Source organism: Amblyomma mixtum, chromosome 1 (assembly GCF_055824585.1).
Source record: "Amblyomma mixtum isolate Tamu chromosome 1, ASM5582458v1, whole genome shotgun sequence".
Classification (NCBI taxonomy): Eukaryota; Metazoa; Arthropoda; class Arachnida; order Ixodida; family Ixodidae; genus Amblyomma; species Amblyomma mixtum.
This window is the reverse complement of record NC_143012.1, coordinates 209,402,141-209,474,229: the sequence shown is the minus strand read 5'-3', so window position 1 is coordinate 209,474,229 and position 72,089 is coordinate 209,402,141. Positions and strand designations below refer to the sequence as shown.

Genomic DNA, 72,089 nt, shown 5'->3' with positions numbered 1-72,089 from the left:
AAGTACTTTTGATGCACTATACATATTGTGCCTTTGAAGTCGCTGCTGGCGAGGCTACGCCCTCAGCCCTGAAAGTGCGTTCTGTGAACGCACTCCGACATAAGTGCGCACTTTGGCGAGTGCACTTAAGTTACGCCGTTTAGCTGTGCTAGAGTGCACTTTTAGCGAGTGACACTCTTCGTAAGTGCACTTTATATTGCGCGTTTTTCAAGGGGGGGGGGGGGGGGGGGGAGAGGTCCACTTATGCCGGACCTCCCCCTCACATCCTCTATTCTTGACTCATCCTCTATGCCTGCCATTGATTGGCATACGACGAGCACCAAAGCTCTCATCGTTAGACCTTGCATGCACATAAGGCGCCCTTTGGCACATGATACTTACCCTTCGTGGTAGCGCAGTGGCTACGGCGTTCCGCGACTGTGCTGGGCAGGATGCACGGGTTAGAGACCCGGCCTCAGAGGCTGATACCCAGGTTGAAGAATGGATACGAAAACTGCCGTGTACTAAACGGGTACACGTAAAGGGACACTTTCCGTAGAACTCCACTGCGGAAGTAGAGCATTCAACAATAGTGCTATAAAATACAAGCAACACTACTAGTAATGCTCTGACTACAAAATAAAATAACAACGCAAAATAAAAACAATTAATACTGTAGCTATAAAATAAAAGCAATTTAAGATAAAAAGTAATAACAACGTAAGTGCAAAATGATATTAAAGTAAACCTATAATGTTGGTTCTATAGTTAAGTGTGGCGTGTAATTTCGTGAGCTAGAAAGTTTGGGGAGTTGATATGTGATTATGTTCTCATATTAAGTTTCTCTCATGTGTATACCTGGGGAGGTGGTGCATTTCGTGGAAAGTGGTGGTGGGCAGGATTTGATTTATTGGTGCGTATTACTTGCTATTGCAGAGAGCGTTTTTATTTGTGCGTGGCAGTTGGAAGAGGAAAATGAACACTTATGCGGCAATTTTTTTTTTCTGCCATTCCCAGTGAGTCTTCAGATCGGCCCGCAGCAGCTTACACTTTTTCCTTTGTCGTACCTCAACCCATTCTTGCTGTTTCATTTCATACTACTCTGAATGAAATTGTTTACCGTTCCTTTTCTGACTGCAGTTGGGGCTCTGTTCTGCTTTCGGGATTGCCTCTGCAATTTCCATGGAAACGATCTGGGAATTGAGAGGGAATCACATGATCCCCACCATGGACCAAAAATCACTACATCACCAGAAAGTCATGTCGTAAAAAGACCTGCCATTACCGGGACAATTATGGGTGAAACTGCTCGCGCTCGAAATATGGCCGTTAGGCTCCCAAGCCGCCCACCAAATATTCATATGCGGACACATGAGCCGCAGCATCGAACTCTGTTGGCATTCAATACCTTTTTCCTTTTTGTTAGTCCAAAATTCGAATTCGCGCGATAAGAAAAAAGCCGTCTACCACAGAGGTAGCGAGGAGGCATGGAGAACAACAGGTTCTAAAGCTATCGCACAAAAGGTCGAATACGGCAGCTGCATTCCCTTGGGCGCACCAGGAAATTAAAGAATGTAAGGCGGGCAGATTGAAAAGAAAAAAAAAATGTCAGTCGATATGGGTAATTAGGCCAAATGATGATATGTGCGCTGGCATGATGTCTTCCGAAGCTGCACTGGTCTGCTAGGTTAAGGTGGCTGTTGGAGTTTGTGCACTTTCATGCAAAAGTGAAAGGAGGACATGGCAACACCTGCCATAACACCTGCCTTGTGACACTGCTACCTTGTTCACCTCCCTCCGACTACACCTTGGCAAGTAAGCCACCGCGCAGCAGACTTGAATGTAAAGCGGGGAGATAAGCGAAATCTTCTTTGGAGAAGGAGCCGGCGCATCCTTGCCGTGGGAAAATTGGTTCGCCTCCCGGGGAACCCAGTCAGCTTCCTCGCCTTGGCGCACTGACAAATCAAGAGGCGGCAGGTGCAAGAACACTTGAATGTGGGTTGCGGCGGGCAGTGTAGATGGATGCGCGTGTTGAAAAGTCGCTGCAGGATTTGGAGGCCTCCGTGTTCAATATGATAGTGACAGCACTGGTAGCGTTAGCCGGACAACGAGATCTGCCAAGGACAGGATCGGCGTCCATGCCCGGGTGCAGAAAGACTGGCGGATGCTGCCGAAGCCGAGAAAGGGCGAACGTCTGCCGGACGTGAGGCGTCACTCGAGGCCGGAGAGGGCATGAGAGGTGTGTCGGAACCCGTGAAAGAGGGGAACGCCGAGCAACCTGGGCTTAGTGTCCGGTGGAAACCATTGCGGAAACCCGTGTAAGAAGCGAGGGCAGAGGCTGTGGACGGTACCAAAGGCGGGCAGAAGAGTGAACCGTCCACGCGTGACTCCTCACGAGCCTTAAGTGAAGGTATACGGCGGTGATGTGGAGTTCCACGGGAGCGGCTTGTTGAGTGGCAACCGGGAGAACTGGCGGAGGAGGTGGCACAAGTGGTGGCGAGTGGATGGGTGGCCAATCAGCCGGAACGGGCGCGCAGGGAAGTGGCTGCAGCTCCTAGCAGAAGTGGGCTGCGAAGCCGCTTTTCGATGTCTTCGTGGGTCGAGGGGCAGGGAGGTGGCAACCAAAGTTTTGCAAGGAGACCGGGTGGAAGTTTGTTGCTGGTGCGAAACACAAGCCCAGTGGGGTTGCCAGTACAGCAATTGTGAGGCAGGTTTCCACTGCCCCAGGCAAGCTGTCGACTAAGACGACAAACACGCCCACCAGCCGCTACAGAAGATGAAAGATGAAACATTGGAATAAGTTTCTGTAGACCACAGAAGAGGTGGTGTATCTTATTCCATTGCCTTTCTGTGGGTAAAGATAGGGCGGGCTCTAAGATGCCTGAATGAAAGTATGGAGGAACTCAAGGTCATTGTGCCGCACCAAGAAACGCCCTGTTGTCGGAACCCTGATATGAGGGTCCCGACTGAACATGCAAGCCATTATTCAGAAAGTCCACAGCTGAAGCCAAGAGCAAGGACCATTACATGTGTCAAGTTGTCGAAGCACTTATGGTTCGTCAGAAGGTAGTACAGGGCGACAGTATATCATCAGGCAAGCTCTCGGGTATGAAAAGGTCGTCCCTGGTAGGAAACGGCTTGCCAATGTGTTCGTTTCTTCCCCTCCTCGTCCTGTTCATCTGGCTTCACTATAAATGTTTCCGTGCTGTCAGTAAGATACAGTTGCATCTTAGCCCTGTGTCCTGTCTATGTCACGTGGGCGCCTTTTTGTGAGCTTAAGTTTCTGTCAATACGCTAGTACGTATCCGCTATGCTAAATGCCTCTACTACGCCACCTCAACATGGATTGCGTTCCTCGAAAGCTGACTGCCGTCTAATAATGAGCTTCATTATCTGTGCCGTCCTCTCGTCGCTGAGTGGCCACAGGTGACAGGCAAGCCTCGACGATCGTATATTAGTATGGGAAGAGAAAAAGAAATGAAAAGAATGTTGCCCAGCCCGCACCGCCTAAAGCCTCGACGATCAGACAGAACAAAGTGCTGAGTATTGAGTCGTCATAGAAAGATACAACATTGACACAAAATTACGTGGTTTAGATTAAAACTTTCGGCCGCGAGACGCCTAACGTTTTGGGACAGAGACGAGCAGGGATTTAGTGCTACTCTTCCCACCATTTCTGATGCGTGACGTGCATTACTGCGGCGCTTCGTTCTCTACCCTCCAAACAAAGAGGACTAAAAAGGGAGTAAGTTGCCCTATAGCGCACTGCCTTTTTCGCATGTAACACCACATTCCTGGGGCATTTGAAGTACTGATAATAAAAACGAAGTGCGCTAGGGGAGAGTTTACTCTCTTGTTAGTTCCATATAGACATATTCACGTTTGGAGTGATAGCTAATTACGGTTGTGGATTAGTTTGGCTGGCGCGTCACGCTATCGCCTTTTCGGCCCCTACAGCTCTCCTTTCGTCACTTTGATACGCGCGTGGAATAGCCGCTTTGTTGCTGTGTTTGCCGGGCCCACCATTTCAACACTTGTTTCGCTGGCATGGCAGCTGCATCTCGACTGCGCTTTCCTACTGTGTCCTGACTGCACGCATCCACGCATCAGACGAGACAGACAGCGGCGACCCGCCTCCTAACCGCGGAGTCGAAGGCTGGTAAAGGTCAACTCATCCGAGCGGACAACGGGCGTCCCTCTCCAGTCTTGCGAGTGCTTTCGCCCCGACAACATTTGCTGTTTTAAAGCGAAAGCTTTACTACTTGCACTTTCAGCCTTTGCCGTGGCGCGGCGGTGCCACCACCGGCGCCTAACGCCTGCGCTCTCCGCTAGGAGCGCAACAGGTGCTTTGTGACGTCACGCCGAAGAGAAGGACGATAAACAACCCAAACTTAGAAGCAGCTGAAGAAGCCGCCATTGCTCTGGCAATATCGCACGGCAACGCAACAGGACACAACCTCACTATAGTGACGGACTCCAAACAAGCCTGTAGAAACTACACAGGAGGCAGGATCGACAGCATCGTCAATCATATTCTACACACGACGAGAAGACACAAAAACTCTAAACATAGTATAGTGTGGGTTCCGGGACATGAGGGGACGAGGGGCAACGTGGCAGCAGACGAGTTAGCTCGAGGATACGTCAACCGAGCAGACTCAGCACTTTGCACCTCAGGCACCTTTGACCCAGTTACCCCCCCGTACTAAGATATACTCGATCATTACAGGGGTCAGCGGAAACGCTACCCAGCCCCACACAAAAGGCTCACCAAAGAGGAGGTGGTAGACTGGCGCAGACTACAAACCGGTACCTACCCACACCTGCACAAACTACACAAGATTTTCCCTACACTATATGCAGACGAATGTCCGTGGTGTCAGGGTAAACCTACACTAGAACATATCACATGGACCTGCCCTAAGGAAGACTTAGAGCCAAGAATAAACCATAGTGTGATGCAGTGGGAGCACTTGCTGACCAGCGAGGACGAGGAAGCGCAACGATTCCTTGTGCGCCGAGCCACGATGGCAGCAGTCAAGTGCGGCATCCTGGACCAAGGATCGACCACGGCGCCCAGTGACCCGTAAGGGTGAAGAACGCCAATTTATTGACAATAAAGTTTTTTCCATCCATCCATCCATCCATCCATCCATCCATCCATCCATCCATCCATCCATCCATCCATCCATCCATCCATCCATCCATCCATCCATCCATCCATCCATCCATCCATCCATCCATCCATCCATCCATCCATCCATCCATCCATCCATCCATCCATCCATCCATCCATCCATCCATCCATCCATCCATCCATCCATCCATCCATCCATCCATCCATCCATCCATCCATCCATCCATCCATCCATCCATCCATCCATCCATCCATCCATCCATCCATCCATCCATCCATCCATCCATCCATCCATCCATCCATCCATCCATCCATCCATCCATCCATCCATCCATCCATCCATCCATCCATCCATCCATCCATCCATCCATCCATCCATCCATCCATCCATCCATCCATCCATCCATCCATCCATCCATCCATCCATCCATCCATCCATCCATCCATCCATCCATCCATCCATCCATCCATCCATCCATCCATCCATCCATCCATCCATCCATCCATCCATCCATCCATCCATCCATCCATCCATCCATCCATCCATCCATCCATCCATCCATCCATCCATCCATCCATCCATCCATCCATCCATCCATCCATCCATCCATCCATCCATCCATCCATCCATCCATCCATCCATCCATCCATCCATCCATCCATCCATCCATCCATCCATCCATCCATCCATCCATCCATCCATCCATCCATCCATCCATCCATCCATCCATCCATCCATCCATCCATCCATCCATCCATCCATCCATCCATCCATCCATCCATCCATCCATCCATCCATCCATCCATCCATCCATCCATCCATCCATCCATCCATCCATCCATCCATCCATCCATCCATCCATCCATCCATCCATCCATCCATCCATCCATCCATCCATCCATCCATCCATCCATCCATCCATCCATCCATCCATCCATCCATCCATCCATCCATCCATCCATCCATCCATCCATCCATCCATCCATCCATCCATCCATCCATCCATCCATCCATCCATCCATCCATCCATCCATCCATCCATCCATCCATCCATCCATCCATCCATCCATCCATCCATCCATCCATCCATCCATCCATCCATCCATCCATCCATCCATCCATCCATCCATCCATCCATCCATCCATCCATCCATCCATCCATCCATCCATCCATCCATCCATCCATCCATCCATCCATCCATCCATCCATCCATCCATCCATCCATCCATCCATCCATCCATCCATCCATCCATCCATCCATCCATCCATCCATCCATCCATCCATCCATCCATCCATCCATCCATCCATCCATCCATCCATCCATCCATCCATCCATCCATCCATCCATCCATCCATCCATCCATCCATCCATCCATCCATCCATCCATCCATCCATCCATCCATCCATCCATCCATCCATCCATCCATCCATCCATCCATCCATCCATCCATCCATCCATCCATCCATCCATCCATCCATCCATCCATCCATCCATCCATCCATCCATCCATCCATCCATCCATCCATCCATCCATCCATCCATCCATCCATCCATCCATCCATCCATCCATCCATCCATCCATCCATCCATCCATCCATCCATCCATCCATCCATCCATCCATCCATCCATCCATCCATCCATCCATCCATCCATCCATCCATCCATCCATCCATCCATCCATCCATCCATCCATCCATCCATCCATCCATCCATCCATCCATCCATCCATCCATCCATCCATCCATCCATCCATCCATCCATCCATCCATCCATCCGTCCATCCATCCATCCGTCCGTCCGTCCGTCCGTCCGTCCGTCCGTCCGTCCGTCCGTCCGTCCGTCCGTCCGTCCGTCCGTCCGTCCGTCCGTCCGTCCGTCCGTCCGTCCGTCCGTCCGTCCGTCCGTCCGTCCGTCCGTCCGTCCGTCCGTCCGTCCGTCCGTCCGTCCGTCCGTCCGTCCGTCCGTCCGTCCGTCCGTCCGTCCGTCCGTCCGTCCGTCCGTCCGTCCGTCCGTCCGTCCGTCCGTCCGTCCGTCCGTCCGTCCGTCCATGCATCCATGCATCCATCTATCCATCCATCTATCCATCCATCCATCCATCCATCCATCCATCCATCCATCCATCCATCCATCCATCCATGCATCCATGCATCCATCCAGGGCGACCGACTCACGCCGTCGCAAGCCGCGGCGGTGCCACCACGGCGTGGCCTCCGCGATCGAAGCGCGCTTTTGAGCAACGGCGCGCGCCGCCGCGGAGCGGATCGCGGCGGCCACGACCACGGGCGCCTAACTCCTGCGCTCTCCGCTAGGACCGCGATTGTGGCGTTACGCTGAATCGACTCACGTCGCTAGAAAGCAGTAGCTGTGCCAACCCCCAGCGCCTTAACATTGCTTCGTGGCGATGCCGCCTACCACTAGGGAGGCTCGTCGTAATGCGCGTAAAAGAGAGCGGCGAGCTACAGAGACAGAGGAAGAGCGTGAAACAAGACTCGCTAAGCGACGTGCCCAGTATGCGGCTCGGCGAGAACGTGCGAGCTACATAGATTAGCCAAGTGACCACCACAGCAGCACCAAGGTATACAACAAGTTTCCCACAAGCACCACAACAGCACGACTATCATGTGAGCGAGGGCGTATCCATGGGTATTGCTTTCGCGATTTCCCGGCTTAACCAAGTTGAGCCACAGCCATTTTTTTCTTGCGCCTCTTCTCCCTACAGGTTCCCGGAGCCCACAATAGAAAGTAGCTCGCATGCCCAACCTTTTGTGCGATAGTCTAGGAACCTCATAATCTCCAGGCTTCCTCGCTACCTCTGTGGTAGATGGCTTTTTTTATCGCACAAATTTTCCGTTTGGCATAAAGAAAACATAAAGGTACAGGCTGGTTGCAGTACTAATTGATAGCAGTGCTCGATGTTCAGGCCCATGCACGTGTCCTTGTGCGAATTTCGGGTGTGCATCTTGGGTGCCTAACGGGCACATTTCAAGAGCGAAGTTCAGTGCTTAAATGTCTTTTAAATGGCAGGTCTTATTACGATATACATTTCTGATGATGTGTTTATTTGTGGTCCGTGGCGGGGATGATATGATTGCGCCTTAAATCCTTTTGCAGGCAAATTTCAATGGCATTACTGAAATGACATCAAAGCCCGAACTGCAGGCAGGAAAGCAACGGTAGGCACGAAACGGGAGAAAAGTAACCTTCCTTGTGCGGACCAATCTGAACACTCAGCGGCATTTGCCAAAAAAAAAGTGCCACATTAAATGCTTATTTCCCTCTTCCAACTGCATCGCAGCAATAAAAAATGCTATGTACAATAATAAGCAATGCGCACCAATATATCAAATCCCACCCACCGCCACTTTCCATCATGAAATGCACCACCTCCCCAGGTATATACATGTTGGAAACTTAACACGAGAACATATTCACATATCAACCCACCAAACTTTGTAGCTCACGAAATTACACGCCGCACTTAACTATAGAATTAACATTATATTTTTACTTTAGTATTATTTTGCAGTTACATTGTTATTACTTTTTGTCTCAAATTGCTTTTATTTTAAAGTTACAATATTATTCGTTTTTATTTTGCGTTGTTATTTTATTTTGCAGTTAGAGCATTACTAGTGTTGTTACTTGTATTTTATACCACTGTTGTTGAATGCTCTACTTCCGCAGTGGAGTTCTACGGAAAGTGTCCAATCACGTGTACCCGTTTAGTACACGGGCGTTTTCGTACCCATTCTCCAACCTGGGTATCAGCCTCCGAGGCCGGGTTTCGAACCCGTGCATCCTGCCCAACACAGTCGCGGAACGCCATAGCCACTGTGCTACCCCGAAGGGTAAGTACGATGTGCTAAAGGGCGCCTTATATGTGTGCAAGGTCCGGCGATAAGCGCTCTGATGCTCGTTGTATGCCGATGGGAGGCATGGAGACAAGAAAAATTAGAGGGGACATTTTAAGCTCCGCCTTAAATGTATGACGCGATGGAGTTATTGAGTTAATACCCATACATGCGGAAATAGCCATTCCCAACTTTACATTCATATGTCCCTGGGAGTCCTCATACAACTCTATGCGCAATGTTGCATCGCTTAAAGGGTGCGCCATTGCCCTGCATTGGCAGGTGCTGCCACCTGTAGGGCTTGTGCGACCCATGTTGGTCTTCCCGAGCAACATCTCGCAATCAGCCATTATTTAACTGCCACCTGCCAGAGTGGTTAGTTTTCTCGCATTCCTTCGGGCAGGTTGTGATGACAACATGGGGTCGCATTACCGAGGGGGACTATCTAGGTTGCTTCTACGGGGTGGCTGCCTGGGCCACCATGTTTATCGCTTACAATGCCTTCCACGATGTCGACAACACCGACAACGCCGGCGACACCGGATTTTCTGCGCAATGGGACCCTTGACGTTTAGACGTTAATAGAGAAGGGGAGGGGATGGGAGACATGAGTAGTGCCAGTCTCGCCATCCCCCTTCCCCCACCCAATCCAAGAAGAAAATAAACTACTTGGGGACGGGCAAGTTACCTTAAGAGTGGAATGCGATAGCATCCGACTCCACATTTGTCGCAGCTTCTCCGCGTCTTAAAACTCGTTGAGTTGGCTCTCCCGCGTTACACATGGTGTCGCTTGCATATATAATGCAGCAAATATCGATGTAATTTGTGCTTTTTTTTTATCTAGAAGCAGTTATTGCGATTTTAGCGACAATACTCAGTGCACCGACGTCACTTTATAAATATGCAACATGGGAAGGGGCTGCTCATTGACCTTTCAAACGCGTATATTTGACGTCGGATAATTCGAACTACACTGCCGATAAAGAAAATTTAAAAACTGGGCGGACGTTCAATTTTGAAGGCCTTTAATCCAGCAATAAATTTTGCCCTCTGAAAGTAAAAAAAGATATTAACGCGATAGTGTTAAGACTCTCTTTATGCAGAAAACCTGGCGTCGGAGTTGAGAGTTAAAAAGCAAGTGGCCCACGTGACCTTGTGACGCCACCGCAACCTGCCCACCGTGGAAGGCAGCAGCCCACCCATCGGACTGCGAACAAACTGCCCACAGTGGCAGGTGTCAGTTAATGATTGGTCGGGAGAGGCTGCTCTAGGAGAACAACCTGGGTCTCATAAGGCAGAATGGTAATTTAATCCGTGTGTGAAACCTCGGCTTAGAGGTAAAGCCTTTATTATAGTGAGAGCATCAATGTCACCATCAAGGATAAACCCAGATGCGTTCTCGGAATTGCCGCATCAGAGGTCTCATCGTCCCGGGCTTTTGAAAATACGGAAGGCAGAAAATGTCTTTCTTTAAAGCAGCATCAAGGCTCAGAGCCACCAAACCAGGCAAATAAGTGTACAAGAAAACTAAGCAATCTTTTTACCTCCTTTTTGGCGGGGATAAACTGAATCGCTTTGTTGGGACGGACAGATTGCGCAAATTAGGATTCTGCAGCGAATGTACTAGACGGAAGACGTTGGAAGGAAGTGGGAATAGAAAAAGAAAGCTGGCATACTTGGCGACCGGCGGATGAAGTGCGTCCATCTACTCTGTCTACCAGCCAACAAGGAGTGTACCATCTCAGTCACATCACGTGCGTCGCACAGTCGCCAAACACCTTCTACAAAGCGACACATAAAACAAGGTCAGTGCGAAACCTTCTCCTTCCCCGATAAACGGTGTATTTTATTTAACTGAATGACACGCGCCAACTGTCTTAATGGATGGTTCTTAACGATAAAGAATGAAAAGCTTTCAATATTTGGAGCCTTGATTCAGAAGTGATTTGGATCACCTAAGAAGATAAAATATAACCCTAAGTGAGGAATCCTTCAGCCATATCTGGAATGTGTCCTCGAAGCCGGACATCCGCTTGTAATTTGCTTCATCTAATCCCTTTTACAGATCCCACCTTAAGAGCCATGAAAATAACCTGAATAAAATGTTTCACGAACGTTTGTTATCGAGTTAGTTGGCGCATGTGCAAGAAGAGAATAAACTACTAGACCTAACCGTAAATGCAGTTTGTAGGCACTGTGACAAAAAATTTCGTTCCTGTGCCTGCCAGGGATCGAACCTGGGACCTTCCGCGTGTTAGGCGGATGTGATAACCACTACACCACAAGCACAGCTGTTCTGCGCTTATAACAATGCCAGCGTCAAGAGGGAGGTCGGAGGAAAAGCGCAGTGAAACCGGTTGCTGTCTTGGAAGGGAAATGCTTTGCAGCATATTCTGTATGCTGCAGTGGTTCGCTCGAAGCCCTACTCGACTACTAATGAGCTAGCAGGCCTCGAAGCACGGGCGTGCTTAAGCGATCGCCAGACTTACTACATAATCTCCAAAGTAATGTTTGTTGACAGAATGTAATTATAACGTTATTACTTAAGAGTGACGAAAAAAAAACACCTTGCGATTGTGACATACGGAAGTAAATGACAGTACAACGCCAGCTGATATCTTTTCGAAACTTTCTGTCAGAAGAAAACTTTCTGACTGTTTAGCATTTTTAAGCATGATGTACTGTGGGAAAGCAGTTTTTCTCGAGTGGACACCACCGCCACGTAACCGAAATGGCGATTGAGGTTTCCACTGACCCGGGGAGCCAGTTATGCGCGTGTTCAGTTTTTTCATCGTCAATGCGAATTTAGCAAATGTAGTACGCCGGCGTCCTATGCTGCATTGCCGTGATTCTGAAGCAATGTTGCCAACGCGTATTGCGTTAGTGCCTTTATCTGTGACAACGCTGTTCATGCCATCGTGTGTCGTGCGTATCTTTGTGTCAGTACCGCCACATAAGTCAAAGCACGAATATTAGTTTGATATTGGTATTAGGCTTATTGGGTGGAGAAGATGTGCAACGCACAGCGCGAGAGTGTGTAGCAGTTTGCCACATTGCGTATTCGGCGGCGGCCGTAGCCTACTGATCTCGCGCAGCGGCCTGTGAAGCTGATCTGTTCGGGTCGCCGCGGATTCGAATTCCATTTGTGGATGTTTATGTCATTTCGTTCTACATAATACCTTCACTTGGCACAAACCCACAAACACCGTAAGCATACAAACTTTTGGAGATCATGCTACGAGTTGACTTATCTAAAGAGGGCTTTCGGACTAAGATCAGCATTTCTGAATGGCTTGCGGCACTGCAAGAGAATTGACCAATTCGAGTTACACTTTTCCCGCGAGATTTAAATAGCCTACCTAGCCATGCCTAGCCAGCAACGCCTATTATATGCCCACTTTTGCACAGTTACGCGCACTTCCAGCTCAACTGCCTGTGCACATTCCACTGCTAGTATGGGATAACGTAAGCAAGAAATTTGGCGGTAATATTTTTGCCCTTCCGTACAATATTGCTAGAAAAAAACTAAATATGATTCAAAAAGAGGAAGCCTTATTATGGCAGATGGATAGTTCGCAAGTACACTTGATGAATGTGTCCAGCACGTTGTAGATCCATTTTATTACACAGAGATAGATAACTCCAAAATTACAGACATACACACTATTACGTAAAAGGCTATGGCAGCTCTTAAGTACTGATAGCTTACCCAGATGATTAAGTAGACCATACAATGAGATCCTTCCGAAGGAATGGAGCCCCTATGCCAGACAAGATCAGTAGGTTATTTAGAGACACTATACAAAAGCCACAGGTCCTTCTATTGAACACCGTTCAACTCTTTGTCCGAATCGGTTATTTCGCGATAAACTGGAGACAGTCCAGAAGAAGTATGAGCGAAAAAGTGTGGTTTTAGCCAAATTATATAACTTCTAACCTTTATCCAATTGATCCTCACTTTTGCAATCCTTAAAATCATTCACTTCTATTCTTGTTTATTTTTGTGCTGTTCCTTTAATTACTTCAAGTGAGCAACTAAACGTGTTCAGACGAAATTCTAAATCAAATGGCTTTTAGGATAACACGCTTGCGTGGTTTCAGAAACTAACCACGAATGTTGTGATCTAAGTATGAAAGTAACAAAAATATCACGTGCCTGCCAGGGATCGAATCTGGGACCTTCCGCGTGTTACCACTACACCACAGGCACAGCTACTTCGGTACAGTTATGATGTGGTCTTCGACGGAGTTGACAGTGCAATGAACTTTTTGCAATTGGTTCGGTGGTCTGAAACCGCCTACTATTGAGGCGCGCAATGAAAACCGCCAGGTTCTGCGTTGTAATAGACTAATTATTATATGAAAAAAAATGCAGGCAGCCGTTTTGGGCAAACTACTTGACGGACGCTTTACTCTTCTAGGTGGTGCAGGAATTCTCATTATATTATTCATTATAATCAAAAGTCTTTTACTAAATAATGAAGTTTAGAAACCGCCGGCATAACTAAACCGGTGCGGTGGCTCAGTGGCTCTGGCTTTCCGCTGCTGATCTCGAGGTCACGCGTTCGATACCGACCGCGGCTGCCGTATTTCAATGCCAATGAAATACAAAACTTCAGTGCACTGCGTTATGTCAGCGCGCGGTAAAGAAGTCCAGGCGCTCTAAATCAGTCTGGAGCCTTCTACGGCAGCGTCCCTCGTAGCCCGAGATGTAGCTGCGGGTCATTAAACACCGCAATTACCGTTTCACTAGCAGCATGACGCCGGAGCAAAAAACAGACGTGTGCCTGCCATGGATCGAACCTGGGACCTTCTGCGTGTTAAGCGGATGTGATTACCACTGCACCACAAGCATTTTTTTCTTTATTGCCGACTTCGACATCCGAAACAGACACGATGAGCGACAAAAAACGTGCCAGCTCACCTTTGCCTGACACGGTATGTTAAAATTTTTTCAGTCACACCAATTCATTCCGGCTGTTCACGAAGTGCCTTATACACTTCCCTGAACCGCACAACATGTTGAATGAAATGTTCCCGCACAGGCTTCACTTGTACATCTGCATTGTTAAACTCCATTATGGCTTTCCACAAGCTGTGAAGGCCTAGGAGCGTTATTGCATCAAATCGAAAATCATCTGTTTCGTGAAAGCGTAAAACTCTTATGCCATATGCATCTAGTGGCAGTTCTTTTTTCAAAGTTCTCAGAAGAACATCCCAGAAAAAAAAAATGGTGTCCCAACACTCCAAAAACGCATGTTCAATGGTTTCAGGTTTGTGGCACAGGAAAAAGTTCTTCGACCAAGGGACGTAAAGACCTTTATCGCGCACCCATCTTTTCACCGATAAGGTATTAGTGTGTAGTTTAAAGAAAAAGCATTTGATCGATGGTAATATTGGCATCTTCTTAACTCTTTTAAGTACATCGACTACTGGGCCTGCATAGTGTCGTAAACGGTATATCGGTAGAGGGAGCATTGCGTCCACAAAGTCGGCGTACGATTTTTTTTTTCTTGACATAACACAAATACTCGATGGGAAACCGAACATGCAGCATTTTGTACGCGAGCACAACTTCTTGAAGGTATTCTCTTACCGCACCATTTACATTTAGAGAACATACAAGGAAGCCAGGTAGAAGTCGACCAAGCCGAACATGCATTACGGTTCGGAGGAAGACATCGTTTTGATGTAAGGCTAGACAACTTGCCTCAGAAATAAGTGCGTAAGGCCTAGCTCACCTCTCTTCACAGAAAGAAGTTTCTTCTACTCATCCTTTCCAATTCGAAGTCTAAATAAGAAGGCTAAAACGCGATGCATTTTTTGAACGCTTGCCCCGGGAAGCGCTGAGCACATTCATCACATACTACACTTTAGCAATAATGAACAGGTTACATATAGTCGCATGCGAAAACGTGGATAACTGCCTTTCTTGCCATGCATCATCCTTTCCTTGGCCCTGGATGCTTGGTCATGCCAGTACGGATCTGGGTCCCGGTAAGAGTCAAAGGGTCAAATACGACACTGGAGTGGTGGACCAGCGCATCCGAGAATAGTGCTCAGGCGTTACATCCCAGTTACCGTGCCAGAACCCGTTGCTTTTTTCCCAGTTCATCTGGGCCCCTGTGCAGCTACAAAATATGTGTACTATCGTCGTGGCCTCACAAATACTTTCTCTATTTGCACAAAAGACAGCGATGTCATGAGCACAAGCCACGATTTTTACGTGCGCCGATTGTAGCCTGAAACTCGTTCATCATCACCATCATCATCAGCCTGACTACGCCCACTGCAAGGCAAAGGCTTCTCCCATGTCTCTCCAATTAACACTGTCCTTCGCCAGTTGCGGCAACCGTATTCCTGCAAATTTCTTAATCTCACCCGCCCACCTAACTTTCTGCCGCCCCCTGCTACGCTTGCCTTTTCATGGAATCCACTCCGTTACCCATAAGGACCAGCTGTTATCTTGCCTACGCATTACATGCCCTGCCCAAGCCCACTTCTTACTCTTGGTTTCAACTAGGATGTCAGTAATCCGCGTTTGTTCGCTCACCCACTCCAGCCGCTCCCGTTCTCTTAACGTTACACCTATTATTTTTCTTTCCATAGCTCGCTGCGTTGTCCTTAACTTAAGCTGAACCCTCTTTGTTAGCCTCCACGTTTCTGCCCCATATGTGAGTACCGGCAAGATACAGCTGTTGTGTACTTTTCTCTTGAGGGATATTGGTAAACTGCCATTCATGATCTGAGAGAACCTGCCGTAAGCGCTGCACCCAATTTTTATTCTTCTAGTTATCTCCCTCTCATGATCCGGATCAGCTGTCACTACCTGCCCTAAATAGAACTATTCTCTTACTACTTCCAGCATCGCGCCATCGATTGCGAACTGCTGTTCTCTTGCTAGAACTGTTGAATATTACTTATTCGTTATTCCGGATGGCCAAGCAAAGCGGCTCAAGATAGGCCGCGAAGAGCAATGGCGACGGGGGAAACTGTGCTTTACAGAAGATTGCGCCTTCAGGCTGTCAGTCAGTACACCGTTCACTACAATCCGAGTCGTACAGCTTGCGTATGCCATTCAAACAACCTCTATTATTATTTGACCAACATTTGCATGTTCTAATCCGGCAAACAGGACATGGTGAGATACACGGTCAAAGGCTTTTGCCAGATCTCGTTGTATCATCGCAACTCGGTCATCAAAAGATTCCCAGCATTGTAGTACGGACCACGCTACGTGTATGTTACTCGCAGTACTTCGACCTTTTATGCCACGCTTTTGGTGGGTGTCTACAAGCAAAATTGTCACTCCCTGCAATCTCTTCGCCAAAACCTTCATGAAAATTTTGTAGTCGACGTTGGTGAGTCCTATCGGGCGATAAGACCCCACCAACAGGCGCATTTCAGGATCATGTGTTTTTGGAATAAACACTATGTGCGAAGTTGGGAAGGACAGCGGAACACGTTTTCTCTCATAGCTTTCGACGACAACTTTTTGCAGAATCTACTCCATGGCACTTTTGAAAGTTTTGTGGAAAGCTGCTCCCAGGCCGTCAGGGCCAGGAGATTTGCCGGCTGGCAACGCATCTGTAGCGTCCTCTACTTTCACGGAAAAGGCCTGTTCAAGCAGTGTTTTGACTTCTTCGTTAAGTTTCGGCTTAAGTGGTAAGAATCCACTATGGAAGCCCCTTTCGGCTTTTCGTGAATTACCCAGCATATCTTGAAGTGATTACAGAATGCGCCCTTCATTACACCTCCGTCCGCCGGAACTACACCACAAGAACAGCCGAGGGCGCAGTACAAGGAAGCTGCTGTCGAACGAAACTTCGGTAAATCGAGTTAAAATCGAAAAGCTCTGTACTTTTCGAAACGGGAGCGAAAATGTCCACCGCCTAAGAAGGTGTTTCGAGTAAAGTATACTTGGCAGACGCTCTGCTCTTCACAAAAGCAGAATATTTGTCCTTTTACGTAGTGGAGGAATTTTTGGCAAATTAGCCCGATAATTATGAATCTGTAGCGCCACCGCTTCGGCACGCGGAAGACGACGAAGCGGTGGGCGCGCGCAGGAGAACGCGGGCTCGCGCAGAAGAGAACGCTCTGGACTTCGGCCTGGCCAGACGCTGCCGCCGCTGCTCTGTCGCTACCTCTTCTAAGGCAGCCTGAAATAAACGTGGCCGTGGTCGCCTCCTGGGCGACCTCAACACTGGCCTCCACAAATCCTTTACTCGATATTAATGTATCAACACTACGAGATGCCGCGGTGGTTCAATGCGTTTGGCGTTCGGGCGATGACCTCGAGGTGAAATCTTCGATACCAGCCGCGGCGGCCATATTTCAGTGGCAGTGAAATACAAAAACGCCTGCGCGCTGCATGAAGACAGCGCATGTTAAGAGGTGCAGATGGTATTAATTAATCTGAAGTTGTGCACTACAACGTGCCTCATAGCCCAAATGCATCTTGAAAACGTAGCAGCACGACAAAACGGGGACAAAATAGACGCAGGTACGACGACATATGCTGCACTTCGTAGAAGAAATACCATGCAAAAGCACCGAAGTTTGGGCCAGTTGGTATTGATCCATCTTGAAAACGTAGCAGCACGAAAAAACGGGGACAAAAAAGACACAGGTACGACAGCACATATGCTGTCGTACCTGTGTCTATTTTGTCCTCGTTTTTTCGTGCTGCTGTCGTACCTGTGTCTATTTTGTCGCCGTTTTTTCGTGCGGCTACGTTTTCAAGGTGTATCAATACCAATTGGCCCAAACTTCTGTATAAATGCATCTTCCGGCCGTTAAACATTACAGTAGCTGTGACTGCGGAGGAAGAAAAAAATGAACGTGTGCCTGCCAGGGATCGAACCTGGGACCTTCCGCGTGTTAGGCGGATGTGATAACCACTACACCACAAGCACAGCTGCATGGCGAGTGCGAGGGAGCTGCCGTCCATCGAACTCTCCGGCAGTGCCCTACTTCTGCAACCGGTCGCAGCGTTCGAGGTCCCGGATATTTCAACACACTCGATTCGAGACTGTACCGTTAGTAAAGCTAGCGCCTCCTAGACGACGAAACGAAGACTATCGCGGCATCCGAATTACGGCGGTCTCTTTTGACCACGTCAGACCAGATTTCATGGTCATTTATATCTGATTTCTATCGGCCTTGTCCCGGGTAAACAACGGCTCGCGATGATTTCTTTAACGGTACTTCGAACATGCTGCCACAAAAAGAAAGCCTAAAAGTAAGCGAATGCTTGCACCGAAATCTTAAAGTATTAAAGAATGACGCGAGTTCGTGCCAGCGCTTGACGAACTCATTTTCGTGGACAGACGCACGCGGGCTCAGAGCGAAAGTGCACGCCTGGCAGCTGCGTCCCTTTCGGACTTGACAATCGTGCCAGGAATGGTGATAAATATTCTCCAGGTTTATATTATATTATGGCCGCATTCCCTCAAGGCGAACATACAGTCTACATAGATCCTGTAATTTATGAATGCTTCTTTTGAAAAACGTCACGCGCATGACAGAACAGTCTCGCATCCAATGGAGGTGTAAGATGCCGGCTGTAGGCTGCTTAAACCGCATGTCTATTTAGTGAATGGAATATTATCATTAACTAAGAAGAATGAGGCTTGGTAACTATTCGGCTCAGAGAGATTTACAAGAATTTCAAGCTCAACTAAAGATTACGATAACATGACTGTTTTTTTCGGAAGCGATTTTTCGTGGCCGGACCATTTTGAGCAGTGAAAGGCTACAGCAGGCCTTTTCAAGTTTCCGTTCTGTATTCTCTCTGCCCGAAACAAACGCCAGAAAAGACAACTGAAGGCCGGCCGTACCAACACAATGATATTCCAAATGAGAGAAAATAGACGCGCAGTTAGCCTATACATGCATCAGAGAGGAAGAATGCTCACTCTAAGTAATGTATCATCGGGGGTAGATACGATTGTCGTCTTACAAGGTTGCATCGATAGTACCGAGTGAACTTGCTTCTCTGGCATTCATCTTTCTAATTTACATTAAGTTCGTTCTGCTACCGTCGTTAAGTATTGTTCATGGATTGCGACGTGTTCCTCCTGGTACTCCTTCAGGGTCCTAAACAAAAAGATCCCTTGCGATGCGCGGTTGTGGTAAAAATTCAACTGTACTGGTATTTCAATTTCTTAAGCTGAATTCTTGAAATCTAATTTTATGAGTTTCGTTTGATCCAGGTAATAAGTCGCCTTTTATGCGCTGTACAGGCGAAAATGGCCCAGCGTAGTTTATCCACCGCAGTGTAATAAGCGGTCGGCGCAGGACATTCGCGTGCAATTGCTTGCGCTCATGACGGCATCAAGAGAATCTTCCACGTGGTTCCCTTCTTTTAATGAATTAAGCGTACGCATTTGGGTGATGTGCTGGTTCTTTGTGCTTCCTGTCAGGGGCGCAGCCAGAGGGGGGGGGGGGGGGGGGGATAGGTTTGGTGTCAGAAGACCCCCCGAAATTTTTTCCTCCTCCACCCCGTCCTTTTGACGATTTTTTTTCGCCCATGCTATTTTCACACCACATCGATGTGTGGAAATGTGAAAACAAAAATAAGAAGACTGGCGGTTTATGCCCGAAAAGGTCGATGTACAGCCTTTTTCAAAAGTTTTGAGCCCAGGGGGCTTGCTTCTCAGCCACACCAAGAGGCTTGTAATGCACCCTTAGTGATCAAAGTCTCCTGAAAGTAAGAAGATTCTTGGTCCTGCCCACTCCAATCGGTAGGCCTCCCATGAATGCCACACTAGCCTTACTACACTGCTTAGAAGAAAACCCCCTGGGCTCTAAACTTTTGACAAAGACTGTACTTTGTCGCGGCTGTATAAGAGGAAGCGGCAGTTATTGCAGAAAATTTTCCTTCTTCTTCGCCATCGTACGACGTATGGCTGTCAAACGAAGGCACAGTTCACCCAATTGAACATACCTTTAAAAGCCGTCCGGCTTTTTCATCCTTTGCATTGTCCTCAAATGATCATAAACTATGGCCAAAATCAAAAAGCAGCTTTTTTTTAGAAGGGCCTCTGCGGCCGGGATTATGTTCACATGCATGGGGTAGAAGTCTTGAGAAATGTCATTCGTTCCCATTTCTGACTTGGCTGTAAAACAGAAGTTTTTGTGTTGTTGTATATTATGCGGAAACATCGTTACTAGGCGCGATTTTTCGCACCAGTGAATTTTTCTGCGTGAGAAAATGAATGTTCTTTACGAATCAAGTCTTCGGAGTCCTGCATGCAGTCGTATTTTTATGTAGATATTACACTAAACGAAACAACTAACCCTTCGGCCTTGTTAAAGCAGAAAAGCTACTAAGATATTGTTTGGGCGCAGGCTCTTCCTTTTTATTTTTCTTATCGGCGGCGTATAACATCCCCTGAAAAATATTTCTGGTTACGCCACTGCAAGGTACTTAGCACATTCTAAAGGAAATATCACCAGAAAATTACCTCATCGAACACCTTGCGCTGTTCACTGATCACCGTCGCCGAGGTCATGAAATTGTCGACACCGACCGTATCGCACCTTACAGCGACTTCGCCCTCATAAAATCCCCACAAGCTATTTTATATTTTAGGTGCCAACATTATACCAAGAACTTGAAGGCGGTTGTCAAAAAAGCTGACTCTAGTTTTTAACTTTTCTTCATCGGCAATGCGGTTCAGAATATTTAGCGTCAAAAATAAGCATATTTTAACTCGTAAAGTGTTTTCCCGCAATGCATATCTTTAAAATTGCGTAGCTCGCAATTGTAATGCAGCAAATACGGAAGCCGTTTGTCTGTTTTATGCCGCAGATGCAGTTAACTGATTTTCCGCGAAAATACCACGCCCAGTATTTTCCGCAATGTGCATTTCGGCAAGCCAACTTAACAAGCTCAAAACGTGTATTTTCGACGTTAAACATTGCGAAATACATTCCCGGTAAATAAAATTTAAAAACTGGACGGAGCTTCTATGTTGACAGCCTTCAATTTCTTACTATACAGTCGACCGTTGAAATCAGAAGTAAAAAAAGTTGATTAGCTAATTTAGTTAATCAAACGTTTAATCACTGATCTCGGTCACGTATTAGATAATGCCAGCCTCGCTGCGAAATACAGCTGCACAGACCTCACAGGAGTATCTCTCGCAGGTTTTAAAGTATCAATCTGTAAACAGTTAAAAAAAAACATCCGTTATACCCTGGGGCATACTGAATTTCATGGAAAGTGGTAGTGGGAGGGATTTGATATATAAGGTGAATTTTACTGCGAAAGCAATACTACTCCCAAGAACGGCATTTCGCGTTGCGGCGGCCACCTGGCACGTTTGAGCTTTAGAATGACCCCTGACGTCATATCATGCCTAGTGATGTCCCAGCGTGACGTCATACCAGGAGGGAGAGACGGGCTACCAACTCGGCTCGTTGGGCAACGGCGGCCGGTTGCCACGGCGCGCCGCGCTCTTCCCGCTAGAAGCGCTAGTGACGTTATGGCGTGACGCCATACCAGGAGGGAGAGACGGGCTACCAACTCGGCTCGTTGGGCAACGGCGGCCGGTTGCCACGGCGCGCCGCGCTCTTCCCGCTAGAAGCGCTAGTGACGTTATGGCGTGACGCCATACCAGGAGGGAGAGACGGGCTACCAACTCGGCTCGTTGGGCAACGGCGACCGGTTGCCACGGCGCGCCGCGCTCTTCCCGCTAGAAGCGCTAGTGACGTTATGGCGTGACGCCATACCAGGAGGGAGAGACGGGCTACCAACTCGGCTCGTTGGGCAACGGCGGCCGGTTGCCACGGCGCGCCGCGCTCTTCCCGCTAGAAGCGCTAGTGACGTTATGGCGTGACGCCATACCAGGAGGGAGAGACGGGCTACCAACTCGGCTCGTTGGGCAACGGCGGCCGGTTGCCACGGCGCGCCGCGCTCTTCCCGCTAGAAGCGCTAGTGACGTTATGGCGTGACGCCATACCAGGAGGGAGAGACGGGCTACCAACTCGGCTCGTTGGGCAACGGCGGCCGGTTGCCACGGCGCGCCGTGCTCTTCCCGCTAGAAGCGCTAGTGACGTTATGGCGTGACGCCATACCAGGAGGGAGAGACGGGCTACCAACTCGGCTCGTTGGGCAACGGCGACCGGTTGCCACGGCGCGCCGCGCTCTTCCCGCTAGAAGCGCTACTGACGTTATGGCGTGACGCCATACCAGGAGGGAGAGACGGGCTACCAACTCGGCTCGTTGGGCAACGGCGGCCGGTTGCCACGGCACGCCGCGCTCTTCCCGCTAGAAGCGCTAGTGACGTTATGGCGTGACGCCATACCAGGAGGGAGAGACGGGCTACCAACTCGGCTCGTCGGGCAACGGCGGCCGCTTTGGCACGGCGCGCCGCGCTCCTCCCGCTAGAGGCGCTGCATATGCAGTATAAAACACCTGCTTTCGCAACTTACATGGCTTAACGAAAGCTAAGCCCCCGCCAATTTTTAAAGCGAAAGCTTTACTACTTGCACTTTCAGCCTTTGCCGTGGCGCAGCGGAGCCACCATTGACCTTTAGTTGACCTCTATGTGACGTCATGTGTGACATCACGCCGAAGAGAAGGGCGACCGACTCGCGCCGTCACAAGCCGCGGCGGTGCCACCACCGGCGCCTAACTTCTGCGCTCTCGGCTAGGAGCGCAACAGGTGCTTTGTGACGTCACGCCGAAGAGAAGGGCGACCGACTCGCGCCGTCGCAAGTCGCGGCGGTGCCACCACCGGCGCCTAACTCCTGCGCTCTCCGCTAGGAGCGCGATTGTGGCGTTACGCTGAAGAGATTAGGCTCGACTCACGTCGCTAGAAAGCGGTAGCTGTGCCAACCACCAGCGGCTTAACATTGCTTCGCGATCTCGCGCCGTCCGTGCGCGACGGCGGTGCACATGAACGGCGGCCTGACTGGACTGGATTGTACTGGACTGGATTCGATTAGAATAGATTAGATTACATTACATTAGATTACATTAAATTACATTGGATTGAATTGCATTGGATTGGATTGTATAACAGATGCATCGCCACAAGTCATACCACAAGCACCACCACAAGCTACACTCCCAGCTGAACCATGGCGTATGTACGGATATTGCTTTCGCAATTACCGGGCTTAACCAAGCTAAGCCACAGTGAATTTTTTTCTTAACCTTTACAGGATTTTATTTTCACAACTATGAGACATACGTCGGTGCGAACTTTGCAACTGGGCTGCCCAGAGAGGTGGATGTTAGGTACGCCGCAGAGTTATGTAATTAGACAATTAAAAACTTAAAAATAACTAATCAAGATTTTAATTTTTCCATTTTACGAGACAAGATTATATTTCGAAATGGAAAACTGACAACATAGAAGGTGAGTAGAGTTTTTGAATTTTCTTTAGGGGCCATGTGGTTCCAAATATGGAAACATGCATGGAGGCTGATATCCAGGTTGGAGAGTGGGTACGAAAACGGCCGTGTACTAAACGGGTACACGCAAAGGGACACTTTCCGTAGAACTCCACTGCGGAAGTAGAGCATTCATTGATAGTGCTATGAAATAAAGGTAACACTATTAGCAATGCTCTGACTACAAGTAAAATTACAACACAAAATAAAATTGAATAATACTGTAACTGTACAATAAAAGCAATTTAAAATAAAAAGTACTAACTCTGTAACTGCAAAGCAATACTGAAATAGAGCTATAAAGTTCAGTGTATAGTTAGAACGAAAACATCTTCGACGGAGGTCCGTCTGGTTGGGTTTTAGGATATATTTGAGAGAGAAACTGACGTCAACCAATATTTTAATTTTGCCCAACGTTTCAGGACCAACTCGGTCCCTTCTTCAGGGGTGACTAAAGTGTGCCAGCAGCAGAGGGGTGTTTCCTTCGCTCTCCCTTTGTTACCACGTGGCGCAGTCCACTAACGTACGCAGAGGGGAGCGTTCCTGGAGTTCTATTCTTCGCCGCCTTTGGGAGCCGGATGTTCCATGACTCCACATGTCGCCTCTTGAATAGATTTGGCTTCACGTCCAAGACGCTTACCTCCTCGAAGGCTATCGGGTGGTCGGCGCGCTCGAAGTGTTCGGCGAGGGTGTTGGCTTTCTAATTCATCAGCCGCACGTCATTCTTGTGTTGCCTTATACTCTGGCGGAAGTTTTTTGTTTCGCCAACGTATGAAGCCGGGCACTTGGAGCACGGGATTTCGTAATTGACACGCGGTTGTTTTTCTCTGGGGACGCGGTCTTTCGGTCGTGGTAAGAAGCGGCTTATTGTCGAAACAGGTTTCAGAGCAACGTAGATTCCATATTTTCCCAGAATGCGTGCAAGTGCCTCGCTGGTTCCCCTCAAGTACGGAAGCACCACGCGCGCGCGTTTCGTTGTTTCATTGTTGGCTGTTCCCCCTGTCCTCTTGACGGCGACCAACGCGTTGAATGCAGCCACGTGTGTAGCCATTATTCTGTAGGTCGGCGAGAATGGTGGCCACTTCTGCTCTTTTCTCTGCTTCCGAGGAGCAGATTGCCTTTGATCTTCTCAGAAGAGAGGAGACGACGGATTCCTTGTGGCTAGTAGGGGGGTTGGACGTCCAGGAATGGCAATGTGTTGTTCACTTCTCGTTCCATTGTAAACTGAATTGAAGGTTTGACTGAGTTGAGGTGTGCCAGGAAATTTTCGACCCGCGATGTCTTCAGAATGCAGAAGCAGTCGTCAATGTAACGAATGAAAACCTTTGGTTTTGCTTGAAAATACTTGAGTGCCTCCTCTTCGATGGCCTCCATTGTCAAGTTGGCAGCAGTCACCGAGATCGCGGCGCCCATGGCAGTGCCGCTGGTCTGCTTATAAAATTCTCCTTTGAAGGAAAAAGCTGTGCTGCTTAGGCAAAACTCCAAAAGCCGTCAGAGTTCTTCTGGGATCAGGCTCGTCCGGGTGCCTAGGTCAGCGTCCGCTTCGAGGGCTTGCTTCGCTGCGGAAACGGCAAATGGCACAGGAACGCTGGTAAAGAGCGAGACCACGTCGAATGAAACCATGCACTCGTCCGCTTCCAGTTGAACGTGGGACAGACGCTCGGCGAAGTGGCTGGAGTTTCGCACGTGCGTTGATCTGTTGCCTGTTAGGGGCGATATGAGAGGACTCGGTGGAGGTAGGCTGAGAGTGCCTTAAGTGGTGAGGTGGTGAAGTCGACGATGGGGCGCAGCGGAACGCCAGGTTTATGGATCTTGGCCGTGGAGCCAAACCTGTTAAAGAGGCGACATGTGGAGTCATGGCACATCCGGCTTCCAAAGGCGGCGATGAATAGAACTCCAGGAACGCTCCCCTCAGCGTACGTTAGTTTTTCTCTAAACTATACTGTATGAGCGTGACAGCCATGCTTTGCACCCATTTTGTAGGGTGCAAGTGTGCTAGTTATAGGCAGGGAAATGCATCCTCAAGGGTCCAAATTTCTTCGCAGTGTAGCGCGACTATAGTACATAAACAGATTTCGAAAATCTGTTCGAACATCCAAGAAAAAGAGTAGTTCAACCCTCTTTGTTTCGCACGCGAAATTTCTCGTAATGGTATGTAGTAATGAATCGCAGCTCAGTGGTGGACCTAAAATGTAGACAGGTACATCGTCGTAGTGAATTTTGGAGATAACGCTATAAGATGCTACGTCTGCAACGAGCTCACGTGCCTTATATCATTCCTTTGGAACACTTGACGTGTTAAAACATGTGCATGCGCCATGCGCATGCGCCATTCACATTGGGCGAGTGAATGGTGACACCGCGTTGCGTCGCATAAATTTGATTTCATTTGGTTCAAGAACAGACAACCAAAATGCAGCACCTTAGTTTCACTTCAGTCGGAAAAACTTGAACAGCAGTTGAACAGTTCGTGGAATTGAAGAAGTTGCGACCTTCCAGACCTCCTATCATCGACCAGAACATTTTTTTTGGTCGATTCCATTATACTATAGGAGCCACGGAATAGCAGAATAAAATGTCGTTGATGCTCCGCCAATCTCCGAGCGCGAAGAGCGCCGCTGGAAGAGAGCAGCACGCGGGGATAGAATGGTTCCCTGGGGCATACCGGACAGCCATTCTTTAATTCGGCTATGACGTGTATCGTAACAATGGAATCGACAAAAAATATTTTCTAGGGGATGGAAAGAGTTCTTAACAGTCCCGGCTTGGCTCTTTTTAACCTGCAGGGGATGGCGAAGCTGGTACGCGGCGTCGCGACTGTTCCCAACTGTTACAGCAAATGCCAACGATGTAACTATCTGGAAAGAAGCCGCAGACAACCTCACAACGAATTCCGCTGTCCAAAGTCTCCAACAAACAGCTGACATTTTCGTCGACATATATATATATATATACTTACTCCCGCCGGCATGGAGGTTTCTTCGTCCAAAATGCAATACAATGCCGTGCGAGGAGGCGGAGTGAGACCGAATCTTCTTTACCATGGCGGGCGAACCCTTCCAGCGCTCCCTGGACCGATGGATTCGGTTCTCTGCGTCCCTGCTCACGAGTCGGGAGGAGCTACCGAATGGCTGCCGGCAGCTGAGCAAACAGTGGACTCCACTGCTTAATCTTATACGGAGAATCTCCGGCAGCTGTCGGGGGTGGGCATTTCAGCATATCGCTTGGCCGCTAGTGCAAGGTATCACAGTGGCCAAGGCGACCTACAGGGCGCTTTGCTTCAAGCTGAGGAAGCGTAAGAGATGTTGTACAAAGCAGTCTTGCGCGTCATCACTGGGCTTCCACGCCATAACAAAGTCGAGGAGGTCTACCTACCGCTACGAAGGGCTCCCTACTCTGGAATGGCTTTTTGAAAGGACTATCATGTGACTCCCAATTGGCTCTCTTTATTAATGACCTAAGCTCCAACCTTGACCTAAACGTTCCTACTGACACTCTCTTCCTTGATTTCGAAAAAGCTTTCGATAAACTACCGCATAAAAGACTGCTACTAAAGATATCGTGTCTAAATCTTAATTCGTTAGTATTAGAATGGCTTTGTAACTTTTTGACTAACAAAGAGCAATTTGTCTATGCTAACAATCATTCTTCTCTACGTAGTCCGGTCATTTCAGGTGTTCCCCAATGTACAGTACCAGGACCTTTGCTTTTCCTCATATATATTAACGATCTTCCTTCCAGTATTTTCTCTACCATCCGCTTATTTGCTGACGATTGTGTAATTTACCGCCCTATCACTAACAGTACTGACGCTTGCATTCTTCAACAAGATCTCAACCGGATCCAAACTCTGTGCGAACGTTGCTTAATGTCTCTCAATATTTCCAAAACTTGTTTGATTTCGTTTCATCGTCGGCAGATGCATACTCCTTCTAAATACACTCTTTTCGGTTGAGAAGTGTCGTCCGTCTCTTCTTGTAACTACTTGGGTATAGCTGTAACGCAAAACCTAACATGGTCATCTCATATATCATGAACATCGCTAACGAGGCTAATCGTACCCTTGGTTTCATACGGCGTAATCTACGATTTGCCACCCCATCCATAAATCATTAGCATACATAACTTTTGTCCGTCTTAAACTAGAATATGCTTCAGCAATATGGGATCCTCACCAGTCTAACCTCTCTTTAACCTTAGAAAAAATACAAAATCGAGCTATCCGCTTCATTTTTCTGATTATTCGTACTACACTAGTGTGCCTGCTTTAAAATCTAGAGCTATCTTACCCAGCCTTGAAACGCGACGAAAAATATCTCGATTGTGCCTCTTTCATATGTTTTATCATTCATCTTTAGGAGCATCGGTCATATCACCTGCTTATCGCCTCTCAAGCCGTATTGACCATCATAAGGCCGTCTATGCCCCCACCGCAAGAACTACCGCTCATTCTCGATCTTTTTTTGTCGCGTCATCCCGGGACTGGAATGATCTACCACAGGACGCCGTGCATCACATCAATGCCATCTATTTAAGAACACCATCAAGACCATTATTGTTTAACTGCCATGCCCATCCCTCATGTAATGCCCCATACCAGGGGCCTTTGAGGTATCAAAAAAAAAACGATACGGGCCCACGTGGGAGGCGCGCAGTGACATCGCAAGTTGACAGCACAAGGACGCAACCTCTTCATAGAGGACTGTTACGCAGCAGATTTTGTTTCGATACGCAAGCACATTCCTCTATGGCAGGATGTGCTTATGACTAAGCAGAGGCTGGCACCTGCCAAGACGCAGCGCCAGCGGCACGCCGCGCTACGGACGACCAGAACACGAGGCGAAAACACCACCCGGCAAGCCGACCTGATGTCACTTTAGGTGTGTGTTGACGCGTCGTGGTGACTCGAGGCCAGCACAGCGGCACTGCCTGCGGTGGACCACGCTGAAGAAACGCACACCCGGGCCCTTACTCTCTACATCTGTCCCGATGGCACTTAGTTGGAGCTTCAGGCCATTCGAGAATTCGAGAAGGACTGCATCTCGCAGCACAATAAATCGCCGCTCATCCTGAAAATTTTTATCAAGTTCACATACTGGCATACTGCACCAAAGCACTCAGGTGCCTCATCGGTCCACCGAGAAGACACGACATCGAACAAACGTGCGGCTTCACGGAGATTCCGGAGCCACCGTAACTATACGCTGGATGTCAGGACATGAAGTGCACCTTGGCCCCATCGTCTTGGCGGTCATCCCCCGAAATTTTCTGAGCGCTGCGTCCTCCTCCACCTCCTCCTGTAGACCTTTTTTTTCGCCCATGCTATTTTCACACTACATCGCTATGTTAAAATGAAAAAATAGAAACGACCATAAGAATAGTGTAGGCTTATTCCCAAAACAATGATCTACGTTGACGCGACTCTATAATAGGAAGCGGCAGTTTTTGCAGAAAATTGTCCTTCTTCTTCGCCAACGCACGACGTGTGGCACTCCTGTCAAACGAAGGCACAGTTCACCCAAATAAACCTACCTTTTGAAGTCAGCCGACTTTTTCACCCTTCGCATTGTCCTCAAATGATCATAAACTATTGCGAAAATAAAAAAAAGTGCAGTTTTTAAAGCGCCTCTGCGGCCAGGCGCAGGTTGACATGCATGGGTAGAAGTTTTGACAAATGCTATTCGTTCGCAGTTGCTGACTTTGTTCTAGAACAGAAGCTTTTGTGTTGTTTCATATTATGCGAACATATTGTTACTAGACGCGATTTTTCGTACGATTGCTTTTTTTTTTCGTGTGTGAGAAAATAAATGTTCTTTACGAATCAAGTCCTCGGAGTCCTGCATCCATTCGTATTTTTATGTAGATATTACAGTGAACGAAACAACTAACGCTTCGGCTTTATTAAAGCAGAAAAACGACTAACATATTGTTTGGGCGCAGGCTCCTTCCTTTTATTTTTTTACTGGCGGCGTATAACACCCCCTGAAAAATATTTCTGGCAAAGCCACTGCAGGGCCCCTAGCGCCTTCTAGAGCAAACATCCCCGGAAAATTACTTCATCGATCACCTTGCGCTGTCCACTGGTCACTGTCGCCGAGGTCGTGAAATTGTCGACACCGACCGTACCGCACCTTACAGCGACTTCGCCCTCATCACATCCCCACAGGCCGCCAGGATGGCGCCTTGTCCCCGGGGTTAGTTGCAAGACAGTTCTTCAGGTGGTGGTGTTGTAAAACATGTATTTATACTATATACAAGAGAGGTATTGCTTGGACCGTGCCTTAAGGGCCCGGTCCTCACAATCACTAGGAGGGATCCCTAGTCCGGGACCCCTGTGGCCTCCGCGGCGGCCCGGGCTCTTGTCACCAGGGCTCGTTGGTCCTGGAGAGTTGAGCAGTCGAGCAGGGCAGCCTCCCAGTCCTCTCGGGTGGGGTGGGAAAGCAGGATTGGTACGGCATGCTCCGGAACCTGGGCTGACGCTCAAAGAAGAATTCGACAACTAGCTGAACGCTCAGGCTCTCGGGATTGCTTTTGGGAAGTCTGCTGATACTAGCCGTTCCGACTGAATATTTCGATGTAGCGCCCCGGCATGGGACCTTTACTATATTGCCACCTAGTATTGCCAGGTGGCGCATACGAAGTAGGGCGACGACGACGAAGTAGGGCTCGCGCCGTGTGGAGTCTGTCGCTGTTGTTGCCCCAGCTTGCCTGGCCTTCCCTTTCGTGCCTGCTAATAAAGCCCCCCTTCGTCAGCAAGTACGTTACAGTCTGGTGTAGGCGCTGGGTAAGATCCCTGTATATGTCTAATACTCCTCCGCATACCCTGGGCTCCAGTCCTTCGCTGGTGGACACCCCTGTGCACCGTGCTAGCCGGAGAAACCAAGGCCTACCTCCCGAACACGGGCTTTTGGAGTCTGCAAGTGCACCCACCCATCGACCTGTTATGCCAGCTGCAGCCTACTATACCTTGCAGAATCCGCGACTGCCCAAACCATTCCATGGCAGTCAGCTCGAAGACGTCGAAGACTGGCTGGTCGAGTTTGAACGCGTGGCCTCGTTCAACCAGTGGGACGACGCAGCCAAGCTTCGAAACGTCTTCTTTAGCCTGGAGGATGGGGCACGTACGTGGTACGAGAACCGAGAAGATGCGCTAACATCATGGCATGAGTTCCGCCGACGCCTGCTGGAGACCTACACCAGCACGGATCGCCGAGAACGGGCTGAACGGGCTTTGCAGTCTCGCATTCAAATGCCAAATGAGTCTGTAGCCATGTACGTGGAGGATATGACTCGGCTCTTCCGGCGAGCTGACCCGGCCATGCCCGAAGAGAAAAAGGTGCGCCAACTCATGCGCGGCGTCAAAGAACAGCTTTTCGCAGGCCTCGTGCGCAGCCCACCATCGACCGTCGCTGCATTCCTTGCCGAGGCCGCGACGATGGAAAAGGTTCTTCAACAACGTTCTGCGACTTACAACCGGCCCGTGCATGCTGCTGCAGTCACCGAATCGTTTGCCACCGCCGGGAGCCACCCTGACGATTTGCGCGAACTGATTCGCACCATCGTGCGTGAAGAGGTCCTCAAGTTTTGCAGCCCTTCGCAATCTGCACTTGGTTCGATTTCCGCTCTTGTTCGCGAGGAGGTGCAACAGGCGTTCAGGGGTCCTACCGTCGAAACACCACCTCTGTCGGGAGACTACAGCCGCCCCACCTATGCCGAAGTTGCGAGACGCCCGGCTGCAGCTTCGCCACCGCCGATTCCAGTAACGCCTCCTGCACCGCTGTCCCCAGTTCCACCAGTCCCGTATTTCGACGATCGCCGAGTGCACTTGCGGAAGGCCGATGTCTGGCGCACACCTGACAACCGGCCACTCTGCTTTCACTGCGGAGAACCAGGCCATCTTTACCGCAATTGCTCTTATCGACGCCTCGGTCTGCAGGGATTTCGAGCCGATTCGCCCAGACCCCGGTTTGGCCACCGGCCTCCAGCCATTGAAGACTTCCTCGCGGAACAGCGACTTTCAGCCCGTGCGCTGCATCAGCCGCGCTCATCTTCTCTGCGGCGCTCTTCCCCGAACCCGCACAGCTCCCCGCGAGCAGTACAGGGTCGCTCGCCGAGCCCTCGCCGGGAAAACTGAGACCAGCGACCTTCGGGGGCGAGGTCGCTGGGAGTCGCTGCGCTGAAGACCTCCCGCCGCCGCCGCTACGCTCCGACCGTGAACAGATAGTACCGTCATCTGACCAAGACAGCTGCGTTTCCTTGGACATACCTGTTCTTCTCGACGGTCACAGAGTCAGTGCATTAGTGGACACCGGGGCCGACTATTCAATTATCAGTGATAAATTGGCGACTCTTCTAAAAAAAGTCCTTACGCCTTGTTCTGTAGTGCATCTCCGTACTGCCGGTGGTCATCTCGTTACTCCAAAGGGTATTTGCACGGCTAGCGTTCAGATTCAGGGATCTACGTTCGTCGTCAGTTGTGTAGTTCTGTGCAATTGCTCCCGCGATCTCATTATCGGCATTGACTTTCTGCGGGAGTATGGTGCTGTCATCGACCTCCGCCGACGAATCATCACCTTTTCGACCAGTAAAGCGACCCACCTCGCCGAATCTTGCCACCGCAGTGCCGCCCTTCGTGTTTCTGCAGACAGTGTCACGTTGCCGCCACGGAGCAGTGTTTTGGTTGAAGTCACTTGCAACGACTTGCATGACGCAGAAGCAGTCGCCGAGGCTAACCGTTCACTCCTGCTTACTCAAGGCATCTGCGCCGCTCGCAGTCTACTGACGCTTCGTGGTGGCCGGTCTGCGGTCCTGGTCACTAATTTTTCTAATGAGTACCGGCACCTTTTTGCAGGAACGGCTATCGCTTCTGCCGAACCTGTTACCGATATTCCCGTTTGTTTTGCGTCCGCGGCAGCCGGCACTGACGAACCTTCCCTTGAAAACGTCGACATAAACTGCCACCTGTCTCGGGAGCAACGCCTGGCTTTGGAACAGCTGCTGAAGGAATACAAGTCGTGCTTCGCTTCCTCCTCGAAGGTTCGTCAAACACCCATCACGCAACACCGCATCATCACCTATGACGACGCTCGCCCTATACGACAGCAGCCTTATCGTGTTTCTGCTAAAGAGCGGGCGGTTATCCAAACTCAGGTTCAGGAAATGCTTGACGATGGCGTTGTTCAACCTTCCCAAAGCCCCTGGTCTTCACCTGTAGTCCTTGTTAAGAAGAAGGACGGCACTCTCCGGTTTTGTGTCGACTATCGCAAACTGAACAGTGTGACCAAAAAGGACGTCTACCCGTTGCCGCGCATTGACGACTCGCTGGATAGATTACGGCGCGCTAAGTACTTCTCATCCATTGACTTAAAGAGCGGCTATTGGCAAATTGAAGTAGACGAACGGGACCGCGAAAAAACGGCCTTTGTGACTCCAGATGGCCTCTATGAATTTAAAGTGCTTCCTTTCGGTTTGTGCTCCGCCCCGGCTACGTTCCAACGGATGATGGACACCGTCCTCACAGGCCTCAAGTGGCAAAGCTGTCTTGTTTACTTGGACGACGTCGTAGTTTTTTCGGAAACGTTTGACCAACATCTCCAGCGCCTGCGGGCTGTCCTCGAAGCCCTCCGCTCGGCAGACCTTACCCTGAAGCCCCAGAAGTGTCATTTCGGTTACGAAGAGCTCAAATTTCTGGGTCACGTTGTGAGCGCTGAGGGAGTGCGGCCGGACCCCGAAAAGACTGCCGCGGTCGCACGTTTTCCCGTTCCGACCGACAAGAAAGCTGTCCAGCGCTTCCTGGGTCTCTGTGCGTATTATCGGCGCTTTATTGCGGACTTTTCCACGATTGCTGAGCCGTTGACGCGCCTCACCAGGAATACCACCTCCTTTGTCTGGACCACTGAGCAACAGACTGCTTTCTCTACGCTCCGCCAGCGCCTTCAAACACCTCCCGTTCTTGCGCACTTCGACGAAGATGCCGATACCGAGGTCCACACCGACGCCAGTAACATCGGTCTTGGCGCGGTCCTTGTTCAACACCAAGACGGCCTTGAGAGGGTTATCGCCTATGCTAGCCGTACTCTCTCCCGCGCCGAGAGCAATTACTCCACGTCTGAAAAAGAATGTCTTGCGGTCGTGTGGGCCACCATGAAGTTTCGCCCTTATCTTTACGGCCGCCCATTCAAAGTGGTCACCGATCACCACTGCCTATGCTGGCTGGCAAATTTGCGAGACCCATCTGGACGCCTGGCACGCTGGAGCTTACGGCTCCAGGAATTTGACATTACTATTGTTTACAAGTCCGGCCGCAGACACGAAGACGCCGACACACTGTCGCGTGCACCAGCTGATCCTGCCGACGCAGCGCTCGATGACGACAGCGGCTTCCTTGGTACTCTCACCGCCTCCGACCTACTGACTCGGCAGAGGGCGGACTCGGACCTTCGCCCTCTCATTGACGCCCTTGAAGGTAGTGATACGGTTATACCTCGCCACTTCTCTCGACGTCTTGGCTCCTTCTGTTTGCGGCAAGGTCTCTTGTACAAGAAGAACTCGAGAGGCAACGATAGACCTTACCTTCTCGTCATTCCAGCCGACCTCCGATCTGACGTTCTTTTCGCCTGCCACGATGAGCCCACGTCTGGCCACTTGGGCTTTTCACGTACGCTCGCCAGAGTGCGGAACATGTATTACTGGCCTGTACTTTCTGCTGATGTCAAACGATACGTTAAAAGCTGCCGAGAATGCCAGCGCCGGAAAACGCCACCACTTAAGCCGGCGGGTTTTCTCAAGCCCGTTACTGCCCCTCGCGCTCCGTTCGATCAGATCGGCATGGACCTCCTCGGCCCTTTCCCCTTGTCGCAGGGCGGCAATAAGTGGATCATAGTTGCTACCGACTATTTGACTCGCTACGCCGAGACCAAGGCGATCCCTCGTGGCACAGCTTCAGAAGTCGCAGAGTTTTTCATGCACAACATCGTCCTGCGACATGGCGCTCCTTCGCACGTGATTACAGACAGAGGGACGGCGTTTACAGCGCAACTAATCGACCACATCTTTCGGCTGAGCTGCACAACACACCGCAAGACCACGGCCTACCATCCGCAGAGCAATGGCTTGACCGAACGATTAAACAGGACCCTTGCGGACATGTTGTCCATGTACGTAGATGTTCAACACAAAACTTGGGATGAGGTCCTGCCGTATGTCACCTTTGCCTACAACACCGCCCTGCAGGAAACTACGCGCTTCTCCCCGTTTCGCCTTGTGTACGGACGCGAAGTCCAGAGCATGCTTGATGCCATGCTCCCGTGCCCAGAGGATGACCAACTCGCCCCAGACGCCCTACAGTTTGCCCAACGTGCTGAAGAAGCCCGTCAGCTGGCCCGCGGGCACATCGGGCAACAGCAGAGCTCGGATGCGCGCCGTTACAACCTTCGCCACCGACAGGTTGACTACAAACCCGGTGACCAAGTCTGGGTGTGGACTCCTGTTCGTCGCCAAGGCTTGTGTGAGAAACTGCTCTCCCGCTATTTTGGCCCTTAGAGAGTGGTACGGCGTGTGAGTGAGGTTAACTATGAAGTGGTTCCGGACGGTGCTGCGCCACCGCGACGCCGACAGCCCGACTCTGACACTGTGCACGTTGTGCGGCTTAAGCCGTACTATACACGGTGACGCACCGTGCTGATGTTTTCGCGCGCTTCAGTTGCGGCAGTTTGCTTGTTTTTTTTTGTTTCACCCTTACGTCGACAGCGACAGCGCTCTTTTTTTTTCTTCATAAGGGGGGAATAATGCCACCTAGTATTGCCAGGTGGCGCATACGAAGTAGGGCGACGACGACGAAGTAGGGCTCGCGCCGTGTGGAGTCTGTCGCTGTTGTTGCCCCAGCTTGCCTGGCCTTCCCTTTCGTGCCTGCTAATAAAGCCCCCATTCGTCAGCAAGTACGTTACAATATGAATAAGTTCACGTGTTAAGTTTTCGTTATGTATATGCCGGGCGTTTTTTGACTGTTTACAGATTTTTACTTTAAACCCTTATGTGATGCCTCAACGGAGGCCTTTAAGGGTAAAAGAAATGATGATGATGATGAAGAGATTCGTCAGTGCGATCTGTCCAGATGGATGGTACAAGGCAGGCATTACGTACTACGTGAGAAAGCTCAGAGATTAAACGATTATTCGACTAAAATTAACTAATCAACTTTTTTACTTTTTATTTAATGGGCCAGAATTATACAAAGGTATAGCAGCTGATTCCAGTTTTTAACTTTTCTTTATCTGCAATGCACTTCAAAATATTTAACGTCAAAAATACGCATTTTTTTAGCTCGTAAAGTTGGCTTCCCGGAATGCATGTTTTTAAAGTGGCGTAGCTCGCATTTCTAATACAGCAAGTACGGAAGCCGTTTGTCTGTTTTGTGGTGCAGAAGCAGTTAAACTGTACTTCCGCGAAAATACTACGCTCAGCGATGCCATTTTAAAACTGTGCATTGCGGGAAGCCAACTTAACGAACTGAAAAATGTGTATTTTTGGCGCTAAACATGTCGAAATACATTGCCGATAAAGAAAATTGAAAAACTTGACTGAGCTACTATGTTGACAGCCTTCAATTTCTTAATATAATATCAACCGTTGAAATCAAAAGAAAGTTGATTAGTTAACTTCAGTTAATTAATCTTTTAATAACTGAGTTCTGTCACATACTACATAATGTCCTCCGTGCTGTGCTATACACCAGCACAGACCGCACAGACGTATCTGCCGCAGGTTTTAAAATAACTCTGTGTAAACAGTTAAAAAAAAGAACACCCGGGTCTCTGTAATTCATGGAAAGTAGTGGTGGCAGGGGTTTGATATACAAGGTGATTTTTTTTAACATTTACAGAATTTTATTTTCACAACTATGAGACATGCATCGGTGCGGTCTTTGCAGCTGGGTTGGACAGAAGGTGGATATTAGACACGCGGTAGAGCTATGCAATTAGACGATTAAATAAATAAAATTAACTAATCAACATTTTAATTTTTTTTTATTTTCCGAGACAAGATTATATTTCGAACTTGAAGGTCGTCAGCATAGAAGGGGAGCCGAGTTCTTAAATTTTCCTTAGCGGCCATGTGGTTAAAAATATCGAACGCCAGAAATGCACGTTTGGGTTCTTTGAATTAGCTTTTCCGCATTGCATATTTAGAAAGTGGTGCAGCTGCGCCTAGCATTGTAGCCGAAATCGCGGTAACTGCTTCAGCGTCATGAATGCGAGAGTGGCCATTGTATTGGCTGCATTAGATATTCAAGCGACACCATTCTATGAATAACAAACGCGGGAAAGCAAACTCATAAATCCACACTGTATTTCAGTAGCAAAGCTTCAACGGTACCAACGGTCACGCGTGGACGCTTCACTCTTCTAAGATTGAAGCGCCCACGCGTGACTCCTCACGAGCCTTGAGTGAAGGTGTACGGCGGTGATGTGGAGTTCCGTGGGAGCGGCTTGTTGAGTGGCAACCCAAAAAAACTGGTGGATGAAGTGCCACAAGGTTTGGCGAGCAGATGGGTGGCCAAGGCGGGGATTCGGAACAGAAGTACAGGGAGGCGGCGGCAGCTCTGAGCCGAAGTGGGCTGCAAGCCGCTTTTTGAAGTGTGCGTGGATCGAGGGGAAGGGAGGCGGCAACCAAAGTTTTGCAAGGAGACCGGGTGGGAGTTCGTTGCTGGTGGGAAACACAAGCCCAGTAGGGTTGCCAGTACAGCAAATGTGAGGTAGGTTTCCCCTGTCCCAGGCAATCTGTCGGCTAAGACGACGAGCCCGTCCACCAACCGCTAAAGAGATGAAAAAGGAAACATCGGCATAAGTTTCTGCAGACCACAGAAGAGGCGGTGTATCTTCTTCCATTGCCTTGCTGTCGGGTAAACATAGGGCGGGCTCTAAGATGCATAAATTAAAGTATGGAGGAACTCAAGGTCATTGTGCCGCACCAAGAAACGCCCTCTTGTAGGGTCCCGACAAAATGTGCATGCCATTATTCAGAAAGTGCACAGCTGAAGAAAAGAGCAAGGACCGTTACATGCGTCAGATTGTATAAGCACATACTATTCGCCAGTAGGTGGTACAGGGCGACAGTGTACCATCAAGTAACCTCTCGGTTAAGGAAAGGTCGTCCCTGGTAGGAAACGGCTTGCCCATGTATTCGTTTCTTCCCCTCCTCGTTCTGTTCAACTGGCTTCACTATAAATGTTTCCGTGCTGTCAGTAAGATACAGTTGCATCTTAGCCCTTTGTCCTGTCTATGTCACGTGGACGCCTTTTTGTGCGCTTAAGTTTCCGTGAATACGCTAGTACGTCTCCGCTATGCTAAATGCCTCTACTTCGCCACCCCAATATGGATTGAGTTCACTGAAGGCTGATTGCCGTCTAATAATCAGCTTCATTATCAGTGTCATCCTCTCGTCGCTGAGTGACCACAGGTGACAGGCAAGCCTCGACTATCATATTGTCACGTGCTGCTCAAGCTCCCGTCCGTGATCTTGATTTTCCAAAGTGGGCTCTCTTCTTCGCCGTGCTTCAAGGACACAGGAGAGCAGTGCGGACAAACACAAAATGCTCGCATGCCATGTAGTCCACGTCTTGCACAAATACATGCAGATGCACTTCCAAACTTCACACTGGAGATCTAAAAATTTGCGCCTTTGTTTGTGGGGCAGCACTTGTGGCCACAGAAAAGCGGTTGGGGCCTGGACGAACTATGTCTACAGTGCATGACGTGAACCGTGCGACACAAAGTCTTCGGGCGCTGGGAGAAGCCTTGATGACCATGCCACAAGGCAGGAGCGCAAATGCACACACACAGTCTGTCGAACAGACCATCACTACGCGAAACACCGGCTTCAATCTCAAATGTCTCGCTCAAAGAAAAAAAAAAGAAACGTGCACAAAGTTCGTGGTGCAGGCAGTGTGTGTAGGCTGTAGGCTCAGCCTTTTGCGCTTCTACTGATGCTTGATGCTTCCAGACAGGACAAAAGATAAGCATAATCTCAGAACCAGCAGAGCCCGGCCACATGTGAATGCGTGGCATGTGTGTGTGTGCAGTGCAGTTTCTTTTCTCCTCAGTAGAGGAAGATCTTGCGGGTGATGGCTCTCCGGCACATGTGGCACTGACGCAAGGTGTGGGCGCAGGCAGAGCACGCCCCGTGTCCGCACAGGAAGGCCACGTTGCGCCGCCGCTCCAGGCAGATACTGCAGCCCTGCCACTCCTCCATCTCCTGCAGCCGGGACTCCAGCTGCCTCAGGCGCTCCAGGCTGACGGCTCCTCCGCCGCCCAGCTGATGCTGCCGGCCGCCCGACACCACTACCTTGCCGGCGCCATCGACCTTGCGGGCGATGACCTCTTTGCAGGTGAGGCATTTCTTCATGCGCACGCTGCAGTCTTCACAGGCCATCCGATGACCACAGGGCTCGAAGGTCACTGAAGCCGGTGGCTCGAGGCAGATCTGGCACTCAGCGCCACGAGGAGGCAGCTCGCTGGGCAGAGTCCCGCCACCACTAGCTAGCTCCAGGGCAGGTGCCGTCACAGCAGTCGCACTCTCCCGCAGGGTGCTCCAGTGCTGAAGCAGCTCTTGAATGGCTGGGCTGCCAGCGAAGTCGAGCGGTGTGCGCCCCGCCAGGTTGGCACGTGGAGGTCGGCCCCTTCTTTGACGAGCAGGCAGGCGAGAGCCAGACTGCTGCTGTTCTCTATCTCAGGAGGGGCTGACGAGGCCAGCTGACTGGAAATCAAGGCCGTGGCAGGCGCCTCGCCAGTGTTAGCGGGCATCTGCAGTGCCTGGCGCTTCAGCAGGGCCAGATGCAGCGCAGTGTCACCGTCCTCATCCTGTGCGTCGAGGTTGGCCCCCATGGCGATGAGCAGCTCAACAATGCCACACTGTCCTTGGCTGACGGCCAGCAGCAGCGGCGTTTGCTTGCGGTTGTTGCGCACATGCACGTCACACTGGCCCCGTGTAAGCAGGGTCTCCACCACCGAGAAGTGGCCATTCAGAGCAGCAAGGTGCAGCGCTGCGAAGCCATCGTCCTTCTTGATGTTAACAATCTTCCGTGTTCTCGATAACAACTTCTGCGTTGCAAAATTGTTGCCCTTCAGCGCTGCATGGTGCAGAACGTTGAAACCCCGCTTGTTCTTCAAGGAGAAGTCGATTTCCGGCACGCTGATAAGCAGGTCAATAATCTCCACGCAATCTTTGCCAATTGCATCATGTAGTGCCGTGTCTCCAAATGTGTCTTGTATGTTGATGTTGAGGATGCTTCGGAACTTGAGGAGGACCCGTATGCAGTTGGTGTCTTGCTTGTTGACTGCCACATGCAGCGCGGTGCACTTTGCCCGGTTGACGGCGTTGATGTTGGCCCCCGCCTTCAGCAGGATCTCCATAATTGCAGGCTGGTTGCCAAACGCAGCATAGTGCAACGCCGTGTCACCGTCGTCATCCTGGGCATCAACCGCGGCACCACACTGGAGCAGCAACTCCACGATTTCTCGATGACCCTGGTGGCTGGACACCTGCAGGGCTGTCTTGCCAGAGCTCTTCTGGTTGACCCTGTCTGGATGCTTTGCAAGGTGGTCGCGAACCACTTCCAGGTGTCCCTGGGCTGCATCCCGCACCAATCGATCCATGCTGCCAGCATCACTCTGCTGTTCGGCTAGCAGGTGACCCAACAACGGATTGGCATGCTCTTCGCGAGTGTTGCTCTTCGCGAGTTTTCTTCTAGCTTGCGCACATCTTCTTCGTTCCTCAGGGCCCATGCGCAGCACGTGACAATATATTAGTGTGGACAGAGAGAAAGAAAGAAAAAGAATGTTGCCCAGCCCGCACCGCCTAAAGCCTAGACGGACAGACAGAACAAAGTGCCGAGTATTGAGTCGTCATAAAAAGATACAACATTTACACAAAATTACGTGGTTGAGATCAAAAGTTGCGGCCGCGAGATTCCTAATGTTCTGGGACAGGAACGAGCAGGGATTTAGTGCTACTCCTCCCACCATTTCTGGTCTGTTACATGCATTACTGCGGCGCTTCGCTCTCTACCCTCCAAACACTAGCAAATTTAATGTCATTCGAACCTCATGGCATTCGATGCATCGAATGTCATTCGGTCTCTTACGGTGCTACACGGAAAAAAATAATGTGATTCGAAAATGATGGCATCGACGATTAGTGAAAAATAGTCCAACTGAACGACATCAGCGCGCATAAAAGATGTTTGAAATTGTTGTGCAGTGTTTCAAAAGCGGGTGAGAACATTTGTGTGCCGTATTATAAGCTTAAAATATTATTTGAGGTCATTCTGCACCACTTTAGCCATCAAAAGTCAAACCAAGTACAAAGTCAACCACAAATCCGATAAATGTAAACAAACAAAATGGCTGACATGGCAGCGCGCGGACACGCGCGGAGCTTGGAAATGACTTCGAAAAGGTGAACTGCTCAGTTACGTCTTTAAGTAACTTCGAGCTTAATGAACATGCCACACCAACCAACAAGAATCAGGCATCCCAAAATGACCGACGGTCGCGGGAAAGACGCTGCTTCACGCTGGGCCGCTTCGGTAGGCTGCTGAGACCGAGGGTAACAGCTATCGACGACAGCCTCTAGTGTGAACAGATTCACACAAACAATAACTTTTTTTACCAAAACTAAATAAACGCACTTTCTAAGTTTGGCAGTGTGCACATTATTTTTTCGCGGCGCTTGTTCCTGCTGCGTATCTGGTGTCCAGAGTACGCATTCGGTTCGGGATCGAATGCGAATGAGTTTCCCTAACTCATTCGATGGCGAATATCATTCGAACCTAATGACATTACATGTTCCCGTGTAGCAGTCGATTAATGACATTAGGGGCTAATGTCATTCGATTCGACTGACATTAAATTTGCTAGTGTGACAGGCGTGTTAGTGTCCCTATAGCGCACTGTCTTTTTAAAAAACGGAGTGCGCTAGGGGAGAGCTTACTCTCTTTTTAGTTCTATACAGACGCATTCCCGTTTGGAGTGATAGCTGATTGCGGTTGTGCCTTAGTTTGGTTGGCGCGTCACGCTGTCGCCTTTTCGGCCACTGCAGCTCTCCTTTCGTCACTTTACTACGCGCGTCGAATAGCCGCTTCGTTGCTGTGTTTGCCGGACCGCCAATCCAACACGTTTCGCTGGCATGGCAGCTGCATCTCGACTGCGGTTTCCTACTCTGTCCTGACTGCACGCATCCACGCATGCGACGAGAGAGACAGCTGCGACCCGCCGACTAACCGCAGAGGCCAAGGCTGGTAGAGGTCAACACAGCCGAGCACACAACGGGCGCCCCTCTCCAGTCTTGAGAGTGCTTTCGCCCCGGCAACATTTGATGTTTTTCTTGCGCCTCTTCTCCCTACAGGTTCCCGGAGCCCACAATAGGAAGTAGCTCACATGCCCAACCTTTTGTGCGATAGTCTAGGAACCTCATAATCTCCAGGCCTCCTCGCTACCTCTGTGGTAGATGGCTTTTTTTTATCGCACAAATTTCCCGTTTGGCATAAAGAAAACATAAAGGTACAGGCTGGTTGCAGTACTAATTGATAGCAGTGCTCGATGTTCAGGCCCATGCACGTGTCCTTGTGCGAATTTCGGGTGTGCATCTTGGGTGCCTAACGGGCACATTTCAAGAGCGAAGTTCAGTGCTTAAATGTCTTTTAAATGGCAGGTCTTATTACGATATACATTTCTGATGATGTGTTTATTAGTAGTCCGTGGCGGGGATGATATGATTGCGCCTTAAATCCCTTTGCAGGCAAATTTCAATGGCATTACCGAAAGGACATTAAAGCCCGAACTGCAGGCAGGAAAGGAACGGTAGGCACGAAACGGGAGGAAAGTAACCTTGTGCGGACCAATCTGAACACTCAGCGGCATTTGCCAAAAAAAAGGTGCCACATTAAATGCTTATTTCCCTCTTCCAACTGCATCGCAGCAATAAAAAACGCTATGGACAATAATAAGCAATGCGCACCAATATATCAAATCCCACCCACCGCCACTTTCCATCATGAAATGCACCACCTCCCCAGGTATATACATGTTGGAAACTTAACACGAGAACATATTCACATATCAACCCACCAAACTTTTTAGCTCACGAAATTACACGATACACTTAACTATAGAATTAACATTATATTTTTACTTTAGTATTATTTTGCAGTTACATTGTTATTACTTTTTGTCTCAAATTGCTTTTATTTTACAGTTACAATATTATTCGTTTTTATTTTGCGTTGTTATTTTATTTTGTAGTTAGAGCATTACTAGTGTTGTCACTTGTATTTTATACCATTGTTGTTGAATGCTCTACTTCCGCAGTGGAGTTCTACGGAAAGTGTCCAATTACGTGTACCCGTTTAGTACACGGGCGTTTTCGTACCCATTCTCCAACCTGGGTATCAGCCTCCGAGGCCGGGCTTCTAACCCGTGCATCCTGCCCAACACAGTCGCGGAACGCCATAGCCACTGTGCTACCCCGAAGGGTAAGTACCATGTCCTGAAGGGTGCCTTATATGTGCGTAAGGTGCAGCTATGAGCGCTCCTCATGCTCGTCGTATGCCGGTGGGAGCTGGAGGCAAAAAAATTGGAGGAACCACTTGAGCTCCGCCTTAAGGGCATGACGAGATGGTGCTAATGAGTTGATACCCACATATGCAGAATTGGTCATTCTCAACTTCATATTCACGTGTCCCTGGGAGTCCTCATACAACTCTACGCGCATTGTTGCATCGCTTAAAGGGTGCGCCACTGCCCTGCATTGGCAGGTGCTGCCACCTGTAGGGCTTGTGCGACCCATGTTGGTCTTCCCGAGCAACATCTCGCAATCAGCCATTAATTTAACTGCCACCTGCCAGAGTGGTTAGTTTGCTCACAATCCTTCGGGCAGGTTGTGATGACAACATGGGGTCACATGACCGAGGGAGACTGTCTAGGTTGCTTCTACGGGGTGGCTGCCTGAGCCACCATGTTTATCGCTTACAATGCCTTCCACGATGTCGACAACACCGACAACGCCGGCGACACCGAATTTTCTGCGCAACGGGACCCTTGATGTTTAGACGTTAATAGAGAACGGGAGGGGATGGGCGACATGAGTAGTGCCAGTCCCGCCACCCCCTCAAGCCAAGAAAAAAATAAACTACTTGGGGACGGGCAAGTTACCTTTAGAGTGGAATGCGATAGCATTCGACTCAACATTTGTCGCAGCTTCCACGCTTTTTAAAACTCGTTGAGTTGGCTCTCCCGCGTTACACATGGTGTCGCTTGCATATATAATGCAGCAAATACCGATGCCATTTGTGCTTTTTTTTTATCTAGAAGCAGTTATTGCGATTTTGGCGACAATACTCAGTGCAGCGACGTCACTTTATAAATATGCAACGCGGGAAGGGCTACTCAACGACCTTTGAAACGCGTATGTTTGACGTCAGATAATTTGAACTACACTGCCGATAAAGAAAATTTAAAAACTGGGCGGACGTTCAGTTTTGAAGGCCTTTAATTCAGCAATAAATCTTGTCCTCTGAAAGTAAAGAAATGATATTAACGCCATAGTGTTAAGACTCTCTTTATGCAGAAAACCAGGCTTCGGAGCTGAGAACGAAAAAGCAGGTGGCCCACGTGACCATGTGACGTTACCACAACCTGCCCACCGTGGAAGGCAGCAGCCACCCATCGGACTGCGAACAAACTGCCCACAGTGGCAGGTGTCAGTTAATGATTGGTCGGGAGAGGCTGCTCTAGGAGAACAACCTGGGTCTCATAAGGCAGAATGGTAATTTAATCCGTGTGTGAAACCTCGGCTTAGAGGTAAAGCATTTATTATAGTGAGAGCATCAATGCATCATCAAGGATAAACCCAGATGCGTTCTCGGAATTGCCGCATCAGAGGTCTCATCGTCCCGGGCTTTTGAATATACGGAAGGCAGAAAATGTCTGTCTTTAAAGCAGCATCAAGGCTCAGAGCCACCAAACCAGGCAAATAAATGTACATGAAAACTAAGCAATATTTTTACCGCCTTTTTGGAGGAGATAAACTTAATCGCTTTGTTCGGACGGACAGCCTGCGCAAATTAGGGTTCTGCAGCGAATGTTATAGATGGCAAACAGGGGGAGGAAGTGAGGAAAGAAAAAGAGAGCTGGGGTGCTTGGCGACCGGCGGATGGAGTGCGTCTATCTACTCTGTCTACCAGCCTTCAAGGAGTGTACCGTCTCAGTCACATCACGTGCGTCGCACAGTCGCCAAACACCTTCTACAAAGCGACACATAAAACAAGGTCAGTGCGAAACTTCCTCCTTCCCCGATTAGCGGTGTATTTTATTTAACTGAATGACACGCGCCAACTGTCTTAATGGATGGTTCTAAACGATAAAGAATGAAAAGCTTCCAATATTTGGAGCCTTGATTCAGAAGTGGTTTGGATCACCTAAGAAGATAAAATATAACCCTAAGTGAGGCATCCTTCAGCCATATCTGGAATGTGTCCTCGAAGCCGGACATCCGCTTGTAATTTGCTTCATCTAATCCCTTTTACTGATCCCACCTTAAGAGCCATGAAAATAACCTGAATAAAATGTTTCACGAACGTTTGTTATCGAGTTAGTTGGCGCACGTGCAAGAAGAGAATAAACTACTAGACCTAAATGTAAATGCAGTTTGTAGGCACTGTGACAAAAAATTTCGTTCCTGTGCCTGCCAGGGATCGAACCTGGGACCTTCCGCGTGTTAGGCGGATGTGATAACCACTACACCACAAGCACAGCTGTTCTGCGCTTATAACAATGCCAGCGTCAAGAGGGAGGTCAGAGGAAAAGCGCAGTGAAACCGGTTGCTGTCTTGGAAGGGAAATGCTTTGCAGCATATTCTCTATGCCGCAGTGGTTCGCTCGAAGCCCTACTCGACTACTAATGAGCTAGCAGGCCTCGATGCATGGACCTGCTTAAGCGACCGCCAGACTTGCTACATAATCTCCAAAGGAAAGTTTGTTGAAAGAATGTAATTCTAACGTTATTGCTTAAGAGTGACGAAAAAAACACCTTGCGATTGTGACATACGGAAGTAAATGTCAGTACAACGCCAGCTGATATCTTTTCGAAACTTTCTGTCAGAAGAAAACTTTCTGACTGTTTAGCATTTTTAAGCATGACGTACTGTGGGAAAGCAGTTTTTCTCGAGTGGACACCACCGCCACGTAACCCAAAGTGCGATTGAGGTTTCCACTGACCCGGGGAGCCAGTTATGCGCGTGTTCAGTTTTTTCATCGTCAATGCGAATTTAGCAAATGTAGTACGCCGGCGTCCTATGCTGCATTGCCGTGTTTCTGAAGCAATGTCGCCAACACGTATTGCTTTAGTGCCTTGTTTCTGTGACAACGTCGTTCATGCCATCGTATGTAGCGCGTATCTTTCTGTCACTACCGCCACTTAAGTCAAAGCCCGAATATTAGTTTGATATTGGTATTAGGCTTATTGAATGGAGAAGATGTGCAACGCACAGGGCGAGAGTGTGTAGCAATTTGCCACATTGCGTATTCGGCGGCGGCCGAGTCTACTGATCTCGCGCAGCGCCCTGAGAAGCTGATCTGTTCGGGTCGCCGCGGATTCGAATTCCATTTGTGGATGTTTATGTCATTTCGTTCTACATAATACCTTCACTTGGCACAAACCCAGAAACACCGTAAGCATACAAACTTTCGGAGATCATGCTACGAGTTGACTTATCTAAAGAGGGCTTTCGGACTAAGATCAGCATTTCTGAATGGCTTGCGGCACTGCAAGAGAATTGACCAATTCGAGTTACACTTTTCCCTCGACATTTAAATAGCCTATCTAGCCTAGCCTATCCAGCAACGCCTATTATACGAACATTTTTGCACTGTTACGCGCACTTCCAGCTCAAATGCCTGTGCACGTTCCACTGCTAGTGTGGGATAACGTAAGGAAGAAATTTGGCAGTAATATTTTTGCTCTTCCGTACAATATTGCTAGAAAACAGCTAAATATTATTCAAAAAGAGGGAGCCTTATTATGGTAGATGTATAGCACGTAAGTACACTTGATGAATGTGTCCAGCACGTTCTAGATTCATTTTAGTGCACAGAGATAAATAACTCTAAAATTACAGACACACACACACATTTAAATAAAAGACTACGGCGCCTCTTAAGTACAGATACCTTACACAGATGATTAAATAGACCATACGATGAGATCCTTCCGAAATAATGGAGCCCCTATGCCGGACAAGATCAGTACGTTATTTAGAGAGTCTATACAAAAGCCATAGGTCCTTCTATTGAACACTATTCAACTCTTTGTTCGAAGCGGTTATTTTGCGACGAACTGGAGACAGTCCAGAAGAAGTATGAGCGAAAAAGTGTGGTTTCAGCCTAAATATATAACCTCGACCCTTTATCGAATTGATCCTCACTTACGGTTTGCAATCCTTAAAATGATTCACTTCTATTCTTGGCTATTTTTGTGCTGTTTCTTTTATTACTTCATGTGAGCAACTAAACGTGATCAGACGAAATTCTAAATAAAATGGATTTTAGGATAACACGCTTGCGTGGTTTCAAAAAACTAACCACAGATGTTGTGATCTAAGTATGAAAGTAACAAAAATATCATGTGCCTGCCAGGAATCGAACCTGGGGCCTTCCGCGTGTTAGGCGGATGTGATGACCACTATACCACAGGCACAGCTTTTTTTTTCTTCAACATGGTATTTATTACAGTGATGTAATGTTCTATGTACATGAACTATATACAAGCCATTATGAAAACAGTGGTAAACAGTACATATTGAAAAGACCATGCACTAGAAAAGAGGCAATGCAGAGCACATCACTAATAGTGAGTGCCACTCCGGTTCGTACTCAGTCTGGGCATACACGTCTCTTAGATGAACAACCATTCGACTACTTCGGTACAGTTATGAAGTGGGCTTCGACGGAGTTGACAGTGCAATGAACTTTTTGCAATTGGTTAGGTGGTCTGAAACCGCCTACTACTGAGGCGCGCAATTAAAACCGTCAGGTTCTGCGTTGTAATAGACTAATTGTTATATGAAAAAAAAATGGAGGGAGCCGTTTTGGGCAAACTACTTGACGGACGCTTTACTCTTCTAGGTGGTGCAGGAATTCTTATTATATTATTCATGATAATCAAATGTCTTTTACTAAATAATGTAGTTTAGACACCGCCGGCATAACTAACCCGGTGCGGTGGCTCAGTGGCTCTGGCTTTCTGCTGCTGATCTTGAGGTCACGCGTTCGATACCGACCGCGGCGGCCGTATTTCAATGCCAATGAAATAGAAAACTTCAGTGCACTGCGTTGTGTTAGCGCGCGGTAAAGAAGTCCAGGTGCTCTAAATCAGTCTGGATGCTTCTACTGCAGCTCCCCTCGTAGCCCGAATGTAGCTGCGGGGCATTCAACACCGCAATTTACAATGTACTAGCAGCATGACGGTGGAGCAAGAAAAAAAGACACGTGCCTGCCAGGGATCGAACCTGGGACCTTCCGCGTGTTAAGCGGATGTGATTACCACTACACCACAAGCATTTTTTTCTCTATTGCCGACTTCGACATCCGAAACAGACACGATGAACGATAAAAAACGTGCCAGCACATCTTTGCCTGACCCGGTATGCTAATTTTTTTCAGTATTACCAAACCGTCAAGCACACCAATCCATTACGGCTGTTCAGGAAGTGCCTTAAACAATTCCCTGAATCGCACAACATGTTGAATGAAATGTTCCCGCACAAGTTTCGCTTGTACATCTGCATTGTTAAACTCCATTATGGCTTTCCACAAGCTGTGAAGGCCTAGGAGCATTATTGCATCAAATGGAGAATCATCTGTTTCGTGAAAGGGTAAAAATCTTATGCCATATGCATCTGGTGGTAGTTATTTTTTTCAAAGTTCTCGGAAGAACATCCCAGAAAAAAAATGGTGTCCCAACAGTCCAGAAACGCATGTTCAAAGGTTTCAGGTTTGTGGTACAGGAAAGAATTCTTCGACCAAGGGACGTAAAGACCTTTATCGTGCACCCATGTTTTCACCGATAAGGTATTAGTGTGGAGTTTAAAGAATAAGGATTTGATCGATGGTTATATTGGCATCTTCTTAACTTTTTTAAGTTCATCGACTACTGGGCCTGCATAGTGTGGTAAACGGTATATCGGTAGAGGGAGCATTGTGTCCACTAAGACGGCGTACAATTTTTTTTCTTGACATAACACCAATACTCGATGGAAAACTGAACATGCAGCATTTTGTACGCGAGCACAACTTATACATATATACATCTTTATTAACTCTCACAAGGTTACATCAGTAACAGAGGAGAGAGGACGCAAGGCAAAAAGCTGCGTTGGTGCAGCTTGAGGGCCACCCTGCGCCCCCTGCCGGCGTTATCGCCTGGCAGCTAATCACAACAGCAGTGGAAGAGCGCACTCACAAGCACAAAGGAAAATACAGCCACAAAATATATACATCAACATTTGCATGACGTTATGCCTCTGTTATCACTCGACATTATTGGACAAAAGAAACTGCTCAAAATTTTTATGTACAGGGAACGCATTTATAATCAACAGAGATACAAATCAAGTAGAAAGAAGATACACAAAGCTATATATATATATATATATATATATATATATATATATATATGTTCTAATCATGATGTCAAAATGATGCACATTCAAACAAAGGAACACATTCAAACACATTCGAACAAAGGAATAAGTGTTATTAATTTATGCCGTGAAGTCTTTTCAAGTATGATGTTGTTCTTGTGCAGAATATTGAGGTAGTGTGGTAGACTATATGTCACTGACTGCTTACCGTATGTAGTGCGGCAGAAAGGTACGGACCATGACATTTTGTTCCGTGTGTTATAAGATGGAATCGAACGAATGAGGTTGAAACTTGATAAGAGGAGATCATTCTTAGTTGAAACAGCATTTTTATACATAGAGATTACCTTGAATGGGAATAACTCTGAGAGTTTCATGATACTGAACCTTGCAAAGTAGGAAGCCGTATGAGTACACCATGGCACATTAGCTATTAATCTAATTGCTCGTTTTTGCGCCATTAGAATTTTCATTTGGTTTTGCTTGGTTGTTGTCCCCCAGACCATGAGACAATAAGTTATATGTGGCAATATAAATGCATTGTAAATTAATAATTTAACTCTAGGCGGAAGTGTGTGCCTCTGGCGGCATAGGATCCCATTAATCTTGTTTATTTTAGCGCAGATATTCTCAGTATGTTTATCCCAATTAAGTGATTCGGTCCAAACAACACCAAGACATTTCACAGCTGGCACGACATCAATTTTTTTGTTTCCTAACCAAAGGTCAAAATTTGCACGCACCATTCTGTTTTTAGCTCGGAATATTATTGCTTTGGTCTTCGTGATGTTTACCCTTAGGTAGTTCTTAAAGGACCATTGACGCAGGAATTCTAAGAACTTATTGCCGTGTTCTAGCAGGTCTCTTTCTGTGTTACCTGAGGAAAGCATTGTGAGGTCGTCTGCATACGCTATTATGTTGACAGGAAGGGGAGCAGAAAATATATCATTAATGTAAATATTAAATAATAGGGGGCCCAGAATGCTGCCTTGTGGTACACCAGAGAGGATAGCTTGCGAGGTTGATATAGTGTTATTAAGGGAGACCATTTGTTTACGATATTTCAGATATGATTCAATTAAAGATAAGCTGTTACCTCTAATTCCATAGTTATTGAGTTTATGTACCAGTAAAGCATGATTAAGCAGGTCAAATGCTTTGGAAAAATCAACAAATATTCCTAGTACAAGGAGCTTTTCCTCAAACGCATTTATTATTATTTCTTTTTGCTTAATTAGTGCCGTTTCCGTGGACCTTTGTTTTCTGAAACCAAACTGACTCTCTGATAAAACTGAATGTTTGACTAGAAAAGTATTTATTCTCACATAAATAATCTTTTCCAGACCTTTGGATAATATCGGAAGAATGCAAATAGGCCTGTAGTTAGCCATATCTGAGGTAGCACCACCTTTGTGAATGACAGCCACTTTTGCTACCTGCATTTCTTTTGGAAACACGCCAGATTCTATGGCTAGATTATAGATATGCATTAGTATTGGAGCTAGTATGTCAACTGCAAATTTGAAGGGTTTGATCTGAAAGCCATCTTTATCTTCAGCTCTGCTATTTCTTAGATTCCTAAACACTGTCACTATTTCACCTTCATCAGTGGGATACATGAACAGGGATTCCGGAATACATGGTGTATTATACGCGTAACCCACAGGTGTGTCGGAGGGACAGCATAACGTTTTGGTTATGTTAACAAAGTAATTATTAAATTCATTACACAGTTCCTCCCCACCTATTGGTATACCATCTTTCATTATTGTCGTAATAGTTGTTTTTGAGGTGCGATTTAGTAATTTGTTCAGTTCTTGAAGGTAACTTCTTGAAGGTACCCTCTTATTGCACCATTTACATTTAGAGAACTTAGAAGGAAGTCAGGTAGAAGTCGACCAAGCCGAACTTGCATGACGGTTCGGAGGAACACATCGTTTTGATCCCGAAGGTATAAGAAAGGCTAGACAACTTGCCTCAGAAATAAGTGCGTAAGGCCGAGCTCACCTCTCTTCACAGAAAGAAGTAAGTTTCTTCTACTCGTCCTTCCCAATTCGAAGTCTAAATAAAAAGGCTAAAACGCGATGCATTTTTTGAACGCTTGCCCCGGGAAGCGCTGAGCGCATTCATCATGTGATGAATGATGAACCACACTTTAGCAATAGTGAACAGGTTACATATAGTCGCATACAAAAACATGGATAAATGTCTTTCTTGCCATGCATCATCCTTTCCTTGGCCCTGGATGCTTGGTCATGCCAGTACGGATCTGGGTCCCGGTAAGAGTCAAAGGGTGCTCCTAAATACGACACTGGAGTGGTGGAGCAGCGCATCCGAGAATAGTGCTTAGGCGTTACATCCCAGTTACCGTGCCAGAACCCGTTGCTTTTTTCCCAGTTCTTCTGGGCCCCTGTGCAGCTACAAAATATGTGTACTATCTTCGTGGCCTCACAAATACTTTCTCTATTTGCACAAAAGACAGCGATGTCATCAGCACAAGCCACGATTTTTACGTGCGCCGATTGTAGCCTGAAACTCGTTCATCATCATAATCATCATCACCCTGACTACGCCCACTGCAGGGCAAAAGCCTCTCCCATGTCTCTCCAATTAACCCTGTCTTTCGCCAGTTGCGGCCACCGTGTTCCCGCAAATTTCTTAATCTCACTCGCCCACCTAACTTTCTGCCGCCCCCTGCTACGCTTTCCTTTTCTTGGAATCCACTCCGTTACCCTTAAGGAGCAGCGGTTATCTTCCCTTCGCATAACATGCCCCGCCCAGGCCCACTTCTTCCTCTTGATTTCATCTAGGATGTCATTCCAATCGCTTAACGTTACACCTATCATTTTCTTTTCATAGCTCGCTGCGTTGTCCTTAACTTAAGCTGAACCCTCTTTGTTAGCCTCCACGTTTCTGCCCCATAGGTGAGTGCTGGTAAGATACAGCTGTTGTATACTTTTCTCTTGAGGGATATTGGTAAACTGCCATTCATGATCTGAGAGAACCTGCCCTATGCGCTCCACCCCATTGTTATTCTTCTAGTTATTTCCCTCTCATGATCCGGATCAGCTGTCACTACCTGCCCTAAATAGACATATTCTCTCACTACTTCCAGCACCGCGCCATTGATTGCGAACTGCTGTTCTTTTGCTAGACCTGTCGAATATAACTTATTCCTTATTCCGGATGGCCAAGCAAAGTGGTTCAAGATAGGCCGCGAAGAACAATGGCGAAGGGGGAAACCCTGCCTTACAGAAGATTGCGCCTTCAGGCTGTCAGTCAGTTCGCCGTTCACAACAATCCGAGTCGTACACTTTGCGTCTGCCAATCCAACACCCTCTATTATTATTTGACCAACATTTGCATGTTCTAATACGGCAAACAGGACACGGTGAGAAACACGGTCAAAGGCTTTTGCCAGATCTCGTTGTATCATCGCCACTCGGTCATCAAAAGATTCGTAGTATTGTAGTATGGGCCGCGCTACGTGTATGTTACTCGCAATACTTCGACCTTTTATGCCACGCGTTTGGTGCGTGCCTACAAGCAAAGTTATCACACCCTGCAATATTTTCCCCAAAATCTTCATGAAAATTTTTTAGCCGACGTTAGTGAGGCTTATCGGGCGATAATACCCAACCAACAGGCGCATTTCAGGATCATGTGTTTTAGGAATAAACACTATGTGCGAAGATGGGAAGGACAGCGAAACACGTTTTTTCTCATAATTTTCAACGACAACTTTTTGCAGAATCTAGGCCATGGAAATTTTGAAAGTTTTGTGGAAAGCTGCTCCCAGGCCGTCAGGGCCAGGAGATTTACCGGCTGGCAACGCATCTGTAGCGTCCTCTACTTTCACGGAAATGGTCTGTTCAAGCAGTGTTTTGACTTCTTCGTCAAGTTTCCGCATAAGTGGTAAGAATCCACTATGGAAGCCCCTTTCGGCTTTTCGCGAATGACCCAGCATAGCTTGAAGTGATTACAGAATGCGCCCTTCATTACACCTCCATCCGCCGGAACTACACCACAAGAACAGCTGAGGGTACAGTACAAGGAAGCTGCTGTCGAACGAAGTTCCGGTAAATCGAGTTAAAATCGAAAAGCTCTGTACTTTTCGAAACGGGAGCGAAAATGTCAACCGCCTAAGAAGGTGTTTCGAGTAAAGTATACTTGGCAGACGCTCTGCTCTTGACAAAAGCAGAATATTTGTCCTTTTACGTAGTGGAGGAGTTTTTGGCAAATTAGCCCGACAATTATGAATCCTTTACTCGATATTAATGTATCAACACTACGAGATGCCGCGGTGGTTCAATGCGTTTGGCGTTCGGGCGATGACCTCGAGGTGAAATCTTCGATACCAGCCGCGGCGGCCATATTTCAGTGGCAGTGAAATACAAAAACGCCTGCGCGCTGCATGAAGACAGCGCATGTTAAGAGGTGCAGATGGTAAAAATTAATCTGGAGTTCTGGACTACAACGTACCTCATAGCCCAAATGCATCTTGAAAACGTAGCAGCACGAAAAAACGGGGACAACATAGACACAGGTACGACAGGACATAAGCTGCACTTTGTAGAAGAAATACTATGCAAAAGCACCGAAGTTTGGGCCAGTTGGTATTGATCCATCTTGAAAACGTAGCAGCACGAAAAAACGGGGACAAAATAGACACAGGTACGACAGCATATGTCGTGTCGTACCTGTGTCTATTTTGTCCCCGTTTTTTTGTGCTGCTGTCGTACCTGTGTCTATTTTTTCCCCGTTTTTTCGTGCTGCTACGTTTTCAAGATGTATCGATACCAATTGGCCCAAAGTTCTGTACAAATGCATCTTCCGGCTGTTAAACATTACAGTAGCTGCATGACTGCGGAGCAAGAATAAAAAAGAACGTGTGCCTGCCAGGGATCGAACCTGGGACCTTCCGCGTGTTAGGCGGATGTGATAACCACTACACCACAAGCACAGCTGGATGTCGAGTACGAGGGAGCTGCTGTCCATCGAACTCTCCGGCAGTGCCCTACTTCTGCAACCGGTCGCGCCGTTCGAGGTCCCGGATATTTAATAACACTCGATTCCAGGCTGCACCATTAGGAAAACTAGCGCCTCCTAGACGACGAAACGAAGACTATCGCGGCATCCGAATTACAGCGGTCTCTTTTGACCACGTCAGACCAGATTTCGGGATCATTTATATCTGATTTCTCTCGGCCTTGTCCCGGGTAAACAACGGCTCGCGATGATTTCTTTAACGGTACTTCGAACATGCTGCCACAAAAAGAAAGCCTAAAAGTAAGCGAATGCTTGCACCGAAATCTTAAAGTATTAAAAAATGACGCGAGTTTGTGCCAGCGCTTGACGAACTCATTTTCGTGGACAGACGCACGCGGGCTCAGTGCGAAAGTGCACGCCTGCCAGCTGCGTCCCTTTCAGACTTGACAATCGCGGCAGGCATGGTGCTATATATATTTTTCAGGTTTATATTATATTATGGCTGCATTCCCTTAAGGCGAACATACATCCTATATAGATCCTGTAATTTACGAATGCTTGTTTTGGAAAACGTCACGCGCATGACAAAGCAGTCTCGTATCCAATGGAGGTGTAAGATGCCGGTTGTAGGCTGTTTAAACGCATGTCTATTTAGTGAACGGAATATCATCATTAGCTAAGAAGGATGAGGCTTAGTAACTATTCGGCTAAGGGAGATTTCCAAGAATTTCTAGCTCAACTCAAGATTCTGATAACATTGCTGTATTTTTTTGGGAAGCGATTTTTGGTGGCTGGATCATTTGGAGCAGTCAAAGTCTACAGCATGCCTTTTAAAGTTTCTGTTATGTATCCTCTCTGCCCGAAACAAACGCGAGAAAAGACAATTGAAGGCCGGCGGTACCAACACAATGATATTCCAAATGAGAGAAAATAGACGCGCACTTCGCCTATACATGCATCAGAGAGGAAGAATGCTCACTCCAAGTAATGTAGATTAATGACAGAACCTATTCTTTTAAACCACTATTACTTCACTGAATACATCGGGGGTAGATACGATTGTCGTCTCACAATGTTGCATCGATAGTGCCGAGTGAACTTCTTGCTTCTCTGGCATTCATCCTTCTAATGTACATTTAGTTCGTTGTGCTATCGTCGTTAAGTATTGTTCATGGATTGCGACCTGTTCTTGTTCTATTGTTCCCCCTGGTACTTCTTCAGCGTCCTAAACAAAAAGATCCCTTGCGATGCGCGGTTGTGGTAAAAATTCAACTGTACTGGTATTTCAATTTCTTAAGCTGAATTCTTGAAATGTAATTTTATGAGTTTCGTTTGATCCAGGTAATAAGTCGCCTTTTATACGCTGTACAGGCGAAAATGGCCCAGCGTAGTTTATCCACCACAGTGTAATAAGCCGTAAGCGCAGGACGTTCGCGTGCAATTGCTTGCGCTCATGACGGCATCAGAGAATCTTCCACGTGGTTCCCTTCTTTTAATGAATTAAGCGTACGCATTTGGGTGATGTGCTGGTTCTTTGTGCTTCCTGTCAGGGGCGCAGTCAGGGGGGATATGTTTGGCGTCAGAACATCCCCCGAAATTTTTTCCACCTCCACCCCCTTCTTTTGACGATTTTTTTTCGCCCATGCTATTTTCACACTGCATCTATGTATGGAAATGTGAAAACAAAAATAAGAAGAGTGGGGGTTTATGCCCGAAAACATCAATGTACAGCCTTTGTCAAAAGTTTGGAGCCCAGGGGGCTTGCTTCTGAGCCACACCAAGAGGCTTGTAATGCACCCTTAGTGATCAAAATCTCCTGAAAGTAAGAAGATTTCTGGTCCTGCCCCCTCCAATCGTTAGGCCTCCCATGAATCCCACACTAGCCTTACTACACTGCTTAGAAGAAAACCCCCTGGGCTCTAAACTTTTGACAAAGACTGTACTTTGTCGCGGCTGTATAAGAGGAAGCGGCAGTTATTGCAGAAAATTGTCCTTCTTCTTCGCCATCGTACGACGTATGGCTGTCAAACGAAGGCACAGTTCACCCAATTGAACATACCTTTAAAAGCCGTCCGGCTTTTTCATCCTTTGCATTGTCCTCAAATGATCATAAACTATGGCCAAAATCAAAAAGCAGCTTTTTTTTTAAAAGGGCCTCTGCGGCCGGGATTATGTTCACATGCATGGGGTAGAAGTCTTGAGAAATGTCATTCGTTCCCATTTCTGACTTGGCTGTAGAACAGAAATTTTTATGTTGTATATTATGCAGAAACATTGTTACTAGGCGCGATTTTTCGCACCAGTGAATTTTTCTGCGTGAGAAAATGAATGTTCTTTATGAATCAAGTCTTCGGAGTCGTGCACGCAGTCGTATATTCATATAGATATTACAGTAAATAAAACAACTAACTCTTCGGCCTTATTAAAGCAGAAAAGCTACTAAGATAATGCTTGGGCGCAGGCTCTTTCTTTTTATTTTTCTTATGGGTGGCGTGTAATACCCCCTGAAAAATATTTCTGGTTATGCCACTACAAGGTACTTAGCACATTCTAAAGGCAATATCACCAGAAAATTACCTAATCGAACACCTTGCGCTGTTCACTGATCACCGTCGCCGAGGTCGTGAAATTGTCGACACCGACCGTATCGCACCTTACAGCGACTTCGCCCTAATAAAGTCCCCACAGGCTATTTTCTATTTTAGGTGCCAACATTATACCAAGAAATTGAAGGCCGTTGACAAAAAAGCTGACTCTAGTTTTTTAACTTTTATTTATCGGCAATGCAGTTCAAAATATTTAACGTCAAAAATACGCATATTTTAGCTCGTAAAGTGTTTTCCCGCAATGCATATCTTTAATATTGCGTAGCTCGCAATTGTAATGCAGCAAATACGGAAACCGTTTGTCTGTTTTATTCCGCAGACGCAGTTAACTGATTTTCCGCGAAAATACTACGCCCAGTATTTTCCGCAATGTGCATTGCGGCAAGCCAACTTAAAAAGCTCAAAACGTGTATTTTCGACGTTAAACATTTCGAAATACATTCCCGATAAATAAAATTTAAAAACTGGACGGAGCTTCTATGTTGACAGCCTTCAATTTCTTACTATACAGTCGACCGTTGAAATCAGAAGTAAAAAAAGTTGATTAGCTAATTTAGTTAATCAAACGTTTAATCACTGATCTCGGTCACGTATTAGATAATGCCAGCCTCGCTGCGAAATACAGCTGCACAGACCTCACAGGAGTATCTCTCGCAGGTTTTAAAGTAACAATCTGTAAACAGTTAAAAAAAAAACATCCGTTATCCCCTGGGGCATACTGAATTTCATGGAAAGTGGTAGTGGGAAAGATTTGATATACAAGGTGAATTTTACTGCGAAAGCAATACTACTCCCAAGAACGGCATTTCGCGTAGCGGCGGCCACCTGGCACGTTTGACCTTTAGAATGACCCCTGACGTCATATCATGCCTAGTGATGTCCCAGCGTGACGTCATACCAGGAGGGAGAGACGGGCTACCAACTCGGCTCGTTGGGCAACGGCGGCCGGTTGCCACGGCGCGCCGCGCTCTTCCCGCTAGAAGCGCTAGTGACGTTATGGCGTGACGCCATACCAGGAGGGAGAGACGGGCTACCAACTCGGCTCGTTGGGCAACGGCGGCCGGTTGCCACGGCGCGCCGCGCTCTTCCCGCTAGAAGCGCTAGTGACGTTATGGCGTGACGCCATACCAGGAGGGACAGACGGGCTACTAACTCGGCTCGTTGGGCAACGGCGGCCGGTTGCCACGGCGCGCCGCGCTCTTCCCGCTAGAAGCGCTAGTGACGTTATGGCGTGACGCCATACCAGGAGGGAGAGACGGGCTACCAACTCGGCTCGTTGGGCAACGGCGGCCGGTTGCCACGGCGCGCCGCGCTCTTCCCGCTAGAAGCGCTAGTGACGTTATGGCGTGACGCCATACCAGGAGGGAGAGACGGGCTACCAACTCGGCTCGTTGGGCAACGGCGGCCGGCTGCCACGGCGCGCCGCGCTCTTCCCGCTAGAAGCGCTAGTGACGTTATGGCGTGACGCCATACCAGGAGGGAGAGACGGGCTACCAACTCGGCTCGTTGGGCAACGGCGGCCGGTTGCCACGGCGCGCCGCGCTCTTCCCGCTAGAAGCGCTAGTGACGTTATGGCGTGACGCCATACCAGGAGGGAGAGACGGGCTACCAACTCGGCTCGTTGGGCAACGGCGGCCGGTTGCCACGGCGCGCCGCGCTCTTCCCGCTAGAAGCGCTAGTGACGTTATGGCGTGACGCCATACCAGGAGGGAGAGACGGGCTACCAACTCGGCTCGTTGGGCAACGGCGGCCGGTTGCCACGGCGCGCCGCGCTCTTCCCGCTAGAAGCGCTATTGACGTTATGGCGTGACGCCATACCAGGAGGGAGAGACGGGCTACCAACTCGGCTCGTTGGGCAACGGCGGCCGGTTGCCACGGCGCGCCGCGCTCTTCCCGCTAGAAGCGCTAGTGACGTTATGGCGTGACGCCATACCAGGAGGGAGAGACGGGCTACCAGCTCGGCTCGTTGGGCAACGGCGGCCGGTTGCCACGGCGCGCCGCGCTCTTCCCGCTAGAAGCGCTAGTGACGTTATGGCGTGACGCCATACCAGGAGGGAGAGACGGGCTACCAACTCGGCTCGTTGGGCAACGGCGGCCGGTTGCCACGGCGCGCCGCGCTCTTCCCGCTAGAAGCGCTAGTGACGTTATGGCGTGACGCCATACCAGGAGGGAGAGACGGGCTACCAACTCGGCTCGTTGGGCAAGGGCGGCCGGTTGCCACGGCGCGCCGCGCTCTTCCCGCTAGAAGCGCTAGTGACGTTATGGCGTGACGCCATACCAGGAGGGAGAGACGGGCTACCAACTCGGCTCGTTGGGCAACGGCGGCCGGTTGCCACGGCGCGCCGCGCTCTTCTCGCTAGAAGCGCTAGTGACGTTATGGTGTGACGCCATACCAGGAGGGAGAGACGGGCTACCAACTCGGCTCGTTGGGCAACGGCGGCCGGTTGCCGCGGCGCGCCGCGCTCTTCCCGCTAGAAGCGCTAGTGACGTTATGGCGTGACGCCATACCAGGAGGGAGAGACGGGCTACCAACTCGGCTCGTTGGGCAACGGCGGCCGGTTGCCACGGCGCGCCGCGCTCTTCCCGCTAGAAGCGCTAGTGACGTTATGGCGTGACGCCATACCAGGAGGGAGAGACGGGCTACCAGCTCGGCTCGTTGGGCAACGGCGGCCGGTTGCCCCGGCGCGCCGCGCTCTTCCCGCTAGAAGCGCTAGTGACGTTATGGCGTGACGCCATACCAGGAGGGAGAGACGGGCTACCAACTCGGCTCGTTGGGCAACGGCGGCCGGTTGCCACGGCGCGCCGCGCTCTTCCCGCTAGAAGCGCTAGTGACGTTATGGCGTGACGCCATACCAGGAGGGAGAGACGGGCTACCAACTCGGCTCGTTGGGCAACGGCGGCCGGTTGCCACGGCGCGCCGCGCTCTTCCCGCTAGAAGCGCTAGTGACGTTATGGCGTGACGCCATACCAGGAGGGAGAGACGGGCTACCAACTCGGCTCGTTGGGCAACGGCGGCCGGTTGCCACGGCGCGCCGCGCTCTTCCCGCTAGAAGCGCTAGTGACGTTATGGCGTGACGCCATACCAGGAGGGAGAGACGGGCTACCAGCTCGGCTCGTTGGGCAACGGCGGCCGGTTGCCACGGCGCGCCGCGCTCTTCCCGCTAGAAGCGCTAGTGACGTTATGGCGTGACGCCATACCAGGAGGGAGAGACGGGCTACCAACTCGGCTCGTTGGGCAACGGCGGCCGGTTGCCACGGCGCGCCGCGCTCTTCCCGCTAGAAGCGCTAGTGACGTTATGGCGTGACGCCATACCAGGAGGGAGAGACGGGCTACCAACTCGGCTCGTTGGGCAACGGCGGCCGGTTGCCACGGCGCGCCGCGCTCTTCCCGCTAGAAGCGCTAGTGACGTTATGGCGTGACGCCATACCAGGAGGGAGAGACGGGCTACCAACTCGGCTCGTTGGGCAAGGGCGGCCGGTTGCCACGGCGCGCCGCGCTCTTCCCGCTAGAAGCGCTAGTGACGTTATGGCGTGACGCCATACCAGGAGGGAGAGACGGGCTACCAACTCGGCTCGTTGGGCAACGGCGGCCGGTTGCCACGGCGCGCCGCGCTCTTCTCGCTAGAAGCGCTAGTGACGTTATGGCGTGACGCCATACCAGGAGGGAGAGACGGGCTAACAACTCGGCTCGTTGGGCAACGGCGGCCGGTTGCCACGGCGCGCCGCGCTCTTCCCGCTAGAAGCGCTAGTGACGTTATGGCGTGACGCCATACCAGGAGGGAGAGACGGGCTACCAACTCGGCTCGTTGGGCAACGGCGGCCGGTTGCCACGGCGCGCCGCGCTCTTTCCGCTAGAAGCGCTAGTGACGTTATGGCGTGACGCCATACCAGGAGGGAGAGACGGGCTACCAGCTCGGCTCGTTGGGCAACGGCGGCCGGTTGCCACGGCGCTCCGCGCTCTTCCCGCTAGAAGCGCTAGTGACGTTATGGCGTGACGCCATACCAGGAGGGAGAGACGGGCTACCAACTCGGCTCGTTGGGCAACGGCGGCCGGTTGCCACGGCGCGCCGCGCTCTTCCCGCTAGAAGCGCTAGTGACGTTATGGCGTGACGCCATACCAGGAGGGAGAGACGGGCTACCAACTCGGCTCGTTGGGCAACGGCGGCCGGTTGCCACGGCGCGCCGCGCTCTTCCCGCTAGAAGCGCTAGTGACGTTATGGCGTGACGCCATACCAGGAGGGAGAGACGGGCTACCAACTCGGCTCGTTGGGCAACGGCGGCCGGTTGCCACGGCGCGCCGCGCTCTTCTCGCTAGAAGCGCTAGTGACGTGATGGCGTGACGCCATACCAGGAGGGAGAGACGGGCTACCAACTCGGCTCGTTGGGCAACGGCGGCCGGTTGCCACGGCGCGCCGCGCTCTTCCCGCTAGAAGCGCTAGTGACGTTATGGCGTGACGCCATACCAGGAGGGAGAGACGGGCTACCAACTCGGCTCGTTGGGCAACGGCGGCCGGTTGCCACGGCGCGCCGCGCTCTTCCCGCTAGAAGCGCTAGTGACGTTATGGCGTGACGCCATACCAGGAGGGAGAGACGGGCTACCAGTTCGGCTCGTTGGGCAACGGCGGCCGGTTGCCACGGCGCGCCGCGCTCTTCCCGCTAGAAGCGCTAGTGACGTTATGGCGTGACGCCATACCAGGAGGGAGAGACGGGCTACCAACTCGGCTCGTTGGGCAACGGCGGCCGGTTGCCACGGCGCGCCGCGCTCTTCCCGCTAGAAGCGCTAGTGACGTTATGGCGTGACGCCATACCAGGAGGGAGAGACGGGCTACCAACTCGGCTCGTTGGGCAACGGCGGCCGGTTGCCACGGCGCGCCGCGCTCTTCCCGCTAGAAGCGCTAGTGACGTTATGGCGTGACGCCATACCAGGAGGGAGAGACGGGCTACCAACTCGGCTCGTTGGGCAACGGCGGTCGGTTGCCACGGCGCGCCGCGCTCTTCCCGCTAGAAGCGCTAGTGATGTTATGGCGTGACGCCATACCAGGAGGGAGAGACGGGCTACCAACTCGGCTCGTTGGGCAACGGCGGCCGGTTGCCACGGCGCGCCGCGCTCTTCCCGCTAGAAGCGCTAGTGACGTTATGGCGTGACGCCATACCAGGAGGGAGAGACGGGCTACCAACTCGGCTCGTTGGGCAACGGCGGCCGGTTGCCACGGCGCGCCGCGCTCTTCCCGCTAGAAGCGCTAGTGACGTTATGGCGTGACGCCATACCAGGAGGGAGAGACGGGCTACCAACTCGGCTCGTTGGGCAAGGGCGGCCGGTTGCCACGGCGCGCCGCGCTCTTCCCGCTAGAAGCGCTAGTGACGTTATGGCGTGACGCCATACCAGGAGGGAGAGACGGGCTACCAACTCGGCTCGTTGGGCAACGGCGGCCGGTTGCCACGGCGCGCCGCGCTCTTCTCGCTAGAAGCGCTAGTGACGTTATGGCGTGACGCCATACCAGGAGGGAGAGACGGGCTAACAACTCGGCTCGTTGGGCAACGGCGGCCGGTTGCCACGGCGCGCCGCGCTCTTCCCGCTAGAAGCGCTAGTGACGTTATGGCGTGACGCCATACCAGGAGGGAGAGACGGGCTACCAACTCGGCTCGTTGGGCAACGGCGGCCGGTTGCCACGGCGCGCCGCGCTCTTTCCGCTAGAAGCGCTAGTGACGTTATGGCGTGACGCCATACCAGGAGGGAGAGACGGGCTACCAGCTCGGCTCGTTGGGCAACGGCGGCCGGTTGCCACGGCGCTCCGCGCTCTTCCCGCTAGAAGCGCTAGTGACGTTATGGCGTGACGCCATACCAGGAGGGAGAGACGGGCTACCAACTCGGCTCGTTGGGCAACGGCGGCCGGTTGCCACGGCGCGCCGCGCTCTTCCCGCTAGAAGCGCTAGTGACGTTATGGCGTGACGCCATACCAGGAGGGAGAGACGGGCTACCAACTCGGCTCGTTGGGCAACGGCGGCCGGTTGCCACGGCGCGCCGCGCTCTTCCCGCTAGAAGCGCTAGTGACGTTATGGCGTGACGCCATACCAGGAGGGAGAGACGGGCTACCAACTCGGCTCGTTGGGCAACGGCGGCCGGTTGCCACGGCGCGCCGCGCTCTTCTCGCTAGAAGCGCTAGTGACGTGATGGCGTGACGCCATACCAGGAGGGAGAGACGGGCTACCAACTCGGCTCGTTGGGCAACGGCGGCCGGTTGCCACGGCGCGCCGCGCTCTTCCCGCTAGAAGCGCTAGTGACGTTATGGCGTGACGCCATACCAGGAGGGAGAGACGGGCTACCAACTCGGCTCGTTGGGCAACGGCGGCCGGTTGCCACGGCGCGCCGCGCTCTTCCCGCTAGAAGCGCTAGTGACGTTATGGCGTGACGCCATACCAGGAGGGAGAGACGGGCTACCAGTTCGGCTCGTTGGGCAACGGCGGCCGGTTGCCACGGCGCGCCGCGCTCTTCCCGCTAGAAGCGCTAGTGACGTTATGGCGTGACGCCATACCAGGAGGGAGAGACGGGCTACCAACTCGGCTCGTTGGGCAACGGCGGCCGGTTGCCACGGCGCGCCGCGCTCTTCCCGCTAGAAGCGCTAGTGACGTTATGGCGTGACGCCATACCAGGAGGGAGAGACGGGCTACCAACTCGGCTCGTTGGGCAACGGCGGCCGGTTGCCACGGCGCGCCGCGCTCTTCCCGCTAGAAGCGCTAGTGACGTTATGGCGTGACGCCATACCAGGAGGGAGAGACGGGCTACCAACTCGGCTCGTTGGGCAACGGCGGTCGGTTGCCACGGCGCGCCGCGCTCTTCCCGCTAGAAGCGCTAGTGATGTTATGGCGTGACGCCATACCAGGAGGGAGAGACGGGCTACCAACTCGGCTCGTCGGGCAACGGCAGCCGCTTTGGCACGGCGCGCCGCGCTCCTCCCGCTAGAGGCGCTGCATATGCAGTATAAAACACCTGCTTTCGCAACTTACATGGCTTAACGAAAGCTAAGCCCCCGCCAATTTTTAAAGCGAAAGCTTTACTACTTGCACTTTCAGCCTTTGCCGTGGCGCAGCGGAGCCACCATTGACCTTTAGTTGACGTCATGTGTGACATCACGCCGAAGAGAAGGGCGACCGACTCGCGCCGTCACAAGCCGCGGCGGTGCCACCACCGGCGCCTAACTCCTGCGCTCTCGGCTAGGAGCGCAACAGGTGCTTTGTGACGTCACGCCGAAGAGAAGGGCGACCGACTCGCGCCGTCGCAAGTCGCGGCGGTGCCACCACCGGCGCCTAACTCCTGCGCTCTCCGCTAGGAGCGCGATTGTGGCGTTACGCTGAAGAGATTAGGCTCGACTCACGTCGCTAGAAAGCAGTAGCTGTGCCAACCACCAGCGGCTTAACATTGCTTCGCGATCTCGCGCCGTCCGTGCGCGACGGCGGTGCACATGAACGGCGGCCTGACTGGACTGGATTGTACTGGACTGGATTGGATTAGAATAGATTAGATTACATTACATTAGATTACATTAAATTACATTGGATTGAATTGCATTGGATTGGATTGTATAACAGATGCATCGCCACAATTCTAACCACAAGCACCATCACAAGCTACACTCCCAGCTGAACCATGGCGTATGTACGGATATTGCTTTCGCAATTACCGGGCTTAACCAAGCTAAGCCACAGTGAATTTTTTTTCTTAACCTTTACAGGATTTTATTTTCACAACTATGAGACATACGTCGGTGCGATCTTTGCAACTGGGCTGCCCAGAGAGGTGGATGTTAGGTACGCCGCAGAGTTATGTAATTAGGCAATTAAAAACATAAAAATAACTAACCAAGATTTTAATTTTTCCATTTTACGAGACAAGATTATATTTCGAAATGGAAAACTTACAACATAGAAGGTGAGTAGAGTTTTTGAATTTTCTTTAGGGGCCATGTGGTTCCAAATATGGAAACATGCATGGGTTATAGCCCGGCCTCGGAGGCTGATATCCAGGTTGGAGAGTGGGTACGAAAACGGCCGTGTACTAAACGGGTACACGCAAAGGGACACTTTCCGTAGAACTCCACTGCGGAAGTAGAGCATTCATTCATAGTGCTATGAAATAAAGGTAACACTATTAGCAATGCTCTGACTACAAGTAAAATTACAACGCAAAATAAAATTGAATAATACTGTAACTGTACAATAAAAGCAATTTAAAATAAAAAGTAATAACTCTGTAACTGCAAAGCAATACTAAAATAGAGCTATAAAGTTCATTGTATAGTTAGAACGAAAACGTCTTCGACAGAGGTCCGTCTGGTTGGGTTTTAGAGATATATTTGAGAGAGAAACTGACGTCAACCAATATTTTAATTTTGCCCAACGTTTCAGGACCAACTCGGTCCCTTCTTCAGGGGTGACTAAAGAGTGCCAGCAGCAGAGGGGTGTTTCCTTCGCTCTCCCTTTGTTACCACGTGGCGCAGTCCACTAACGTACGCAGAGGAGAGCGTTCCTGGAGTTCTATTCTTCGCCGCCTTTGGGAGCCGGATGTTCCATGACTCCACATGTCGCCTCTTGAATAGATTTGGCTTCACGTCCAAGACGCTCACCTCCTCGAAGGCTATCGGGTGGTCGGCGCGCTCGAAGTGTTCGGCGAGGGTGTTGGCTTTCTAATTCATCAGCCGCACGTCATTCTTGTGTTGCCTTATACTCTGGCGGAAGTTTTTTGTTTCGCCAACGTATGAAGCCGGGCACTTGGAGCACGGGATTTCGTAATTGACACGCGGTTGTTTTTCTCTGGGGACGCGGTCTTTCGGTCGTGGTAAGAAGCGGCTTATTGTCGAAACAGGTTTCAGAGCAACGTAGATTCCATATTTTCCCAGAATGCGTGCAAGTGCCTCGCTGGTTCCCCTCAAGTACGGAAGCACCACGCGCGCGCGTTTCGTTGTTTCATTGTTGGCTGTTCCCCCTGTCCTCTTGACGGCGACCAACGCGTTGAATGCAGCCACGTGTGTAGCCATTATTCTGTAGGTCGGCGAGAATGGTGGCCACTTCTGCTCTTTTCTCTGCTTCCGAGGAGCAGATTGCCTTTGATCTTCTCAGAAGAGAGGAGACGACGGATTCCTTGTGGCTAGTAGGGGGCTTGGACGTCCAGGAATGGCAATGTGTTGTTCACTTCTCGTTCCATTGTAAACTGAATTGAAGGTTCGACTGAGTTGAGGTGTGCCAGGAAATTTTCGACCCGCGATGTCTTCAGAATGCAGAAGCAGTCGTCAATGTAACGAATGAAAACCTTTGGTTTTGCTTGAAAATACTTGAGTGCCTCCTCTTCGATGGCCTCCATTGTCAAGTTGGCAGCAGTCACCGAGATCGCGGCGCCCATGGCAGTGCCGCTTGTCTGCTTATAAAATTCTCCTTTGAAGGAAAAAGCTGCGCTGCTTAGGCAAAACTCCAAAAGCCGGCAGAGTTCTTCTGGGATCAGGCTCGTCCGGGTGCCTAGGTCAGCGTCCGCTTCGAGGGCTTGCTTCGCTGCGGAAACGGCAAATGGCACAGGAACGCTGGTAAAGAGCGAGACCACGTCGAATGAAACCATGCACTCGTCCGCTTCCAGTTGAACGTGGGACAGACGCTCTGCGAAGTGGCTGGAGTTTCGCACGTGCGTTGATCTGTTGCCTGTTAGGGGCGATATGAGAGGACTCGGTGGAGGTAGGCTGAGAGTGCCTTAAGTGGTGAGGTGGTGAAGTCGACGATGGGGCGCAGCGGAACACCAGGTTTATGGATCTTGGCCGTGGAGCCAAACCTGTTAAAGAGGCGACATGTGGAGTCATGGCACATTCGGCTTCCAAAGGCGGCGATGAATAGAACTCCAGGAACGCTCCCCTCAGCGTACGTTAGTTTTTTCTCTCAACTATACTGTATGAGCGTGACAGCCATGCTTTGCACCCATTTTGTGGGGTGCAAGTGTGCGAGTTATAGGCAGGGAAATGCATCCTCAAGGGTCCAAATTTCTTCGCAGTGTAGCGCGACTATAGTACATCAACAGATTTCGAAAATCTGTTCGAACATCCAAGAAAAAGAGTAGTTCAACCCTCTTTGTTTCGCACGCGAAATTTCTCGTAATGGTATGTAGTAATGAATCGCAGCTCAGTGGTGGACCTAAAATGTAGACAGGTACTAAATCGTCGTAGTGAATTTTGGAGATAACGCTATAAGATGCTACGTCTGCAACGAGCTCACGTGCCTTATATCATTCCTTTGGAACACTTGACGTGTTAAAACATGTGCATGCGCCATGCGCATGCGCCATTCACATTGGGCGAGTGAATGGTGACACCGCGTTGCGTCGCATAAATTTGATTTCATTTGGTTCAAGAACAGACAACCAAAATGCAGCACCTTAGTTTCACTTCAGTCGGAAAAACATAAACAGCAGTTGAACAGTTCGTGGAATTGAAGAAGTTGCGACCTTCCAGACCTCCTATCATCGACCAGAACATTTTTTTTGGTCGATTCCATTATACTATAGGAGCCACGGAATAGCAGAAGAAAATGTCGTTGATGCTCCGCCAATCTCCGAGCGCGAAGAGCGCCGCTGGAAGAGAGCAGCACGCGGGGATAGAATGGTTCCCTGGGGCATACCGGACAGCCATTCTTTAATTCGGCTATGACGTGTATCCTAACAATGGAATCGACAAAAAATATTTTCTGGGGGATGGAAAGAGTTCTTAACAGTCCCGGCTTGGCTCTTTTTAACCTGCAGGGGATGGCGAAGCTGGTACGCGGCGTCGCGACTGTTCCCAAGTGTTACAGCAAATGCCAACGATGTAACTATCTGGAAAGAAGCCGCAGACAACCTCACAACGAATTCCGCTGTCCAAAGTCTCAAACAAACAGCTGACATTTTCGTCGACATATATATATATATATATATATACTTACTCCCGCCGGCATGGAGGTTTCTTCGTCCAAAATGCAATACAATGCCGTGCGAGGAGGCGGAGTGAGACCGAATCTTCTTTACCATGGCGGGCGAACCCTTCCAGCGCTCCCTGGACCGATGGATTCGGTTCTCTGCGTCCCTGCTCACGAGTCGGGAGGAGCTACCGAATGGCTACCGGCAGCTGAGCAAACAGTGGACTCCACTGCTTAATCTTATACGGAGAATCTCCAGCAGCTGTCGGGGGTGGGCATCTCAGCATATCGCTTGGCCGCTAGTGCAAGGTATCACAGTGGCCAAGGCGACCTACAGGGCGCTTTGCTTCAAGCTGAGGAAGCGTAAGAGATGTTGTACAAAGCAGTCTTGCGCGTCATCACTGGGCTTCCACGCCATAACAAAGTCGAGGAGCTCTACCTACCGCTACGAAGGGCTCCCTACTCTGGAATGGCTTTTTGAAAGGACTATCATGTGACTCCCAATTGGCTCTCTTTGTTAATGACCTAAGCTCCAACCTTGACCTAAACGTTCCTACTGACACTCTCTTCCTTGATTTCGAAAAAGCTTTCGATAAACTACCGCATAAAAGACTGCTACTAAAGATATTGTGTCTAAATCTTAATTCGTTAGTATTAGAATGGCTTTGTAACTTTTTGACTAACAAAGAGCAATTTGTCTATGCTAACAATCATTCTTCTCTGCGTAGTCCGGTCATTTCAGGTGTTCCCCAATCTACAGTACCAGGACCTTTGCTTTTCCTCATATATATTAACGATCTTCCTTCCAGTATTTTCTCTGCCATCCGCTTATTTGCTGACGATTGTGTAATTTACTGCCCTATCACTAACAGTACTGACGCTTGCATTCTTCAACAAGATCTTAACCGGATCCAAACTCTGTGCGAACGTTGCTTAATGTCTCTCAATATTTCCAAAACTTGTTTGATTTCGTTCCATCGTCGGCAGATGCATACTCCTTCTAAATACACTCTTTTCGGTTCAGAAGTGTCGTCGGTCTATTCCTGTAAGTACTTGGGTATAACTGTAACGCAAAACCTAACATAGTCATTTCATATCATGAACATCGCTAACGAGGCTAATCGTACCCCTGGTTTCATACGGCGCAATCTACGATTTGCCACCCCATCCATCAAATCATTAGCATACATAACTTTTGTCCGTCCTAAACTAGAATATGCTTCAGCAATATGGGATCCTCACCAGTCTAAACTCTCTTTAACCTTAGAAAAAATACAAAATCGAGCTATCCGCTTTATTTATTCTGATTATTCGTACTACACTAGTGTGCCTGCTTTAAAATCTAGAGCTAACTTACCCAGCCTTGAAACGCGACGAAAAATATCTCGATTGTGCCTCTTTCATATGTTTTATCATTCATCTTTAGGAGCATCGGTCATATCACCTGCTTATCGCCTCTCAAGCCGTGTTAACCATCATAAGGCCGTCGACGCCCCCACCGCAAGATCTACTGCTCATTCTCGATCTTTTTTTGTCGCGTCATCCCGGGACTGGAATGATCTAATACAGGACGCCGTGAATCACATCAGTGCCATCCGTTTTAAGAACGCCATCAAGACCATTATTGTCTAACTGCCATGCCCATCCCTCATGTAATGCCCCATACCAGGGGCCTTGACTAAGCGGAGGCTGGCACCTGCCAAGACGCAGCGCCAGCGGCACGCCGCGCTACGGACGACCAGAACATGAGGCGAAAACTCCCCCCGGCAAGCCGACCTGATGTCACTTTAGGTGTGTGTTGACGCGTCGTGGTGACCCGAGACCAGCACAGCGGCACTGCCTGCGGTGGACCACGCTGAAGAAACGCACACGGGGCCCTCACCCTCTACATCTGTCCCGATGGCACGTAGTTGGAGCTTCAGGCCATTCAAGAAGGACTGCATCTGGCAGCACAAGAAATCGCCGCAAATCCTGAAAAATTTTATCATCAAATTCACATACTGGCAGACTGCACCGAAGCACTCAGGCGCTTCATCGGTCCACCGAGAAGACACAGCACCGCGCACGACATCGAACACGCATGTGCGGCTTCACGGAGATTCCGGAGCCACCTTAAGTATACGCTGGATGCCAGGACATGAGGTGCACCTTGGCCCCATCGTCTTGGCAGTCATCCCCCGAAATTTTCTGAGCGATGCGTCCTCCTCCACCTCCTCCTGTAGACCTTTTTTTTTCGCCCATGCTATTTTCACACCGCATCGATATGTTAAAAGGAAAAAACGACCATAAGAAGAGTGTAGGCTTATTCCCAAAACAATGATCTACGTTGACGCGACTCTATAATAGAAAGCGGCAGTTTTTGCAGAAAATTGTCCTCCTTCTTCGCCAACGCACGACGTGTGGCACTCCTGTCAAACGAAGGCACAGTTCACCCAATTAAACCTACCTTTTGAAGTCAGCCGACTTTTTCACCCTTTGCATTGTCCTCAAATGATCATAAACTATTGCGAAAATAAAAAAAAGTGCATTTTTTAAAGCGCCTCTGCGGCCAGGCGCAGGTTGACATGCATGGGTAGAAGTTTTGACAAATGCATTCGTTCGCAGTTGCTGACTTTGTTCTAGAACAGAAGCTTTTGTGTTGTTTCATATTATGCGAACATATTGTTACTAGACGCGATTTTTCGTGCGATTGTTTTTGTTTTTTTCATGTGTGAGAAAATAAATGTTCTTTACGAATCAAGTCCTCGGAGTCCTGCATCCACTCGTATTTTTATGTAGATATTACAGTGAACGAAACAACTAACGCTTCGGCTTTATTAAAGCAGAAAAACGAGTAAGATATTGTTTGGGTGCAGGCTCCTTCCTTTTATTTTTTTACTGGCGGCGTATAACACCCCCTGAAAAATATTTCTGGCAAAGCCACTGCAGGGCCCCTAGCGCCTTCTAGAGCAAGCATCCCCGGAAAATTACTTCATCGATCACCTTGCGCTGTCCACTGGTCACTGTCGCCGAGGTCGTGAAATTGTCGACACCGACCGTACCGCACCTTACAGCGACTTCGCCCTCATCACATCCCCACAGGCCGCCAGGATGGCGCCTTGTCCCCGGGGTTAGTTGCAAGACAGTTCTTCGGGTGGTGGTGGTATAAAACATGTATTTATACTATATACAAGAGAGGTATTGCTTGGACCGTGCCTGAAGGGCCCGGCCCTCACAATCACTAGGAGGGATCCCTAGTCCGGGACCCCTGTGGCCTCCGCGGCGGCCTGGGCTCTTGTCACCAGGGCTCGTTGGTCCTGGAGAGTTGAGCAGCCGAGGAGGGCAGCCTCCCAGTCCTCTCGGGTGGGGTGGGGGTGGGGTGGGAAAGCAGGATTGGTAGGGCATGCTCCGGAACCTCCAGCGGCTGACGCTCAAAGAAGAATTCGACAACTAGCTGAACGCTCAGGCTCTCGTGATTGCTTTTGGGAAGTCTGCTGATACTAGCCGTTCCGACGGAATATTTCGATGTAGCGCCCCTGCATACGACCTTTACTATATGAATAAGTTCACGTGTTAAGTTTTCGTTATGTATATGCCGGGTGTTTTTTAACTGTTTACAGATTTTTACTTTAAACCCTTATGTAATGCCTCAACGGAGGCCTTTAAGGGTAAAAGAAATGATGATGATGATGAAGAGATTCGTCAGTGCGATTTGTCCAGATGGATGGTACAAGGCAGGCATTACGTACTACGTGAGAGAGCTCAGAGATTAAACGATTATTCGACTAAAATTAACTAATCAACTTTTTTACTTTTTATTTCACAGGCCAGCATTATACAAAGATACAGCAGCTGATTCCAGTTTTTAACTTTTCTTTATCTGCAATGCAGTTCAAAACATTTAACGTCAAAAATACGCATTTTTTAGCTCGTAAAGTTGGCTTCCCGGAATGCATGTTTTTAAAGTGGCGTAGCTCGCATTTCTAATACAGCAAGTACGGAAGCCGTTTGTCTGTTTTTTGGTGCAGAAGCAGTTGAACTGTATTTCCGCGAAAATACTACGCTCAGCGATGCCATTTTAAAACTGTGCATTGCGGGAAGCCAACTTAACGAACTGAAAAATGTGTATTTTTGGCGCTAAACAAGTCGAAATACATTGCCGATAAAGAAAATTGAAAAACTTGACTGAGCTACTATGTTGACAGCCTTCAATTTCTTAATATAATATCAACCGTTGAAATCAAAAGAAAGTTGATTAGTTAACTTCAGTTAATTAATCTTTTAATAACTGAGCTCTGTCACATACTACATAATGTCCGCCGTGCTGTGCTATACACCAGCACAGACCGCACAGACGTATCTGCCGCAGGTTTTAAAATAACTCTGTGTAAACAGTTAAAAAAAAGAACACCCGGGTCTCTGTAATTCATGGAAAGTAGTGGTGGCAGGGGTTTGATATACAAGGTGATTTTTGTTTAACATTTACAGAATTTTATTTTCACAACTATGAGACATGCATC

The 72,089-nt window shown here is 49.4% G+C and overlaps 6 non-coding genes and 1 pseudogene across 6 annotated transcripts; all 7 read right to left on the bottom strand.

Moving 5' to 3' along the window:
- Positions 1-11,189: 11,189 nt before the first annotated feature.
- Positions 11,190-11,262, bottom strand: TRNAV-AAC (transfer RNA valine (anticodon AAC)). Its single transcript has one exon. It is a non-coding gene; the product is annotated as a tRNA-Val (tRNA).
- A 6,553-nt stretch (positions 11,263-17,815) lies between these two features.
- On the bottom strand, positions 17,816-17,888 carry TRNAV-AAC (transfer RNA valine (anticodon AAC)). Its single transcript has one exon. It is a non-coding gene; the product is annotated as a tRNA-Val (tRNA).
- A 20,588-nt stretch (positions 17,889-38,476) lies between these two features.
- On the bottom strand, positions 38,477-40,161 carry LOC149370756 (E3 ubiquitin-protein ligase MIB2-like; annotated as a pseudogene).
- A 4,952-nt stretch (positions 40,162-45,113) lies between these two features.
- TRNAV-AAC (transfer RNA valine (anticodon AAC)) lies at positions 45,114-45,186 on the bottom strand. Its single transcript has one exon. It is a non-coding gene; the product is annotated as a tRNA-Val (tRNA).
- A 1,868-nt stretch (positions 45,187-47,054) lies between these two features.
- TRNAV-AAC (transfer RNA valine (anticodon AAC)) lies at positions 47,055-47,127 on the bottom strand. The gene has a single exon. It is a non-coding gene; the product is annotated as a tRNA-Val (tRNA).
- Positions 47,128-47,917: 790 nt separating this feature from the next.
- On the bottom strand, positions 47,918-47,990 carry TRNAV-AAC (transfer RNA valine (anticodon AAC)). Its single transcript has one exon. It is a non-coding gene; the product is annotated as a tRNA-Val (tRNA).
- Positions 47,991-53,962: 5,972 nt separating this feature from the next.
- On the bottom strand, positions 53,963-54,035 carry TRNAV-AAC (transfer RNA valine (anticodon AAC)). The gene has a single exon. It is a non-coding gene; the product is annotated as a tRNA-Val (tRNA).
- Between the last annotated feature and the right edge of the window lie 18,054 nt (positions 54,036-72,089).